The 63,493-nt window shown below is 44.6% G+C and overlaps 2 protein-coding genes across 3 annotated transcripts in view; one reads left to right on the forward strand and one right to left on the reverse strand.

Moving 5' to 3' along the window:
• The first annotated feature begins 834 nt into the window (after positions 1–834).
• Positions 835–48,943, forward strand: TLCD3A (TLC domain containing 3A). Of its 2 annotated transcripts, XM_070735423.1 has the most exons (6): positions 1,007–1,246; positions 15,198–15,297; positions 30,725–30,808; positions 39,651–39,864; positions 42,879–42,974; positions 47,316–48,943. In XM_070735423.1, exons 2-6 carry the CDS (start codon positions 15,248–15,250, stop codon positions 47,586–47,588), a joined length of 717 nt encoding a protein of 238 aa, XP_070591524.1. In that variant the 5' UTR covers positions 1,007–1,246; positions 15,198–15,247; the 3' UTR covers positions 47,589–48,943. The 2 variants fall into 2 exon arrangements, with proteins under 2 accessions (XP_070591523.1, XP_070591524.1); XM_070735422.1 differs by lacking the exon at positions 15,198–15,297 and having other exon boundaries at positions 835–1,246.
• A 12,242-nt stretch (positions 48,944–61,185) lies between these two features.
• The window catches only part of GEMIN4 (gem nuclear organelle associated protein 4), a 6,853-nt gene continuing 4,545 nt past the window's right edge, over positions 61,186–63,493 (reverse strand). Inside the window, exon 2 of the mRNA XM_070731410.1 lies at positions 61,186–63,492. Within this exon, the coding sequence (XP_070587511.1) occupies positions 61,331–63,492 (2,162 nt within the window). The 3' untranslated portion in view covers positions 61,186–61,330. The remainder of the gene's footprint in view (position 63,493) is intronic.

Raw genomic sequence — 63,493 nt, forward strand, 5'->3', positions numbered from 1 at the left:
ATAAGGCCGAAATAGATCTATCCTGGTCTCCCTTAATTTTAAATTCCAGCTATAAACATTTAACACATACAAAATATAGTTTGTCGGCTATAGATATATTACTGCCTTGCAGTGGCCCTGGGCTGGGCCTATAGGCAAAAAAAGAGGAGCTGTGACGTTCCTTGGAAATATACCAGGGTCATCCGACATAAGAAAAAACATATATATATATATATATATATAATTTATATATATATATATATATAATTTATATATATATATATATATCATATATATTCTCTCCTTATCTCTTATATCATATATACTCTCTCCCTCCCATCTCCTTCTCTTCTTTTTACTTTCTATCGTTATATATATTACTTAACGTCTATTCTCTTCCATATGTATTGTATATTGGACAAAGAATAAATAAATAAATAGATATATGAGATATGAGATAAAGGAGAGACAATTGGACAGGGGACGGAAGCACACTGGTACACTTATGTACACCCCTTACTGACCTCTTAGGAACCTGGGGAAGTCAATCGTGGAGAGTCTAAGGGAGAAATGTTGGGGGTTAGGGGTTGACACTATGGAGTCTGGTAATGAGTTCCACGCTTCGACAACTCGGTTACTGAAGTCATATTTTTTACAGTCAAGTTTGGAGCGGTTAAGATTAAGTTTGAATCTGTTGCGTGCTCTTGTGTTGTTGCGGTTGAAGCTGAAGTCGTCATTGACCGGTAGGACGTTGCAGCATATGATCTTGTAGTAGGCAATACTCAAATCGTGTTTTAGGCGTCGTAGTTCTAAGCTTTCTAGACCCAGGATTGTTAGTCTATTTTCGTGGGGTAGGTTGGGAAACCCTGCGCGGCAGAGAGCGCGAGAAAGTCGGAGCGCTTCTCCTTTTAGAAGCCGCGCCTGCCCGGAAGAGTCGCGGGGGCCGTCGAGCTCTCCCTCCCCGCCCGCCGCCCCTTCCAACTCCGGGCTCTCTCGCTCGGCCGACGGTCGGAGTAGCAGCGGCTCCTCCTCCCCTCCGCCCTCCGCCTCCTCCTGCGCCCGGCCTGCAGCTGCCCAACCCCGGGCCAGGGCGGGCGTGTGGGCTGCGGGGAGCGGCGGCAGAGGAGCCCGGCGGCCGGCTTGGGATGTGGCAGCCTCTGGCCCTGGGCTTGGTCCTCTTCCCGGCTCTCTTCGCCGCGTCCCTCCGCTGGCTGCGTTGGGTGGCGCCGGCATGGAGCCGCAAAGACCGCGTCCTTCTCAGCGGCAGGTACCGGCTGGCACCAGGCGGGGCGGGAAGGGGAGGAAGCCTGGGCGGCAGCATCCCCGGAGGGAGGCGGACGGAGACCCCCAGCCCACCCCCGACCCGGATCTGCTCAAGAAAGCGGAGCAAAGGAGCGAGAGAAGCCGCCCAACTCCGAGAGCGCTTTGGCGGGGAATCGAACCTGTTGCTTGGGAAAGAGAAGCTGGGTTGCTTGTTTGGGGGTGTGGGGAGGGAGGCTGGGACAGAGCCACTTCCCGAGGGGGTGCATATGGGGGGGGGGGCGCTGGGTTGGAGAAGCTAATTGCTCGCCCCGATGTGTCGGTCTTTCTGCAGAGAGAGAGAGAAAGGGGGGAAGAGAGAGAGAGAGAGGCAGAGAAAAAGAGAGAGAGAGAAAGGGTGAAAGAGAGAGAGAGAGGCAGAGAAAGAAAGAGAGAGAAAGGGAGAAAGACAGAGAGAGGCAGAGAAAGAAAGAGAGAGAGAGAGGCAGAGGAAGAGAGAGAGAGAAAGGGAGGAAGAGAGAGAGAGGCAGAGAAAGAAAGAGAGAGAGAGGCAGAGAAAGAAAGAGAGAGAGAGAGAGAGGCAGAGGAAGAGAGAGAGAGAAAGGGAGAAAGAGAGGGGCAGAGAAAGAAAGAGAGAAAGGGAGAAAGACTGAGAGAGGCAGAGGAAGAGAGAGAGAGAAAGGGAGGAAGGAAGAGAGAGATGCAGAGATAGAGAGAGACAGAAAGAAAGAGAGAGAAAGGAAGAGAGAGAGAGACACACAGAGATAGATAGAGAGAAAGGGAGGAAGAGAGAAAGAGAAAGGGAGGAAGAGAGAGAGGGGCAGAGAAAGAGAAACAGACAAGGAGGAAGGGGGAGAGAGAGGGGTAGAGGGAGAGAAAGGAAGGGGGAGAGAGAGACAGAGAAAGAGAGAGAGGCAGGGAGGAAGAGAGAGAGAAAGGAAGGGAGAGAGACAGACAGACAGAAAGAGAGAGAGACAGAGACTCAGAGTGAGAGGAAGGAAGAGAGAGAGATGGAGAGAGAGAGAGACAGACAGACAGAAAGAGAGAAAAGGAGGAGAGTGAGAGAGACAGAGAGACAGGGAGAAAGAGAAAGGGAGGAAGAGAGATAAGGAGAAAAAGAAAGAAAGAGAAGGAAGGAAGGAAGGCCAATGGATGGAAGAGGAAGGAAGGAAGGAAGGAAAGAAGGAAGGAAAGAAGGAAGGACTGGGTTGAGTTAAGCCACAATGAAACCTGCCCTGTGAAGGATATGCCAACCTTGTCATAAAATATATTGTTTTTGGAGTATAAGACCCCCCCCTCCACAAAAGAGGGTGGAAACATTGGTGCATCTAATACACTGAATACAGCCATTTCTGCCCACCCCCTGCAGAAACAGGTGCGCAGAAGGTGTGGGAGGTCAGCAGAGTGTTCCAGAATGTTACCGCTTCAAAATCTTGGTGTGTCTTACCCACAGGTGCTTCTTATAGTCCGAAAAATACTGTAGTTCTTGACTTAAAACCGCAAGGGAGCCCAACATTTCCGTTGATGAGTGAGACAGCTGCGAAGCGAGTTCTGCCCTGTGTTACGACCTTTCTTTGCCACGGTTGTTAAATATATTGCTGCCGTCATTAGGTTAGTAATACAGTGCTACCTCTACTTATGAACTTAATTCGTTCCGTGATCAGGTTCTTAAGGAGAAAAGTTTGTAAGAAGAAGCAATTTTTCCCATAGGAATCAATGTAAAAACAAATAATGCCTGCGATTGGGGAAACCACAGGGAGGGTGGAGGCCCTGTTTCCTCCCAGGAGATTCCTAGAGAGGCCCCATGGAGGCTTCTCTCTGCTTTTTCCAGCCCTGTTTCCTTCCAAAAGATTCATAGAGAGACTCCGCAGAGGCTTCTCTCTGCTTTTTCCAGCCCTGTTTCCTCCCAGGAGATTCCTAGAGAGGTCCCACAGGGGCTTCTCCCCACCTTTTCCAGCCCTGTTTCCTCCCAGGAGATTCCTAGAGAGGCCCCCACAGAGGTTTCTCCCCGCCTTTTTTGGTCCTGCTTCCTCCCAAGAGATTCCTGTAGAGGCCCCACAGAGGCTTCTCCCCGCCTTTTCTGGCCCTGCTTCCTCCCAGGAGATTCCTAAAGAGGCCCCACGGAGCCTTCTCCCCACCTTTTCCAGCCGTGCTTCCTCCCAGGAGATTCCTTGAGAGGTCCCACGGAGGCTTCTCCCCCCCTTTTCTGGCCCTACTTCCTCCCAGGAGATTCCTAGAGAGGTCCCACAGAGGCTTCTCCCCATCTTTTCTGGCCCTGTTTCCTCCCAGGAGATTCCTGGAGAGGCCCCATGGAGGCTTCTCCCTGCTTTTTCCAGCCCTGTTTCCTTCCAAAAGATTCATAGAGAGACTCCGCAGAGGCTTCTCTCTGCTTTTTCCAGCCCTGTTTCCTCCCAGGAGATTCCTAGAGAGGTCCCACAGGGGCTTCTCCCCACCTTTTCCAGCCCTGTTTCCTCCCAGGAGATTCCTAGAGAGGCCCCCACAGAGGTTTCTCCCCGCCTTTTTTGGTCCTGCTTCCTCCCAAGAGATTCCTGGAGAGGCCCCACAGAGGTTTCTCCCCGCCTTTTTTGGTCCTGCTTCCTCCCAAGAGATTCCTGTAGAGGCCCCACAGAGGCTTCTCCCCGCCTTTTCTGGCCCTGCTTCCTCCCAGGAGATTCCTAAAGAGGCCCCACGGAGCCTTCTCCCCACCTTTTCCAGCCGTGCTTCCTCCCAGGAGATTCCTTGAGAGGTCCCACGGAGGCTTCTCCCCCCCTTTTCTGGCCCTACTTCCTCCCAGGAGATTCCTAGAGAGGTCCCACAGAGGCTTCTCCCCATCTTTTCTGGCCCTGTTTCCTCCCAGGAGATTCCTGGAGAGGCCCCATGGAGGCTTCTCCCTGCTTTTTCCAGCCCTGTTTCCTTCCAAAAGATTCATAGAGAGACTCCGCAGAGGCTTCTCTCTGCTTTTTCCAGCCCTGTTTCCTCCCAGGAGATTCCTAGAGAGGTCCCACAGGGGCTTCTCCCCACCTTTTCCAGCCCTGTTTCCTCCCAGGAGATTCCTAGAGAGGCCCCCACAGAGGTTTCTCCCCGCCTTTTTTGGTCCTGCTTCCTCCCAAGAGATTCCTGGAGAGGCCCCACAGAGGCTTCTCCCCGCCTTTTCTGGCCCTGCTTCCTCCCAGGAGATTCCTAAAGAGGCCCCACGGAGCCTTCTCCCCACCTTTTCCAGCCGTGCTTCCTCCCAGGAGATTTCTTGAGAGGTCCCACGGAGGCTTCTCCCCCCCTTTTCTGGCCCTGCTTCCTCCCAGGAGATTCCTAGAGAGGTCCCACAGAGGCTTCTCCCCATCTTTTCTGGCCCTGTTTCCTCCCAGGAGATTCCTGGAGAGGCCCCATGGAGGCTTCTCCCTGCCTTTTCCGGTTACAGTGAGGGTCAGGTTTGTAAGTGGAAAATGGTTCTTGAGAAGAGGCAAAAAAATCTTGAACACCTGGTTCTTATCTAGAAAAGTTCGTAAGTAGAGATGTTCTTAGGTAGAGGTACCACTGTACAATTATTAAGTGAATCTGGGCTTCCCCGTTGACATTGCTTTATCGGAACCTGGACAGCACAACAGTCATAAATACGAGTCAGTCGCTGAGCATCTGAATTTTGGTCCGCATGACCATGGTGATGTTGCAACGCTCATAAATGTGAACAATGATCACCATTTTCATTTGATTTGGTTCCATTTTAATTTCAAACACTCACTAAATGATCTGTTATAAACCGAGGACTACTTATACTTATAAACTGACTACTTATAAACCAAGGACTAACACTGAAGTGTAGATATCAGAGGGTTGTTGTTAATGGCGAGTATTCTGAGCAGAGACAGGTTTCAAGCGGTGTGCCACAAGGGTCTGTTCTGGGTCCTATTCTTTTTAATATGTATGTGAGTGACATAGGGGATGGTCTGGTAGGGAAGGTTTGCCTATTTGCCGATCTAAAGTGTGCAATAGGGTTGATATTCCTGGAGGGGTCTGTAATATGGCAAATGATTTAGCCTTACTAGATAAGGGGTCAAAGCAATGGAAACTGCAGTTTAATGTTTCCAAATGTAAAATGATGCACTTGGGGAAAATCTGAGTATTGTATTGGCAGTTCTGTATTAGCAAAAACTTCAGAAGAGAAGGATTTAGAGCTAGCGATTTCTGACAATCTCAAAATGGGTGAACAGTGCGGTCAGGCAGTAGGGAAAGAAAGTAGAATGCTTGGCTGCATACCTAGAGGTATAACAAGCAGGAAGAGGGAGATTGTGATAAAGCGCTGGTGAGACCACATTTGGAATAATACTATGTCCAGTTCTGGAGACCTCACCTACAAAAAGATATTGATCAAATTGAACGGGTCCAAAGACAGGCTACAAGAATGGTGGAAGGTCTTAAGCGTAAAACGTATCAGGAAAGACTTCATGAACTCAATCTGTAGAGTCTGGAGGACAGAAGGGAAAGGGGGGGACATGATCAAAACATTTCAATATGTGAAAGGGTTAAATAAGGTTCAGGAGGAAAGTGTTTTTAATAGGAAAGTGAACACAAACACAAGGGGGTACAACCTGAGACTAGTTGGGGGAAAGATCAGAAGCAAAATATTATTTGACTGAAAGAGTTGAAGATGCTTGGAACAAACTTCCAGCAGACGTGGTTGGCCAATCCACAATAACTGAATTTAAACATGCCTGGGATTAACATAGATCCATCCTAAAATAAAATACAGGAAATAGTATAAGGGCAGACTAGATGGACCAGGAGGTCTTTTTCTGCTGTCAATCTTCTATGTTTCTATTATTTATTTATTTATATTTATTTATTAGATTTGTATGCCGCCCCTCTCCGAAGACTCGGGGCGGCTCACAACAATAATAAAAACAATATAGTAGTAGAACAAATCTAATATTAAAAAACATACAAAACCCTATCATTATTTAAAAGACCAAACAGCACATTCATACCAAACATAAAACAAAGTATAAAAAAGCCTGGGGAAAAGGTGTCTCAACTCCCCCATGCCTGGCGGTATAGGTGAGTCTTGAGTAGTTTACGAAAGACAGTGAGGGTGGGGGCAGTTCTAATCTCCGGGGGGAGTTGATTCCAGAGTGTCGGGGCCACCACAGAGAAGGCTCTTCCCCTAGGGCCCGCCAAACGACATTGTTTAGTCGACGGGACCTGGAGAAGGCCAACTCTGTGGGACCTTATCGGTCGCTGGGATTCGTGCGGAGCAGGTGGTTCCGGAGGTACTCTGGTCCAATGCCATGTAGGGCTTTAAAGGTCATGACCAATACTCCAAACGTCAATCAATGCAGTGGCGCCATACCCATTCTCCTTCAGCCAAAAAATGTCAAAATTCAGCAATCGGCGAGAAAAATATTGGGCACCCATCGCAGCAGCGTTCACGCCCTTAACAGGTAGTGCATTATAGCGCATACTTTTCACTTGGAGGGAAACGGAATGAGGACGCTCATCTCTAACCTTCATCACAACAGCGGTCAATGATCTACTGACCACTGGCACTGTGCGTTCTCTTCCGCTGGCTTCCCGCCCCACGATAATCATACCCACTGCCCCCGCGAAAGGGAAGGGAAGGGAACACTCCAAGAACACACCCTAGATCTGAATGAGTGAAATATTCTCATTGAATCCTTTGCTCTGTACAAAGTTGAATGTGCACAACAGCAGGTGAAATTGATGGTCAATCAGTTCTGCTTCCTAAGTGGACAGTTTGATTTCACAGACGTTTCCCGATTTGGCTTACTTTATATATACTGTACATGTAAAATAATTTTCTGTCAAGTCACCTGGTATACCCGAATATGGGAGGGAGCATATACAGTGATACCTTGTCTTACAAACTTAATTGGTTCCGGGACGAGGTTCTTAAGGTGAAAAGTTTGTAAGACGAAACAATGTTTCCCATAGGAATCAATGGAAAAGCGATTAATGCATGCAAGCCCAAAATTCACCTCTTTTGCCAGCCGAAGCGCCCGTTTTTGCGCTGCTGGGATTCCTCTTTGGCTCCACACCATGGGAAACCCCACCTCCGGACTGCCGTGTTTTTGCAATGCTGCGATTTCGCTGAGGCTCCCCTTGCTGGGAAACCCCACCTCCGGACTTCCGTTGCCAGCAAAGCGCTAATTTTTGCGATACTGGGATTCCTCTGCTGGGATTCGCAAAAACACAGAAGTCCGGAAGTGGGGTTTCCCATGGAGGGGAGCCTCAGGGAAATCCCAGCAGCACAAGAACGGGTGCTTCGCTGGCAACGGAAGTCCGGAGGCGGGGCATCCCAGCGGCAGCAGTGAGTTTGTAAGGTGAAAATAGTTTGTAAGAAGAGGCAAAAAAATCTTAAACCACGGGTTTGTATCTTGAAAAGTTTGTATGACGAGGGGTTTGTAAGACGAAGTATCACTGTATAAAAGTATATATATATCAATATATTAACAGTGAAGCATCTAGGTATCATTCATTTAAATACAATTAGTAATGGTAGTATTAATATTTATTTATTTATTTGTTTGTTTGTTTGTTTGTTTGTTTATTTATTTATTTATTTATTTATTTATTTATTTATTTATTTAATGCAGACTTCTGTGTTGTCCAATCCCGAAGGACTCGGGGCGGCTTACAATAACATAAAAATAAAAATCCAATTTAAAAAAAGAAGTCAAATATAAAAGTCTAAAACTATAAAAACCCCAGTTAAAAATCCATAATTCAACTACCCAATCCACATACATGCATACCATTCAACACAATTTGGATTAGAGATTAGATTGTACTTATATAAGAGAGGGGCGACATATAAATCCAATCAATCAATCAATCAATCAATGTTATTCATATTTGTGATAAAACCTAGGCCTTCATTATTTAGTTGTTCAACATTTTAGTCCCCCATTTCCAATGACAACATCATTAAATCCCAGCGACCAGTTAGGTCCCACAGAGTGGGTCTTCTCCGGGTCCCGTCAACCAAACAATGTTGCTTGGCAGGGCCCAGGGGAAGAGCCTTCTCTGTGGCGGCCCCGGCCCTCTGGAACCAACTCCCCCCAGAGATTAGAATTGCCCCCACCCTCCTTGCCTTTCATAAGCTGCTTAAAACCCACCTCTGCCGCCAGGCATGGGGGAATTGAGATACATTTCCCCCCTACGCCTCTACAATTTTATGCATGATATGTCTGTATGTATGATTGGTTTTTATAATAATGGGTTTTTAACTGTTTTTAGTATTGGATTATTGTTATGTGCTATTTTATTACTGTTGTTAGCCACCCTGAGTCTGCGGAGAGGGGCGGCATACAAATCTAATAAATGAATGAATGAATGAATGAATAAATGAATGAATGAATGAATAAATAAATAAATAAAACGTATTTAGTGTCACCATCTTTCATCATTGAATCTTTATGTCTAGTTATTCCTTTTAGCATGTTGTATAAATAATATGCATAATAATATTCCCCCTATTTCTTGTTTCTGCCTCTGTTCCAGCCCACCTTGTGTTACATAACATTTCCTCTTATCCATCATGTTTATCTTCTTGTGACCTGGGTGGACTCTATTGACTCTGCTTGGACTTTTATCTTTAGTGATAGGCGCCTTCAATTCCGCACCATCACTGAAAGACACTGGTGTCTCAATCAACAATGTGCCTACAGAACTCTGTCTAAGGACAGTTTGTATTTTTAAGCCCCCTGGCATTCCCTATAGGAGAATGTACCCTGTGAGCAGCCCCGAGTTTTCGGAGAAGGGTGGCATACTTCATGGCATCGGACCAGAATATCTCCGGGACCGTCTTCTGCCGCACGAATCCCAGCAACCAGTTAGGTCCCACAGAGTTGGCCTTCTCCGGGTCCCGTCGACTAAACAATGTTGTTTGGCGGGACCCAGGGGAAGAGCCTTCTCTGTGGCAGCCCCGACCCTCTGGAACCAACTCCCCCCAGATATCAGAGTTGCCCCCACCCCAAAATCCACCTCTGTCGTCAGGCATGGGGAATTGAGATATTCTCTTCCCCCTAGGCTTATAAAATTTATGCATGGTATGTCTGGTATGTATGATTGGTTTCTTAAATTGGGGTTTTTTACATTACTTTTAATGTTAGATTTGTTCATATTGTCTTTTTATTGTTGTTAGCCACCCCAAGTCTACGGAGAGGGGTGGCATACAAATCTAATTAATAATCTAATTAATAAAATAAATAAAATAAAATAAAATAAAATATAAAATAAAAAAATAAAAAAATAAAAAAATAAAAAAATAAATAAAATAAAATAAAATAAAATAAAATAAAATAAAATAAAATAAAATAAAATAGTCCTTGGTTTATGGAATTCTCTTCCAGAAGAGGTCGTGACAGCTGTCAGCCTGGATAGCTTCAAGGCAGGATTGGACAGATTCAGGGATGCCAAGTTTATCGGTGGTTATTGAAACGGATGTCCAAGTGCCGCCTCTATGTTGGTTGAGGCAGGCAGGATTCCCTTGAGTACCATTTAATAAACGTTTATTTATAGTGCCCTAAGGGCATAACAGCATGTCAGCAATAGCACTTTTTAACAGAGCCAGCCTATTGCCCCCACAATCCGGGTCCTCATTTGACCCACCGCGGAAGGATGGAAGGTTGAGTCAACCTTGAGCCGGTGATGAGATTTGAACCGCTGACCTACAGATCTACAGTCAGCTTTAGTGGCCTGCAGTACTGCACTCTACCCACTGCACCACCCCAGCTCTTTGTTGGGGGTCAAGGAAAAGGGAGGGTTTTGCCTTCTCTTTCTGCTCAAGATCCCCATGGACAATTGGTGGGCCACTGTGTGACACAGAATGCTGGACTCAATGGGCTTTGGCCTGATTCAGCAGGGCTCTTCTTATTTATTTATTTATTGGATTTGTATACCGCCCCTCTCCGTAGACTCAGGGCGGCTAACAACAGTAATAAAAAACATCATATACTGTAAATCCAATACTAAAACAACTAAAAAATCCTTATTGTAAAACCAAACATCCCTACAAACAAACATAACATGCATAAATTGTAAAGGCCTGGGGGGAAAGAATATCTCAGTTCCCCCCATACCTGACGGCAGAGGTGGGTTTTAAGGAGCTTACGAAAGGCAAGGAGGGTGGGGGCAATTCTAATCTTCGGGGGGAGTTGGTTCCAGAGGGCCGGGGCCACCACAGAGAAGGCTCTTCCCCCGGGTCCCGCCAAACGGCATTGTTTAGTTGACGGGACCCGTAGAAGGCCCACTCTGTGGGACCTAACTGGTCGCTGGGATTCATGCGGCAGAAGGCGGTCTCGTAGATACCCTGGTCCGGTGCCATGAAGGGCTTTATAGGTAATGACCAACACTTTGAATTGAGACCAGAAACTGATCGGCAACCAATGCAGACTGCGGAGTGTTGGTGTAACATGGGCATATTTAGGAAAGCCCATGATTGCTCTTGCAGCTGCATTCTGCACGATCTAAAGTTTCTGAACACTTTTCAAAGGTAGCCCCATGTAGAGAGCGTTGCAGTAGTCGAGCCTCGAGGTGATGAGGGCATTATGTTCTTATGAGTGAGTTATCAGAATGGGAGAGCCGGGGATGAGAACCAGAGCCCCCGCCTTCTGAGTGTACGAGGGTTGCTCATAAAGTAATGCACCACATTTTTTCTTCAACATTTATTGAACACAATGAAACTTACACACAAGAAAGAATGATGTTTCTTCCACACTCCCTATTCTTCCTCCAGCGAGACACAAGGGCTTCTATGCCCTGTTGGTACCACTTCTTGTTCTGGTCACAAAGCCATTTGTGCACTGCGCGAATCACCTCTTCGTCATCCTCAAAATGTCTTTCGCGACTAACCGTACTTCCGTCGACTGCAGATTCTCCATCAACTGTACACAAACGTTTGTGAATGTTCCCAAAAGTTTCTTTCTCCGCAGTGAGAAATTCAATGACGACACGGTCCTTGTAACGTACATCACTTACGGACGCCATTTCGAAACACTGCTGCAGCTACACAATCTGTCTGAAGAAACACAAACTTTACACATGCACTCCTGACAATTCAAATAATGTATATCTAAAGTTTTGCATTCGTACCATTACTGTAGGCTGAGAAAAAAAATGTGGTGCATTACTTTCTGGGCGGCCTTCCTAAATACAATGTAGGTGGGGACCCATCCATAACCCCTGGCTTGGTTGGTATGAATGTTGGACAGGCCTTGTCAAAGATGATGGGAACCAGGGGTGTGGGGAGTGGGATCTCTGGGGGATGGGAGAGCAGGAGCATCGCAGTTATGACTGGGTGAGGCAGATACAGTGGGAGCCGGTGGGTGGGCGGCCGCTCACGGGGAACTACCCTGTTTCCCCGAAAATAAGTCACCCCCGAAAGTAAGACATAGGAGAGGTTTCGTTTTGAAGCATTCCCAAAATAATAATAATAATAATAATAATAATAATAATAATTATTATTATTATTATTATTATTATTATTATTTATTGGATTTGTATGCCGCCCCTCTCTGCAGACTCGGGGCGGCATACAACAATAGTAAACACAACATGTACAATCCAATAATAAAAACAACTAAAAATCCCTATTATAAAACCAAACATACACACAAACATACCATGCATAACTTGTAATGGCCTAGGGGGAAGAGCTATCTCAAGTCCCCCATGCCTGTCGATATAAATGAGTCTTGAGTAGTTTACGAAAGACAGGGAGAGTGGGGGCAGTTCTAATCTCTGGGGGGAGTTGGTTCCAGAGGGCTGGGGCTGCCACAGAGAAGGCTCTTCCCCTGAGGCCCGCCAAACGACATTGTTTAGTCGACGGGACCCAGAGAAGGCCAACTCTGTGGGACCTTATCGGTCGCTGGGATTCGTGCGGTAGCAGGCGGTTCCGGAGGTAATCTGGTCCATTGCCATGTAGGGCTTTAAAGGTCATAACCAACACTTTGAATTGTAACCGGAAACTGATCGGCAGCCAATGCAGGCCACGGAGTGTTGAAGAAACGTGGGCGAATCTTGGAAGCCCCACAGTGGCTCTCGCGGCTGCGTTCTGCACGATCTGAAGTTTCCGAACACTTTTCAGAGGTAGCCCCATGTAGAGAGTGTTGCAGTAATCGAACCTCGAGGTGATGAGGGCATGAGTGACTGTGAGCAATGACTCCCTGTCCAAATAGGGCCGCAACTGGTGCACCAGGCAAACCTGGGCCTATAGAACATATATAACACCGCTGTCCATAAATTGCATCCCAAAATGCTGCATCCATCAGATTTAAAACACATCCACCATGGTAATAGTACATAATGGTACGCTAGTACAGTGATCCCTCGTTTTTCGTGGGGGATGCGTTCCAAGACCACTCGTGAAAAACGAATTTCCGTGAAGTAGAGGAAAGATATTTTTTTATGTATTTAACGAGAATTTGGACTTTTAAAACCCACCCTTTGCATTAAACAGTCATTCTATAATGTTTCTCAGCTGGAACTACATGTGATATCCTACCAGTTTCTTTAATAGAGTACTGTAGTACTGTAGAAGAATTTTATGAATTTTTAATGGATTTAAAATTTTCAATGGATTTAATGGATTTAAGCCCCTTTTGAAAACCCGTGAAGTAGCCAATCTGTGAAAGATGAACTGTGAAGTAGCGAGGGATTACTGTAGTAAGAAATTCTTGATATGATTCACAATTTATCTGGTTAGGCTGGTTTGCGATGACAACTACTGTACAGTATATAATAAATGTTCTTCCTTTTTTTGATCAGCCATAAATGTGAATTCTTCTTCATTGAAAAAAAATAAGACATCCCCTGAAAATAAGACGTAGCACATCTTTGGGAGCAAAAACGAATATAAGACGCTGACTTATTTTCGGGGAAACAGGGTAGGACTTATTATCTTACAGCGATTCCCTGTTCCGGCCCCTCGGACCTTGATCCATCAAGATCATCCGATAAAGCTGGTGCCAGGTGCCAGGTCACTTGTTATTTATTTATTAGATTTGTATGCTGCCCCTCTCCGAGGACTCGGGGTGGCTCACAACATATAAAACAATATACAATATATATAAATGGAAAATCCAATTAATACAGCTTTAAAAAAACCTTTAAAAACTCTAATTACAATTAAAATCATTCATTCCCATTCACACAGCAAGATTTACTACACTCGACGGCCAGGGGGCTAGGGTCTAATGGCCCAATTCTGGCAGCACAGATAGTTCTTTAAACTTTTACGGAAGGCGAGGAGGGTAGGGGTAGTGTGAATCTCCGGGGGGGAGCTAATTCCTGAGGGCCGGGGCCCCCACAGAGAAGGCTCTTCCGATAGGCCCCTCCAAGCGACATTGTCTAGTTGACAGGACATGGAGAAGGCCAATTCTGTGGGACCAAACCGATCGCGGGGACTCATGCGGCAGAATGCCGTTCCAGAGGCAACTGTTAACTGTTAGGTGACAAATATCGTAGTTTGTAACAGTCTTAGTCATAGAAACATAGAAGTCTGACGGCAGAAAAAGAACTCATGGTCCATCTAGTCTGCCCTTATACTATTTTCTGTATTTTATCTTAGGATGGATATATGTTTATCCCAGGCATGTTTAAATTCTGTTACTGTGGATTTATCAACCACATCTGCTGGAAGTTTATTCCAAGGATCTACTACTCTTTCAGTAAAATAATATTTTCTCATGTTGCCTTTGATCTTTCCCCCAACTAACTTCAGATTGTGTCCCCTTGTTCTTGTGTTCACTTTCCTATTAAAAACACTTCCCTCCTGGACCTTATTTAACCCTTTAACATATTTAAATGTTTCGATCATGTCCCCCCTTTCCCTTCTGTCCTCCAGACTCTACAGATGGAGTTCATGAAGTCTTTCCTGATACGTTTCATGCTTAAGACCTTCCACCATTCTTGTAGCCCGTCTTTGGACCCGTTCAATTTTATCCATATCTTTTTGTAGGTGAGGTCTCCAGAACTGAATACAGTAATATTGCAAATGTGGTCTCACCAGCGCTCTATACAGCGGGATCATAATCTCCCTCTTCCTGCTTGTTATACCTCTAGCTCTGCAGCCAAGCATCCTACTTGCTTTCCCTAATGCCTGACTGCACTGTTCACCCATTTTGAGACTGCCAGAAATCACTACCCCTAAATCCTTCTCTTCTGAAGTTTTTGCCAACACAGAACTGCCAATACAATTTGCAAATACAGCAATCAATACTCTCAATACATATACAATGCAAGCCTCAATCAATACATATACAGACAGGGGTGGGCTGCTGCTCGGATGGTGGGGGAACGCAGGGGGGGTAGTATAAATGGAGCTCCACCCCAGAGCAACCAATTTGCACTGAAAGATGTTGAAAGAAAGTGCAGGGCGTCCTGCATAACTCACACCCACAGTGTGGTAGCAAAAAATTTGGTAGCCCTTCACTGTATACAGACTAACATTAGAACACATAGCTCTTACTCCATGTAGTAGTCCTTACGATAGAATAGTCACATAGACAAAACCAGCATCAGAATCGGAGAGATTATTTAATAATAATAATAATAATAATAATTATTATTATTATTATTATTATTATTATTATTATTATTATTTATTAGATTTGTATGCTGCCCAGAGTGTGGAAGGAATTGGGCAGCTTATAAATCACATAAAGTGTATGGTAATGAATGTTTTTCATTATATTAGAACTTTGGAGTCTGCGGAGAGGGGCGGCATAAAATCTAAATAATAAATAAATAAAATAAATATATTATGTTTTCTTTGATATGTTGTGAGCTGCCCCGAGTCCTCAGAGAGGGGTGGCATACAAATCCAATAAACAAACAAACGAATAAACAAACAAACAAACAAATAAACAAATAAATCTCTTATTTGCTTTAATATTTCAATTCTTGTTCATTTTTTAACTTGCCTCCCAAATTCCTTTTGCTTCCAGAGGTTGTGGATGCTCCTGGTTTTCCCGGTTATCCACCGTTAACATTGCAGATGTTTCTGTTTCCCCATCTCCATTTAAGCAAGTTGCTAGATCTCAGGAGGTAGGGATTTCCTCTCATTTACTTCGGCGTAATTGGCAGACGTGGATTAATTGTTGAAGAACTGCCCGTTGTTACGAAAGTGTGAATAAGTTCATTGCAAGTGGCAATACCTGAATTAAGTTGTTTGAGGTCAGAAGTGAAGCAACAATCGGTCTGATGGAAATTTACTCACGTTTATTAACGACAAAAATTTGGTTATTTGATGGACTGTCATAAGCTTATGACACTTATGGGCGGGCTCCATTCCGGTCAGTTGATTCAAATGCTACCTGTATTCTAGTGTAGGTGTTTGTGTAACTGCTTGTCATTCGCAGGTGTGTAGTGTCATACAGTTACTCCTCGACATACGACCACAACGGAGGCCAAATATTCTGTCAGTGAGCGAGATGGTTGTTAAGTGAGTTCTGCCCCATTTTACGACCTTGCTTGCCACTGTTGTTAAGGGAATCACTGCTGTTAGGTTAGGAATACAGTTGTTAAGTGAATAGGGCGGTAGGGAAAGCAAGTAGAATGCTTGGCTGCATAACTAGAGGTATAACAAGCAGGAATAGGAAGATTGTGATCCCGCTGTAGAGAGTGTTGGTGAGATCACATTTGGAATACTGGTCACTGGGATTCGTGCAGCAGAAGGCGGTCCTGGAGATATTCTGGCCTGATGCCATGAAGGGCTTTGTAGGTCATAACCGATAGATAGATAGATAGATAGATAGATAGATAGATAGATAGATAGATAGATAGATAGATTTGAAGTTTCTGAACGCTCTTCAGAGGTATCCCCATGGTGAGAGCACTGCAGTAGTCGAACCTCGAGGTGATGAGGGCATGAGTGACTGCAAGTAGAACCTCCCTGTCCAGATAGGGCCGCAACTGGTGCACCAGGCGGACCTGGGCTAACGCTCCCCTCGCCACAGCTGAAAGATGATGTTCCAAGGTCAGCTGTGGATCGAGGGTGATAGAGTGGTCATCCCTGGTAGTCTAAAACAAAAGGTGCTCATTATGTTGCATGTGGGCCATCCTGGTATTGTCAGGATGAAGGGTTTGGCCAGGGGACATTTGTGGTGGCCAGGCCTGGATACCGACATTGAACAGTGGGTAGCCAAATGTGACCCATGCCAGGAGTCACGACCTAATCCCCCTAAAACTACTCCAGTAGAATGGGAGAAACCCACTGGGCCATGGTCGAGGTTACACATCGACTTCGCAGGCCCAATGGGGTCTCAGTACTTCCTAATTGTGGTAGACGCTTTCTCTAGATGGGTTGAAATAATAGCCATGCATAATATAACCACATGTTCCACTATAAAAGCTTTGTACCATTTGTTTGCAACTCATGGATGTCCGGATATACTGGTCTCTGATAATGGGCCACAATTAACAGCCAGACAATTTGAAATGTTTCTGAGCAATTTGGGGGTCAGACACGCACTCATATCCCCTTACTCACCATAGGCTAATGGTCTGGCAGAACGATATGTTCGGGTAGCAAAGGAAGCATTGCGCAGGGCAGGCCCAGGAGAAATACAGCAAAATTTAGACCAATTTTTGTTAATGCAACACATTACACCCAACTCCATTACACATAGGAGTCCTGCAGAAATCTTAATGGGTAGGAAACTAAGGTCCCCCCTGGACAGGTTGCACCCTCAGTATTGTACTACTAATTGTAATGATTTTATATCTGTACCACCTGAAAGGAATTTGTACCTTGGTCAAAATGTATTTGCTAAAAATTTTGATGGGGGTTTGAATTGGATCAAGGGGAAAATAATACAACAAACCGCTCCAAAAACATATTTTGTACAACTGGAGGATGGCCGTATATGGAAACGGCACATTGATCATTTGCATGGGCGCATTGAATCAAACAATGAGCAAACCGCTAACGTAAACTCTTCCCCCCAAGCAGACTTTTGTACACAGCCTGAATTGTTGGATTTGCAAATGGACTCACCAAGACAGGAAAGGTCCTCCGGCGACACCGAGCCATCTTCATCTTCAGAGGTCGGTACGGGGCCTGCATGCTCGACTCAGCCGGCCAGAGCCCCAACTCGGGCCCAGCCGCACTCAGGAGCTAGCAGTGAACCGACCTCCACCGTTGAAATTCCGGACTCAAATGATCTGCGCAGGTCAGAGCGAGCCTCGCGCAGACCAAGCAGATTGGAGGATTACATCACATGGCTCACTGATTGACATTGCTACAAACTAAGGAGGGAGGGGTGTTGAGTCTATGTGTTTAACTGAGGAGAAATGCTGTCTCCGGGCAGAAAATGTAAATAAAACAAGGTCGCGTCTGATTGGCTCAGACGCATGACAGTTCCTTTTGGCGCGAGCCACAAATAGTATAAATAGAGCTGTATTTTCCACTGACAGCTCAGACGAGTTCCATGCTGAATGTCACTTTCAAAAAGAGCTAATAAAGGAACCGTCTACCGAGTGCTTGTCTGGTCTCACTTCATTTCACCCACACCAACAAAATGATGTTTAACATCGACAAGAGCAAAGTCCTTCACCTAGGCAGAAAAAACCCTGGACACACATACAACCTGGGAGAAACCCCTCTTAGCAGTAGCGACTGCGAAAAAGACCTCGGAGTCTTGGTGGACAATCAACTAAACATGAGCCAGCAATGTGCAACAGCAGCTAAAAAAGCCAACACAATCCTAAGCTGCATCAACAGGGGGATACACTCCAAGACCAGGGAAGTCTTAATACCACTCTACTACGCCCTGGTCCGACCACACCTGGAGTACTGTGTTCAGTTCTGGTCACCACACTTCAAAAGAGACATTGAAACTCTGGAGAAAGTGCAAAAAAGAGCAAACAAGACGATTAAGGGACTGGAAACCAAGACTTACGAAGAGAGACCGAGGGAACTGGGCATGGATAGCCTAGAGAAAAGGAGGGCCAGAGCGGACATGATAGCAGTCTACAAGTATACGAGGAGATGTCACAGAGAGGAGGGGATCACTTTATTCTTCAGGGCACCAGAGGGCCGGACGAGGAACAACGGCTGGAAGCTGACCAAGGAGAGATTCAACATGGAGATAAGGAGGAACTTCCTGACGGTCAGAGCGATCAACCAATGGAACAACCTACCAGCGGACGTTGTGAACTCCAACACTCTGGACATTTTTAGGAGAAGATTGAACTGCCACTTGACTGGTGTGCTATAGGGTTCCTGCTTGGGCAGGGGGTTGGACTCGATGGCCTTCATGGTCCCTTTCAACTCTAACAATAAATAAATAAATAAACATTACTTCCTCAGAAGAATATGTTGGGATTCTGATGTTTGCTCATGGAAGTAAAGCTTTAGGGAAAAAAGAATTTGAACCCGTGTTATTTTTTATTTTATTTTTTTGCTCTTGAGGTCCTGGAATAATCCAAGGAAATAAGTTGTGTCTCGCAGGGAGGGAGGGGAGGGGCCCCTTGACAATTAGTGTGATCACACGAGGGTTACACCCCCGTCACTGGTGTCTACCTCCACCCGAGAGAAACCGTGACTAATGACATCTAATTGTGTAACACCTTGATTGGCACAGACCAAACCGCCCAAGAACAAACTGCAACTCTTCTCGGTAGAGATCTGCCACCTTGAAGTTAATTGCTCCTCACTGAGGGCTAGCTGCTTGACACTGTGGGCTGTTTGCGGCTTTAACCTGGCCTGTTTTTAAGCAGGAAGCCGACATGGATTGGATCACACCCTGCCCCCAGGGAAACTCATTATGAATAGAATGAGGTTGCACATCTGGGAATGTATGAGACAATCCTTGATTTACGACAATTCTTTACCTCTACCTAAGAACGCATAAGAAAGTATGATGGTCGGGCGTTGCAATTGGAAAAATATGCCACCTTTATGATATGAATTGTATTAGAACTACGGAAGGGACTTTGCATGATGAATTTAGAATATAATGGGAAATGAAGAAGATTTATTTGTTTGTTTGTTTGTTAAATTTATATGCCGCTCACTCCGAAATAGACCCTGAGCGACTAACAGCAGTTATAAATAAATAATAAAAAGAACAATAAAAACATCAATAAAATCTACAATACAAAAACTACTATATATAGACTGACGGCAGAAAAAGACCTCATGATCCATCCAGTCTGCCCTTATACTATTTTCTGTATTTTATCTTAGGATGGATCTATGTTTATCCCAGGCATGTTTAAAATCAGTTCCTGTGGATTTATCTACCACGTCTGCTGGAAGTTTGTTCCAAGGATCTACTACTCTTTCAGTAAAATAATATTTTCTCATGTTGCTTTTGATCTTTCCCCCAATTAACTTCAGATTGTGTCCCCTTGTTCTTGTGTTCACTTTCCTATTAAAAACACTTCCCTCCTGGACCTTATTTAACCCTTTAACATATTTAAATGTTTCGATGATGTCCCCCCTTTCCCTTCTGTCATTAAGTCTTTCCTGATACGTTTTATGCTTAAGACCTTCCACCATTCTTGTAGCCCGTCTTTGGGCTAAACTAATAATATTATAAGAATCTATCTGACATTCAATGCGTCAATTAATATGTTTCCATATTTACTTTTCTGTAATTTCATTCAATATTTCCAAACTCAATTAATATTCAGGTGCTTAGCATTTATTATATTGTTAACTATTATTAACTTCCATCAACTATTATTAACTTTCATCGATATGTATAGGATTGAATGTTAAGATGTATGGTTTATATATACATGCACACAAATTGAAAAATACAAAAAATTGAAAAAAAAGATGGCGGAAACAAATCTCTTTCGCGCGCATCCCATCACGAGATTTCCATGCGTTTTGGCCTCCTGTGCATGCGTGCGCGAATCAAAGCTGCTTGTGCAGCACACCAGTAGCAGCGGTAGTGGCAACCCACCCCTGGTGACGTCCACCTCTGCTTAAGTCCCCCCGTGAATTTCTGCAAAAAAACAACAACCCAAAACACCACAAGTGGGATTCTAAAATGGAGTTTGGTTTAAAAGCAGAAGGAAATTTCTGTGACCGTCAGACCTCAGAAATATTTGGAGAATTGCTTCACAATCTTCTCCCCTGATGACTTTGGGCTTCCCTTAACCAGGAGATAAACAAGCAAACAAACCAATCCCCGGTTAAATTGTACTACTTACAGGGTATCCAGCAAACCTGGAAAACAGGGAAATCAGGGAATTATAAGCGAAATCGGCAATTCAGGAAATTTATTTATTTTTATTTATTTTTATTTATTCATTTGTCCAATACACAAATACATAGGAAGAAAAATAGACATGTAGTAATATATATAAGGGTAAAAGTGAACTTAGAGGAGAGGATATATGAAAGGAAGACAATATATATGATATATGAGATAAAGGAAAGACAATTGGACAGGGGACGGAAGGCACACCAGTGCACTTATGTACGCCCCTTACTGGCCTCTTAGGAACCTGGAGAGGTCAATCGTGGAGAGTCTAAGGGAGAAATGTTGGAGGTTAGGGATTGACACTATTGAGTTCGGTAATGAGTTCCACGCTTCGACAACTCGATTGTTAAAGTCATATTTTTTACAGTCAAGTTTGGAGCGGTTCGTATTAAGTTTGAATCTGTTGCATGCTCTTGTGTTGTTGTGGTTGAAGCTGAAGTAGTCATTGACCGGTAGGACGTTGCAGCATATGATCTTGTGGGCAATACTTAAATCGTGTTTTAGGCGCCGTAGTTCTAGGCTTTCTAGGCCCAGGATTGTTAGTCTATTTCCGTAGGATATTCTGTTTTGAGTGGAGGAGTGAAGGGCTCTTCTGGTGAAATATCTTTGGACGTTTTCAAGGGTGTTAATGTCTGATATGTGGTATGGGTTCCAGACAGATGAGCAGTAGTCAAGGGTGGATCTGGGAAAGGTTTTGTAGGCTCTTGTGAGTAGTGTGAGATTGCCGGAGCAGAAGCTACGTAGGATCAGGTTAACAACTCTAGAGGCCTTTTTGGCGATATTGTTGCAGTGGGCTTTAGCACTTAGGTCATTTGATATTAGTATTCCAAGGTCCTTTACTGAGTGTGGGTTGGCTGTGAGAGTTTCATGAAATATCATGGAATTCATGAAAAAAATGGAATAAATCAGGGGAAATAACCAAACTGTATGAAAATGTTTAAAAGTCAAGGAAAAGTCATGTTTTAAAAAAAATGGATCGCGCTGCCTTGCTTCCCCACCCCCTTTTTTAAAAAAAATATTTTTATTGATTTTTTACAACATAAGCACACACACAAGATAAAACAAGTGCTTTGGGAATTGTGCCCACCACCGGACAAACATTCATACCCCACCACCAAATCGGGGGTGTTTCTTGTATAAATCATTTTAACCTATGAGCAAAGTATCTATTTACATATTATAAATACTACATACTATTTACATATTATCATTGTTGTGAGCTGTCTTGAGTCTTCAGAGAGGGGCGGCATATAAATCTAATAAATTATTATTATTATTATTATTATTATTATTATTATTATTATTATTATTATTTGTTGTGGTTGGCTCTGGCCCAGCTCCTGCCCCAGGGAATGGGGAGGTGGATGCAGGGGAAAATTCAACAGGTCACAGGCCTGTGTTATTGCCGACAGAGTCAGTTCAGAGTTTAGTTTCCTCGGACGAAGAATAAGGTGGGAGTGACTCGGCAGAGGGGGGCTTGGCACACAGCCCAGGCAGTCAATCTTCCTTATCTTCTATAGCTTCAGATGATGACGTTTTGGACCCACACAAGCGCAGAATTATGCGTAGAAGAGACCAAGTAAGAACATATTACAGGAAATAAGGGAGGCCACCTGTGTTTGGGTAGGGCTCCAGTAATTAGGGCTGCTGCTATAAATAGCAGCATGTGGGTTTGGCCATTGTAGAAGAATATCTGTTGCAGTTTCGTCAGGAATCTTGTGTGCTGGACTTTGTTGCTTTTTCACGCCTTTGAAACCAAAGCAGAGCAGTGTGTGTGTGTGTGTGTCTCACTTCGTTGGAAGAAGAAGGGGTGTGAAGTTTCTCCACAGCTGCTAGCTAAGTACTTAATGACTGCTTAAGGGAAATTGTACAGACTATCTGATTGTTTTGGGAAGAGTGCTCTTTGCAATACAAAAAGAGTGCTTAGTTTATTTTGACTTTTGTGATAAAGAACATTGTTTTGAATTTTCAAACGTGTGAGTGTGTCTGAAATTTGTATCCTTGAATTTTCGGGAAGCTCCTATCAGAGAGCCCGACAGAACAATTATTATTATTATTATTATTATTATTATTATTATTATTATTATTATTATTATTATTATGTGATTCCAATTTGTTTCTTGTAGCTTGGTCTTGGATTCTACTCGCCATATATCATCTTATTTTGTCCCACTGTCCCACCAGTTGTCGTAAATCAGTTTCATTAACCAAATTCATCTTTTTATCCATGATCTCAAATTGAATATGATCCAACATGTACCGATACCAATTTTGTATTGTCCATTTTGTCGCATCCTTCCAACCCAAAACTATTACTGCCTGAGCGCTTTCTATCGCTGCTTGTTTTATTTCTCTAAATTCTCCCATCGCATTGCTTTTAACTAATACTGCCATTTCCTTAGTAATTATCCATCGTATATTTAACATCCTATTAATATCCTCTTTTTGGCAAAAAGTGCTGCCTGGCAGAGTCAAGTAAAAATGAGCCTAACTGTGGCAACAACTTGCCTCCTCAGCTACCGATATTTCTCCATGGCTTAGCCGTTTGGTATGACGCCATCTACGACCGCTGCCTTAACTAGATCACAAGTTACAGGGAAATGTCAGGGAAATACAGTGTTCCCTCGATTTTCGCGGGTTCAAACTTCGCGAAAAGTCTATACCACGGTTTTTCAAAAATATTAATTAAAAAATACTTCGTGGTTTTTCCCCCTATACCACGGTTTTTTCCGCCCAATGACGTCATATTTCATCCCCAAACTTTCGTCCACCTTTAATAAATATTTATTTTTAATAAACTTTAATAAATAAACCTGGTGAGTAATAATCTAAATGGTTGCTAAGGGAATGGGAAATTGTAATTTAGGGGTTTAAAGTGTTAAGGGAAGGCTTGTGATACTGTTCATAGCCAAAATAGGGTATTTACTTCCGCATCTCTACTTCGCGGAAATTCAACTTTTGCGGGCGGTCTCGGAATGCATCCCCCGCGAAAATCGAGGGAACACTGTATCAGGGAATTTCAAAATCTGGACACCCTGTACTTAGGAAGACTTTCCATAATTGTTGGTCTGCTGCTGCTGATATTTGGAGATAGACTGCTCTTGAGGCTGGAGGCTCTACTGTACAGATACTAGCCACAACCAATTTCTTTCCAGAGATTCAAGGTCATCCTTTGTTCAGCACCAGCCGGAAGTACAGGGAAGGATCGTGAACGTTGAGAGAATAGTAGCGGTCCATGTGATGAACTTGTGGCTGTGGGGACAAAGGATGAACCTGTAGGAAAAGTTAGTATCAGGTTGACTACAGCTCGTATCCAACATGGCTCTGTCAATAAATTGCGAGTTGGAAGAAAGCCAAGATTTGGATTCTGATTTATTTCTCAGATGTTAATTGGGAGTCTTAGAGGCTGATTCCGGGACATTGCATTTTTAAAACACAAATTTGTCCTTCTCTGCTTACATTTGGGGGTTCCTTCTTTGACCTGCCCGACGAGGCCTCTACCCGGAAAAGAGAGGAGTAAACCTGGAGAAAGAAGGAATGTCTCAAAAATGTTAGACGCCCTTGTGCGAATGTGGACTCGGAGTGGATTACGAATAGGATGAAAGGAAAGCCCGAGTTATTGATTTAAGGATATTTGCACAGCGATCCGGACGTGGTGACCTTGCCAGATTGCATTGGGAGTTATTTCTGGCATGTTTATCCTCTTCTACCTGCCTTCCTTTTTCCAGTTTAAACAGTTACACCTGAGATACACCTGGTTCCTGGCTTCATCTAAAAAAAAAGAGGTTTTGGCCTATAAGTATTTGAGAAATTCGGTCGTAACTTGCGGCAGTCATTAAGTGGATTAACACAAATCCCATTCTTATTATTTTATTCTTTTTGCGGTGGTCACGGGTGAAAAATGCAGTTGTTAAGGGAGCCCGTTGTTTGCTATGGGGAATTATTTAGAAACGTAGAAACATAGAAGATTGACGGCAGAAAAAGACCTCCTGGTCCATCTCGTCTGCCCTTATACTCTTTCCTGCATTTTATCTTAGGATGGATCTATGTTTATCCCAAGCATGTTTCAATTCAGTTACTGTGGATTTATCTACCACGTCTGCTGGAAGTTTGTTCCAAGGATCTACTACTCTTTAAGTGAAATAATATTTTCTCATGTTGCTTTTGATCTTTCCCCCAACTAACCTCAGATTGTGTCCCCTTGTTCTTGGGTTCACTTTCCTATTAAAAACACTTCCCTCCAGGACCTTATTTAACCCTTTAACATATTTAAATGTTTCGATCATGTCCCCCCTTTTCCTTCTGTCCTCCAGACTATACAGATTGAGTTCATTAAGTCTTTCCTGATACGTTTTATGCTTAAGACCTTCCACCATTCTTGTAGCCCGTCTTTGGACCCGTTCAATTTGATCAAAATCTCTTTTTGTAGGTGAGGTCTCCAGAACTGAACACAGTATTATTCCAAATGGGGTCTTACCAGCGCTCTCTATACAGCAGGATCACAGTCTCCCTCTTCCTGCTTGTTATACCTCTAGCTATGCAGCCAAGCATTCTACTGAGGTATAACAAGCAGGAAGAGAGAGATTGTGATCCTGCTGTATAGAGCGCTGGTGAGACCCATTTGGAATTTCAATAAAGGAGAATATTTGTGGCTCGTTGGTGTTCTTGGTGCCCTTTAAACTTGGTGTTTTTTCTTGAAGACGTTTCATGACCCAGCTAGGTAACACCATCAGTGCTGAAAGGGAGGGAGGTTTACAGAGAGGAGGATGAGGAGGAAGAGGAGGAGCAGGAGAAGGACAACTGTGGGTTTTTTGATGCTCTCAGAGTTTGATTGTTTTCTTGCTCACATTTCACGACCCAACTGCAGAGTCTGCGGAGAGGGGTGGCATACAAATCTAAATAATAATAATAATAATAATAATAATAATAATAATAATAATAAAAAACACAGGTTGAGGTTGGTTGCCGAGTGCCTAAAATGTGGTTGAGGGTGCAGAATAGAATAGGGATAGAATAGGGAAAGAAAAGAAAAAAAGAAAAGAGAATAGAATAGAAAATAGAATAGAATATTATAATACAATGCAATAGAGAATAGAATAGAATGCAGAATAGAAATAGAATAAAATAGAATGTAGAATAGAATAGAAAATAGTTCTCAAGAAGAGGTACCACTGTACCATATACATATCTAAAAATCCAATTAATATACTAAAAAACTTTTTAAAACTCTAATAAGATTTAAAACCATTCATTACCACTCCCGCAGGTTGTAAAAGAAGGGTTTTTAATAGGAAAGTGAACACAAGAACAAGGGGGCACAATCTGAGGGTAGTTGGGGGAAAGATCAGAAGCAACGTGAGAAAATATTATTTCACTGAAAGAGTAGTAGATCCTTGGAACAAACTTCCAGCAGACGTGGTTGGTCAATCCACAGGAACTGAATTGAAACATGCCTGGGATAAACATGGATCCATCCCAAGATAAAATACAGGAAATATTATAAGAGCAGAGTAGATGGACCATGAGGTCTTTTTCTGCCGTCAATCTTCTATGTTTCTTTCTTTTTCTTTTTTTTAATATAAAATGTATGTATTAAATTAATAGAAAAGGAGGGAATATGAACAAAGGGGGGGGTACAGAATCAAAAGGGTATAGGGAAATAGTAAAATTGTTGCATAGTAATACATAAAAATTTATATCTCAATATTCTATTTCTTAAAGTATATACATATAAGTTGTCCTTGTTGTTACCGTGTATATCTTGGTGTTCTATATATAATTCATAACATTTAGATTGAAGTGCATATAGTATATACAGTATATTAGTTACTAAAAAGTAAATAAGAGTGATTTATCAAAAAAGGAGACCAGAAAATAAGAGTATAATTATGGACATGTTTCTATGTTTCTATGTAAAATGGAACAAGGCTCACTCAATAATTGTCTCGCTTAGCCACGGAAATTTTGGGCTCAGCTGTGGTCGTAAGTCGGGGACTGCCTCTTTCGTGTGAATTTTCGACGTGATTTGCAACTTTTAACTGTTTTTTCCCCCTCAAACTTTTTATGTTTGGAGCACGGGAAGGGAAGGAATGGGATTTGGGGATTTAAGGCCTTTGAAACTCAGCGGAGTGAAGTTGAAAGTGGGTCGCCTGACAAAGAGAGGCTGTGTTGCTTTCCTTGGATAATTGGGCCCAGCCAACTGCAGATTTCCCCCTCAAATGAAGGGGGAGGTGGAAGGGTTTTCTTGAGGTCATCCAGCCCATCCCTGCTTCCTTGCTCCTCTTCATTTTTCCTCTGTTGCTTTGATTCTGCATTCCCTGTATTGTGGCTTGTTTTGGGAATAGGTTTAACCATTTGTAAATAAATGACTGGAGGATTGTGGTAGTGGACGTTCACCCATTTTAAGGCATGCCTTTGCAGACGGGCGGCATACAAATCTAATAAATAATAATAATAATAATAATAATAATAATAATAATAATAATAATTGCTGACTGGGAAATTCTAGGAGAAAAGTCCACCCTTTTTAAGGCATGCTGGCTTGGGGATTCTGGGACTTGAAGTCTTCCCATGTGAAAGCATGCTGACTTGGGGATTCTGGGAGTTGGAGTCCCCCCATCTTAAAACATCCTGGCTGGGGAATTCTGGGAATTGAGATTTACCTAACTTAAACCTGCCAAGATTAAGGACCATCGATCTAACATATTGTGACATATTTTTATCTCGCCCATCCACAAAAGTGACCAGTCGGAAACAAAGTCCCTCTCCTGTAGGGGTCAATGGTTCCCCTGGCATTTGCCTCAATTTGACTTTGATCTTGTGAATGTTTTTTCCTCCTAATATTTCATCAGAATCTGCTGCAATTTCTTATTTGGGATCTTATCTTAAAGCATGCTGGGTGGGGGATTCTGGGATTCTACCCACCTTAAACTGTGAGGGTCTGCTGCCCCCATAGGGGAGGAACGCAGTGGGGGGTAGTACCGTTATGCACTATTTATTGAATACTTAACAGTTTTTTATTGTCGTTCCTTCTCTAGTTCCTTAGTATGATCCTTAATTATTTTAAAAATAGGAAATAATTAAATAGTATGTTTTATCCATAAACGCTTTAATGATTTTAATCACTATCTAGAACTGAACTTTTATAGCCATGAAAGAAAATTGGGCTACTCGCCTAATCTGTTATCATACTGAACCTTGTGGGTTCAGTACAAAACCTTAAAATGTGACTGTGCTTCTCACCAATAATGCTGTCTGCCATTTGTCCTTTTTGTGGCTATTCAAATAATGTGACTTAATCAACTGAAAAAGAGCCCAAGCACCTATTTAAAATATTATTTGACTGAAAGAATAGTAGCAAAAAGAGATGTTATTGTAAGATTGAAAATGAATAATGTTCCTTGTGGGTTAGACATGCTGTAATATACATAAGTAGAATAGTAGATGCTTGGAACAAACTTCAAGCAGACGTGGTTGGTAAATCCACAGGAACTGAATTGAAACATGCCTGGGATAAACATGGATCCATCCTAAATTAAAATACAGGAAATAGTATAAGGGCAGACTAGATGGACCAGGAGGTCTTTTTCTGCCGTCAATCTTCTATGTTTCTATGTAAACCACTTCTACCCAGTCACATGACCTTTAAGCCGCCTCCTGGTCACATGATTGTCAAGCCACTCCCACCTGGTCACATGGCCGGCAAGCCACTCCTAGCCACTCTGAGTCTCAGAGAAGGGTGGCCTAGAAATTGAAAATGAATGAATGAATCAATGAATGAATGACAATCAAGCCACTCCCACACAGTAAGCCACGCCCACAATGTGGTAGTAAAATTTTGCAGCCCTTCACTGCCTTAAAGCAAGCTGGCTGAGGAATTCTGGGAACTGAAGTCTGTCTATTTTAAAGTATGCTGGGGGATTCTGGGAGTTGAAATCCACCCACCTTAAAGCATGCTGGCTGGGGGATTCTGGGAGTTGAAGGTCACCCCTCTAAAAGTTGTCAACTGTGAAAAACACTGGGACAAATGGTATAATAGGTTACAAAATAGAATAAGCAATGTGAAAAATTAATTTATTTACAGCAAAAAAGAGGTGTTATTGTAAGATTGAAAGTGAATAATGTTCCTTGTGGGTTAGACATGCTGTAATATACATAAATTAAAATGGAATAAAAACCAGATCTTTGAGATCCAATACGAGGTTTATTTTACAATCTGCAAAGGATTGTATTTGTAAAATATTTGTTTCTACCTTCTATTCTTTATACACTTTGAATTGAAGTATATATGTTTATTTCTAAGAGACATAGAGTTAAATTATTAGAGCAACTAATGAAGACCAAGCTTTCTAAGATAACCCAAGAAAGGGATCTTGGGATTTTGGTGGACATCTCAATGAAGATGTCAACCCAGTGCGCAGCAGCAGTTAAAAAAAGCAAATTCCATGCTTGGCGTGATTAGGAAGGGAATCGAAAATAAGTCAGCACGTGTTGTGTTGCCTCTGTACAAATCGATGGTGAGACCCCACTTGGAGTCTTGTGTACAGTTCTGGCCACTGCACCTCAAGAAGGATAGAATGGAACTGGAAAAGGTGCAAAAAAGGGCAACAAGAATGATCAAGGAAATGGAGCCCCTCCCTATGAAACCAGGTTTCAATGCCTTGGTCTCTTCAGCCTTGAAAGACAGCGTTGAAGGGGAGACTTGATTGAGGTGTATAAAATCATGCATGGGATAGAAAAGGTGGATAGAGAACAATCCTTTTCTCTATTACCCAATACTAGGACGAGGGGGCCCTCTCTAAAGCTCATAGGTAAGAAAGTGAGGACAAATCAAGGGAAATATTTCTTCACCCAGAGGGTCCTTGGTTGATGGGATTCCCTTCCAGAAGAGGTCGTGACAGCTGTCAGCCTGGAGAGCTTCAAGGCAGGATGAGACAGATTCAGAGATGCCAAGTTTATCATAGGTGGTGATTGAAACAGATGTCCATGTGCCGCCTCTATGTTGGCTGAGGCAGGCAGGGTTCCCTTGAGTACCATTTGTTGGGGGTCAAGGGAAAGGGAGGGTCTTGCCTTCTCTTTCTGCTCAAGATCCCCATGGACAATTGGTGGGACACTGTGGGACACAGAATGCTGGACTCAATGGGCTTTGGCCTGATTCAGCAGGGCTCTTCTTATGCTCTGATGAGCATGAAAAATACCGATATGGATAACCGCAAACTGTTTATTGGGTAGAGTTATATATAAAACACAATAAGAAAAGGAAGAGAGAGCAAGGTATCTCCCTAATGTTTTAAAAATTTGTGTGTACTTATGTCTGTTCTTTGTATTATGTACTTGAACGTATATTGCTTAAGAAAAACTATTAATTTTTTTTTAAAAGAAAGAAAAACACTGCTCCAGATAACTTTAGCCTGTTTTCCTATCTTCTCTTATCTTCTTTTTTTAATCCTGTGAGCTAAGCATCCCCAGTTCGTTCAACCCCTTGCACCCGTTATCTTGATGGTCCTGTGTCTTGTTGCAAACTTTTGTTCATTTGCTTCCAGAAATATTTCGTATTAGAAACATAGAAACATAGAAGTCTGACGGCAGAAAAAGACCTCATGGTCCATCTAGTCTGCCCTTATACTATTTTCTGTATTTTATCTTAGGATGGATATATGTTTATCCCAGGCATGTTTAAATTCAGTTACTGTGGATTTACCAACCACATCTGCTGGAAGTTTGTTCCAAGCATCCACTACTCTTTCAATCAAATAATATTTTCTCCCGTTGCTTCTGATCTTTCCCCCAACTAACTTCAGATTGTGTCCCCTTGTTCTTGTGTTCACTTTCCTATTAAAAACACTTCCCTCCTGGACCTTATTTAACCCTTTCACATATTTAAATGTTTCGATCATGTCCCCCCTTTTCCTTCTGTCCTCCAGACTATACAGATGGAGCTCATGAAGTCTTTCCTGATACATTTTATGCTTAAGACCTTCCACCATTCTTGTAGCCCGTCTTTGGACCCGTTCAATTTTGTCAATATCTTTTTGTAGGTGAGGTCTCCAGAACTGAACACAGTATTTCAAATGTGGTCTCACCAGCGCTCTATATAAGGGGATCACAATCTTCCTCTTCCTGCTTGTTATACCTCTAGCTATGCAGCCAAGCATCCTACTTGCTTTCCTATTTTTGCCTTGTCTCATTTCCCCTCTTCCCTCTCTTAGTCACGTCCCTTATTCTGATGTTATAATTTTTCTTTCTTCCTCCAGGTTGGTTTCTTCCATCCAAGCCATCATGGCAACTCTTTCCGGCCTGGTGGTCATTTTCAGCTGCAGAGACGTGGTACACGACAGGTAATGAACAAACGGGGGCTTTTGTTTCATTTATTCAATTTTTATGCCGCCCTTCTCCTTAGGGTAGCTTACAACATGTTAGCAATAGCCCTTTTGAACAGAGCCAGCCTATTGCCCCCACAATCCGGGTCCTCATTTGACCCACCTCGGAAGGATGGAAGGCTGAGTCAACCTTGAGCCGGTGATGAGATTTGAACCGCTGACCTTCAGATTTATAATCAGCTTCAGTGGCCTGCAGTACTGCACTCTACCTGCTGCGCCACCTTGGCTCATATAGATAAATACCGACAAAAGGCAGCTGAAATCCTACTTGGACTTTGGACAGGATGCTCACCTGCCAAGATAGGACATTCCCGAATTGGAAGGTGGTCAAACATGCAGCAGGGTGATACCATGTAGCCTCAAGGCCATAAATGGGTAATCATTAGCCATTTATGGCTAAACTCAGAAACCCCCATTTCCAAATGTTTTTACTTGCAGGAAGTCCTCAATTTTCGAGCCCACAACGTCCATGACTTAGCGAGACCAAAAAGAATCATCAATCTGAGTCTTGTATTGGCAGTTCTGTGTTAGCAAAAACTTCAGAAGGATTTAGGGCTAGTGATTTCTGACAGTCTCCAATTGGTGAAGAATGCAGTCAGGTGGTAGGGAAAGCAAGTAGGATGCTTGGCTGCATAGCTAGAGGTATAACAAGCAGGAAGAGGGAGATTGTGATCCTGCTGTATAGAGACCCCATTTGGAATAATACTGTGTCCAGTTCTGGAGACCTCACCTACAAAAAAGACATTGATAAAATTGAACGGGTCCAAAGACGGGCTACAAGAATGGTGGAAGGTCTGAAGCATAAAACTTATCAGGAAAGACTTCATGAACTCAATCTGTATAGTCTGTAGGATAGAAGGAAAAGGGGGGACATGATCAAAACATTTAAATATATTAAAGGGTTAAATAAGGTTCAGGAGGGAAGTGTTTTTAATAGGAAAGTGAACCCAAGAACAAGGGGACACAATCTGAGTTTAGTTGGGGGAAAGATCAGAAGCAGCGTGAGAAAAAATAACATTTGACTGAAAGAGTAGTAGATGCCTGGAACAAACTTCCAACAGACGTGGTTGGTCAATCCACATGAACTGAATTTAAACATGCCTGGGATAAACATAGCTCCATCCTAAGATAAAATACAGGAAATAATATAAGGGCAGACTAGATGGACCATGAGGTCTTTTTCTGCCGTCAATCTTCTATGTTTCTATCCTCAGCCTTGGAGGTCCTGCAAAGCCCACATTAGCGCAAGTTGTGAGTTTCGCCTACAGTCACCACCTCCTCTTCCTCGTCCCCCCCCCCTCTCCCAATGTCTCTACAGGGTCTCAAGCGAAGTGGTTGGCCACGCCCCCGAATTTTGATCATGTGACCATGGAGTCTTCGGAGAGGGGGCGGCATAAAAGTCTAATATATTATTATTATTATTATTATTATTATTATTATTATTATTATTATTATTATTATTATTGGAACTCTGCAACAGGTCGTTAAGAGTGAAAAATGGTCAGAGGTCATTTTCACAATGTTGTTGTGAATGGTCACCCAAGGAATGATGGTAAACTGAGGACTACCTGTATTTATGTAGTTATCAAACTTGTACATGTCACCCATCTCACCAAATGTGGTTTACAGACATTGAATAAATTGCAGAAGACAACCTGGAGTTATTACGAGGATTATCCAGAAAGTCAGGTTACAAGGCCTGTAGCTCTCGCAGGGAATGTTCCCGGGGGAAGTTGGTATCGCGTAGTAGGCAGCCAGTGGAAGCAAACGAGCAGTGCCAGTGGTCAGTAGATCATTGACTGGCTTTGTGGTGAAGGTTAGAGATGACCATCCTCATTCCGTTTCCCTCCAAGTGTGAAGTGCACGCTGTAACACGCTACCTGAATGCTAAGGGCGTGAACACTGCTGCAAGGAAGGAAGGAAGGAAGGAAGGAAAGAAGGAAGGAAGGAAGGAAGAGAGATAGAGAGAGAAACAGGAAGAGAGACAGAGAGACAGAGAAAGGGAGGGAGAGAAAGAGACAAAGAAAGAGAGAGATACAGAAAGGGAGGAAAAGAGAGAGAAACAGACAGAGAGAGAGAAAGGAAGGAAAAGAGAGATGGAGAGAGAGACAAAGACAGAAAGAAAGAAAAGGAGGAAGAGAGAGAGGCAGAGAAAGATAGAAAGAGAAAAGGGGGAAGAGAGAGAGAGAGACAGAGAGAGAGAAAGGGAGGAAGAGAGAAGAATAGAGATAAATACAGAGAAAAGGAGGAAGAGAGAAACAGAAAGAGAGAGAAAGGAAGGAAGGAAGGAAGAGAGAGACAGAGAGAGATGAAGAGAGAGACAGTGGCAGAGAGAAAGGGAGGGAGCGAGAGACACACAGAGAGGGAGAGGGAGCGAGAGAAACAGAAAGAGAGAGATACAGAAAGGGAGGAAGAGAGAGAGGCAAAGAAAGATAGAGAAAGAGAGAAGGAGAAAGGGAGGAAGAGAGACAGAAAGAGAGAAAGGGAGGAAGAGAGAGAGGGAAAAGAAAGAAAGAAAGAAAAAAAGAAAAAGAAAGAAAGAAAGAAAAATGAAAGAAAAAGAGAAACACAGAAGGAAAAGAAGGAGGGAGGGAGGGCCACAAACCTGGCTGGCTCTAGGCACAGCTTCAGAAGATGCTTGCAAACAGCACAGCAAAGGCTGGAAGGGACCTCAGAGGTCATCTAGTCCAACCCCCTGTTCCCTTGAAAAATAGACCATTAAATTGGCCGCACCCACCCACTCACATGACCACATGGCCATGCCCACCTGAAGCACTCACCAGACCTCCAAACCAAGTCCACAAAATAAGCCACGGCCACAGAACCAATAAGAAAAAATTTCACATTTCACCCCTGGCCACATCCCTTCACCAACCTGCTTTCCACAGATAACCCAGAGGCATAACAAATTAATAATAATAATAATAATAATAATAATAATAATAATAATAATTTATTAGATTTGTATGCCACCCCTCTCCGAAGACTCAGGGTGGCAAACAAAGTTGGTGCGTGTTGTTTAATGCAGAGGTCTTCAAACTTGGGGCAACTTTTAAGACTTCTTTGGACTGGAGAATTCTGGGAGTTGGAAGTCCACAAGTCTTTAAAAGTGGCCAATTTTGAAGACCTCTGGAATGGGCTGCTAAATTGGCCACGCCCACCCAGTCACAGGACCACATAGCCACGCCCACCCAACCAGTCTGCCCCCCCAATAGTTTGAGGGTCCGCAAGTTGCCCCCCACCAACAGTTTGAGGGACTGTTTTAAAAGGGTAGAACAAGAAGCAATGGGTGCAAACCAATCAAGGAGAGAAGCAACTTAGAACTAAGGAGAAACTTACTGACCGTGAGGAGAATTCACCAGTGGAACAGCTTGCCACCAGAAGCTGTGCTTGCTCCAACACTGGAGGTTTTTAAGAAGAGATTGGAGAGCCATTTGTCTGAAAGTTATTTATTTTATTTTATTTTATTTTATTATTTTATTATTTTATTTTATTTTATTATTTGTTTGTTTGTTTGTTTGTTTGTCATACAAATATAGTATTGTATTGTAGTATGTTTACAAGTATAAAGTATAGTGTATATACATATATATATATGTAGATTGTTCTGAGTTCGGGTTTTGCCCTGTGTAATATTTTGCATGTTTATGCGACGTTTCGGTGAAATCACATTCACCATCATCAGGCTGAAGTTTCCAAGCTTCGTGCTGTTGTAAAATGGAAACTTGGAAACTTCAGCCTGATGATGGTGAATGTGATTTCACCGAAACGTCGCATAAACATGCAAAATATTACACAGGGCAAAACCCGAACTCAGAACAATCTACATACATATACCCGTGAAAATTTACGAAAACAAATATATATATATATATATATAAAAGTATATTTAAGTATAAAGTAGAGATAGAGAAGGTAAGAAAGACATTAGGACAGGGATGGTGGGCACGAAGGAGCACTTATGCACGCCCCTTACAGACCTCTTAGAAAAGGGGAGAGGTCTATTGTAGATAACGTAAGGTTGAAGATTTTGGGATTGGGGGAAGAAACAACAGAGTCCGGTAGTGAATTCCAGGCGTTGACCACTCGATTGCTGAAATCGTATTTTCTGCAGTCTAGTTTGGAGCGATTTACATTTAATTTAATCGGCTTCCTAGATTCGCCCACGTTTCTTCAACACTCCGCGGCCTGCACTGGCTGCCGATCTGTTTCCAGTCACAATTCAAAGTGTTGGTAATGACCTTTAAAGCCTTACATGGCATTGGGCCAGAATACATCCAGAACCGCCTTCTACCGCACGAATCCCAGTGGCTGATAAGGTCCCACAGAGTTGGCCTTCTCCGGGTCCCGTCGACCAAACAATGTCGTTTGGCGGGCCCCAGGAGAAGAGCCTTCTCTGTGGCGGCCCCGGCCCTCTGGAATCAACTCCCCCCAGAGATTAGAACGGCTCCCACCCTCCTTGTCTTTCGCAAACTACTCAAGGTCCACCTTTGTTGCCAGGCATGGAGGAGTTAAGATATTCCTTCCCCTAGGCCATTACAAGTTATGCATGGTATGTTTGTGTGTATGTTTGGTTTTTATAATTAGGGTTTTTAGTTGTTTTTTTAAATTGGATTGTTACATGTTGCTTTTACCATTGTTGTTAGCCGCCCTGAGTCTGCGGAGAGGGGTGGCATACAAATCCAATAAAAAATAAATAAATAAATAAATAAATAAATAAATAAATAAAGAAAGAAAGAAAGAAAGAAAGAAAGAAAGAAAGAGAAAATAATTTGTATCTATTGCGTGCTCTTGTGTTGTTGTTAAAGGTGAATTAGTTGCTAATGGGGAGTACATGGTGATGGATGATTTTATGAACAACAGTTAAATCAGTTCGGAGGCGGTGTAGCTGTAAATTTTCTAAACGTAATAATTGAAGTCTGGAGGAGCAAGGTAATTTGTTGTGTGAGGAGGAGTGGAGGACTCTTCTAGTGAAGTGAGAATGGTATGGGGTTGGACTAAAAGACCTCCGTGGGTCCCTGCCAACTCTGTTATTCTGTCTCACATGCAGTGGGCTTTGTTTTACTAGCAAATGTTTTGTGCATCACTCGCAGAAAAGCAGCGTTCTGTGTGCAGAGTTCGCGAGAGGCTTCTGGAAGGGCTATCTAAGGGCAGCAGGCTGATAGCATCAAGGAAAGAGTGTGTAATGACCACGGGTGAGGCATTTTACTGGCAAGAGGAAAATTATGCTGAATCTAGGGCTACATATATTTTAGAGATTTCTGGCGACGTTTCGACGAGGTCCCACTTGTCATCTTCAGGCTGGTGCTTTTCTCCTTGTGCTACAGCAAACACCCTAGCCCAGGTGTTTGCCCTAGCACAAGGACAAAAGAACCAGCCTGAAGATGACGAGTGGGACCTCGTCGAAACGTCACCAGAAATCTCTGAAACCTACACGGGAAGAAACCCGAATATGCCAAGACCTTCATACCTGTACCCGTGAAAATCTATGAAAACAAATATATACATATCAGCCTTCTGCTGCACGAATCCCAGCGACCAGTTAGGTCCCACAGAGTGGATCTTCTCCGGGTCCCGTCAACTAAGCAATGTCGCCTGGCGGGACCCAGGGGAAGAGCCTTCTCTGTGGCGGCCCCGGCCCTCTGGAACCAACTCCCCCCAGAGATTAGAACTGCCCCCACCCTCCTTGCCTTTCGTAAACAACTTAAAACCCACCTCTGCCGCCAGGCATGGGGGAATTGAGATCCTCTTTCCCCCTAGGCCTTTACAATTCTATGCATGGTATGTATGTATGTATGTTTGGTTTTTTATATTAATAGATTTTTAATCATCAATACCAAATTACTATTGTACACTGTTTTTATTGTCGCTGGTAGCCGCCCCGAGTCTCTGGAGAGGGGCGGCATACAAATCCAATCAATCAATCAATCAATCAATAAAATAAAATAAATAAATACTTAATGAACTCAATCTGTATAGTCTGGAGGACAGAAGGAAAAGGGGGGACATGATCGAAACATTTAAATATGTCAAAGGGTTAAATAAGGTTCAGGAGGGAAGTGTTTTTAATAGGAAAGTGAACACAAGAACAAGGGGACACAATCTGAAGTTAGTTGGGGGAAAGATCAAAAGCAACATGAGAAAATATTATTTTACTGAAAGAGTAGCAGATCCTTGGAACAAACATCCAGCAGACGTGGTTGGTAAATCCACAGGAACTGAATTATATATCCATTGTAAGATAAAATACATGAAATAGTATAAGGGCAGACTAGATGGACCATGAGGTCTTTTTCTGCCGTCAGTCTTCTATGTTTCTCTGTTTCTATACAGTGATACCTCGTCTTACAAACCCCTCGTCATACAAACTTTTCGAGATACAAACCCGGAGTTTAAGATTTTTTTGCCTCTTCTTCCAAACTATTTTCACCTTACAAACCCAAGCCGACGCCACTGGGATACCCTGCCTCCGGACTTCTGTTGCCAGCGAAGCATCCATTTTTGCGCTGCTGGGATTGCCCTGAGGCTCCCCTCCATGGGAAACCCCACCTCCGGACTTCCATGTTTTTGCGATGCTGCAGGGGAATCCCAGCAGCGCAAAAACAGGCGCTTCACTGGCAACGGAAGTCCGGAGGTGGGGTTTCCCAGCGAGGGGAGCCTCAGCGAAATCGCAGCATCACAAAAACACGGAGGTCCGGAGGTGGGGTTTTGAGGACTTCCGTGTTTTTGCGATGCTGCAATTTCGCTGAGGCTCCCCTTGCTGGGAAACCCCAACTCCGGACTTCCGTTGCCAGCGAAGCACCTGTTTTTTCGCTGCTGGGATTCTCCTGCAGCATCACAAAAACATGGAAGTCCGGAGATGGGGTTTCCCATGGAGGGGAGCCTCAGGGGAATCCCAGCAGCGCAAAAACGGGTGCTTCGGCTGGCAAAAGGGGTGAGTTTTGGGCTTGCACGCAATAATCGCTTTTCCATTGATTCGTGTGGCAGAAGGCGGTCTCAAAGATATTCTGGTCTGATGCCATGTAGGGCCTTATATGTCATCACCAACTCTTTGAATTGTGTCCAGAAACTAATTGGCAACCAGTGCAGGCTGCAGAGTGTTGACAAAACTAATATAGCTAAAAAACTTTAAAAACTCTAATAACATTTAAAATCATTCATTCCCATTCCCACAGCGAGACATACTAGAGACATACCAGGGAGCTAGGGTTTAATGGCCCCGAGCCTGGCGACATAGGTGAGTTTTAAGACTCTTGCAAAAGGCGAGGAGGGTGGGGGCAGTACGACTCTCCGGGGGGAACTGATTCCAGGGGGCCGGGGCCCCCACAGAGAAGGCTGTTCTCCTAGGCCCTGCCAAGTGACGTTATGTAGTTGACGGGACCTGGAGAATCTCAGAGCTTGCATTTGCGGAAACTAGTCTGTTGTGCCCAAGCAGCAAACCAGTCCAGCCAGCCCACCAACCCAACTAGCCAGCCAGCCACAGACCGGTAGAAATAGAGTTGAAGTCTTCAATGAAGCACAGCAGCAGTATGAAGTTGTGGAAAAATATATTTACTTCTTTATACTACTACTACTCTCTATACTATACATACAATAAACTAGTATCTTACTAGTACCTTGCTACAGCTATCTTAGTTCAATAACTCACAGGAACCAAGTTTTACAGTGTTACAGCTTCTTCAAAGCACACTTCTCACGAACAGCAACAGAACACAGCTAACAGCAAACAGACAGAGAGCGAGCGAGTGAGCAGGAAGCTCTTGCCTAGTTAAATACTTTTCACATAATTGCTAGGTTGCTGCATGCTCAACTGCCTCTGAATGACTCAGCATTCTTAACTGAGGCCTACTTTCTGCATTATGATATTAGCTACTGTTCTGTCGGGCTCTCTGGTAGACTCCTCCCAAAAATTTACAGGTACAAATTTCAGACACACACACGTTTGAAAATTCAAAACAATGTTCTTTATAATGAAAATTAACTTAAACCAAGCCCTCTTTTGGTATTGCAAAGAGCACTCGTCTCCAAACAAACTGGTAATTTGTACAAGTCCCTTATCAGTTCTGTGATACTTAGCTTGCAGCTGTGAGGCAATTCACAGTCCTTCTTCTTTCACAAAGTGAAACACACTTTGCTCTGGTTTAGTTTCAAAGCGGGAGAAAAATCAGCACACAAAGATCAAAGTCAGCAAAGCAGGCACAAAACACAACGATCAGATAATCCTCCACAATGGCCAAACCCACAGGCTGCTATTTATAGCAGCCTCAATAATGACCACAGCCCCACCCAACCACAGGTGGCCTCATTTTCTTTGATAACAATCTCTCAGTTGTTGCTGCCTGTGCATCGCTCTCCGCATGCGTGGCTGTATCATTAACTCTTGTTCTGAATCCAAGGAGGAGCTAGATAATTGATCTCCTTCTGAGCTGTCTGCCCCACTCTCCTCCTCCCTGTCACTCATGTCTTCTTGGTCAGAGGAGCCTTCATCAGCAGATTCCACCAGGGGCAAAACAGGCTTGCAGCATGTGGATGTCTCCCCCACACCCACAGTCCTTGGGGCAGGAGCTGGGCCAGAGCTAACCACAACACCTAGGGATTTTTAATTTCAACATGGCCAACTCTGTGGGATCTAACTGGTTGCTGGGGCTCACGGCGCAGATTAATGTCATGATGTAACAATTGAGAAGATGTCTTTTTAAATGTATATATTCTAAATAAAAATTATAATGTTAAGAATGTCATGAAGGAGTGAGACCTGACCCCATCTAGTCACCTGTAACGTTCTTCTCTCCCGCGACAGACACTGGCTGGCCAGGGAATATGTCTGGATTGTGGTGTCGTACATGACCTACGATATCTACGTCATGTATCTTTGCCACTGGCACAAGACTCAGGACCAAGGGCCGTCGGACGGGAATCACCCCTGGGATAACCTCCGAAGCTTTCTGCAGAAGGAACGGCTGATGATCACCCACCACCTCTTCATCCTCTTCGTTTTAACGCCGGTCGCTGTGGTGAGGCCGCCTCCTGAGGGCCAAAGGGGTCGTCAAGCTATAGGTCTAACGTGGGTCAGGGCCATCCAAGTTGTTGGGAGGGAAGTCAGTGGAAAACAATGTGATTCCTATTTTTTTAAAAATGAAATAGTTAATCCTCGACTTATGACCACAGTTGAGCCCGCCCCAAGTTTATTTTCTTAAATGAGACATTCATGAAGTGAGATTTTGTCCATTTTTACGACCTGTCTTGACACAGTCACTAAATGAATTGCTGCAGTTGTTAAGTTAGTCACCCGGTTGTTAAGTGAATCTCCCTCCCCCCCACCCCAAAGCGGGTGGAAATGTCGGTTTGTCGTATACACCGCATATAGCCATTTTTAGCCTCCTGAAGCGCCACCACTGCACCCCATTTTTGCGAAAAACAGGCCATTTTTCGCAAAAATTGGCACACTTTTGCCTCTCCTCAGCTCCCTGGAGCACTCTGCAGGCCTCCTAAACCATTTTTGCAAAAAAACCCTCACCCCATTTTTGCAAAAAACAAACCCAGGTGAAAAACAGCATTTTTCACAAAAAGGGGGTGTTTTTGCCTTTCCCCATTTTTTGCAAAAAACAGATGAAAAACAGGTTTATATTTGCAAAAAAAAGGGGGTGTGCAGAGAATTTGGAATTTCATTTCATTTCATTTCATTTTATTGGATTTGTATGCCGCCCCTCTCCGTAGACTCGGGGTGGCTAACAACAGTGGTAAAAACAACATGCCACAATCCAATACTAAAGAAGCTAAAACCCCTTATTATAAAACCAATCATACATACAAACGTACCATACATAAATTGTAGAAGCCTAGGGGGAAAGAATATCTCAGTTCCCCCATGCCTGACAACGTATGCGTAGAAGCAAAAAAAAAAATACCCGAAAACTCTCTCGTACATCCCCTCATCAGATTGTATTAATTGGACTAATAGATTATAATAAATGTAATGATAAATAATAAATTATAATATTTTATTTATTTATTTATAATAAATTATAAATTAATAATAAATAGATTTTGTTTCCTGCGTATGCGCAGAAGCAAAATCTCACTCGGACGCTTGGACTTGCACGCTGGAGATGTATGTGCAGCTCAATTTTCACTACCGGTAGAAACCCGCTACTGGTCTTATACACCGATGCGTCTTATAGTTTGCAAAATACGGTAATTCCTTCAAAGGAAGTAATCCTTCAATGCCTTAAAAACTACAGCGGGAGATGAATACGAGATAAGGCAACACCTGGGGAAGCGGATGTTTGCTAAGCTGCCGTTTTAAATGCTCGGGAAAGGTAGCGTAATGCGCAGGCAGATATTACCGCCTGTGAAGCCTGCAATGGACATCAAAGGCACGTCCACTTTGCCTCGGGTTTTATTTTCTTGGGAAGGCGTGGGGCAGTTGTGTAACCTTTTGCTAGATCAAAGCCAGCCTTCCCTCGCACGCCCAAGTCTCAGGCCTCCTCAATGAGATCGTACTGGATTCCTCTGTCCCAATCTGTGGTTTGTTTTTTTCCCCCAAGATCCGACACGCAATCATGATTTGGCCTCAAGTTTCGCTTTGATCTCGGCGGCTCAAAATGAGCCTCCCTTCCTTTTGGGCCTCTCAAGTTGCTGCTCAGAGGCTGCAAATTAGCTGTGTGCTTGTGTGTGAACACATGTGCCCACGGGGCAGTGAAGGGATGCAAAACCTTTTTTACTACCACGCTGTGGGTGCGTGGCTTATTTGGTGGGTGTGGCTTGCCGGCCCTGTGACCAGGTGGGAGCGGCTTGTTGATCATGTGACGGGGTGGTGGCGGCTTAAAAGTCATGTGACTGGCTTAAAGGTGCCCAACTTCACATCAAGGGTTAGGGTTAGAGTAGTGATGGCGAATCTATGGCAAGCGTGCCACAGGTGTCACATGGAGCCATATCTGCCGGCACATGAACCACTGTCCTATCTTAGCTCCAGCATGCATTTATGTGCCAGCCAGCTGATTTTTGGCTGATGTGGAAGTTCTGGAAGGGCATTTTCAGCCCCCAGAGGGCCTCCAGTGGGCAGATTTGGGTGTTTTTGCCCTCCCCAGGCTCTAGGGAAGCCTCTGGAAGCCTGGGGAGGGCAGAAAATGGGCCTACGGGCCTACTGGAAGTCAGGAAACAGGCTGTGGGCAGGGAGGGGCATTTTTGCCTTTCCCAGGCTCCAAAAAAGCTTCTAGAGCCTGGCGAGGGCATCAAATTTGCAGCCCGCAAGCCAGATGCGTCACATGCTGGCCACCCCCATGCCCAGTTTAGCGAAGGGGTGGGAGTCCTGATACATCATGTTGCGGGATGCTGCTGTGACATGAGATTGACACCCTTACTCTAAAACATCCCTCTCTCTTCCCCCCAACACTCTTCCTCTCTCTCTGTCTCTCCCCTTCTGTTTCTCTCCCTCTCCCCCTCCCTCTCTCCTTCACTCTCCCCCCTTCCTCTTTCTCTCTTCCACTTTCCCTCTGTTCCTCTCCCCCCCTCCCTCTCTCTTCTTCCCCCTCTTCTCTCCCTTTCTTTTCCTTTGTCTCCCTCCCTCTCTCTCTCTCATTCCCTCCCTCCCTCTTTCTCACTCCCTTCCTCTCTCACTCCTTCTCTCCCTCTCCCTTCCTTCCTCTCTCCCTCCCTCCATCTCCCTCCCGTCTCATCTTCCTCTCTCTCCCTTTCTCTCTCCTGTTCCTTTCCCACTCTCTCCCTCTCCCTCTTCTTCTCTCCCTTTCTTTTTCTTTGTCTCTCCCTCCCTCTCTTCCTCTCTCCCTCTTCCTCGCACCCCATCTTCCTCTCTCTCTCCTCCCCTCTCTCCTTCTGTTCCTTTCCCACTCTCTCCCTCTCCCTTTCTTTTTCTTTGTCTCTCCCTCCCTCTCTTCCTCTCTCCCTCCTTCTCCCTCTTCCTCCCGCCCCATCTTCCTCTCTCTCTCCTGCCCTTTCTCTCTCCATATGTTCCTGTCCCACTCCCTCCTTCTCCCCTCCTTCCCTCCCTCTCTCTCTTTCTCTACAGCATCTGCGAGGGGAACTCGGTGACTTTTTCGTGGGCTGTATCTTCACTGCCGAGCTCAGCACCCCATTTGTATCTCTGGGGAAGATCCTGATGCAGGTAAATATTGCAGACCTGGGACCTCTGCATCTGATGATGATGATGATGATAACAACAACAACAACAATAATAATAATAATAATAATAAAAATTATTGTCATTGTCAAAAACAAACAAATTGTCATTGGCAACGAAAGTCGTGTGACACCCAGAGACCAGTCCCACCATACATAAAATCAGAATAGGTAAATTTAAAAATAGAATAAAAAATAGAATAAAATGTCCCACCACTACAAATTCCCCACCCTGAGCCACTCAACCATCTACATGACAAACCGAGTAATATTCTCCAACAGTTTGCTGATGGTGACCCTTTAGTTCGTTGTTAAGTGCGAGCATAGCTCTGGGATAAAAACTATTCAGGAAACGTGTGGTCCGAGTTCTAGTTGTTCTGTATCTTCTGCCAGAAGGCAACAGTTCAAAGAGATTGTAATCGGGATGAGAAGAGTCTTTGAGAATAGTATGCACCTTCCTAGAACAGCGAGATGTGAAGATGTCATCCAGGGTGGGTAGCTGGAGCCCAATGATGTTCTGGGCAGTTTTAATAATTCTCTGTGTTCTGTCGGGCTCTCTGGTAGAATCCTCCCAAAAATTCAAAGGTACAAATTTCAGACACACACACGTTTGAAAATTCAAAACAATGTTCTTTATAATGAAAATTCACTTAATCTAAGCCCTCTTTTGGTATAGCAAAGAGCACTCGTCTCCAAACAAACTGGTAATTGGTACAAGTCCCTTATCAGTTCTGTGATACTTAGGTTGCAGCTCTGAGGCAATTCACAGTCCTTCTTCTTTCACAAAGTGAAACACACTTTGCTCTGGTTTAGTTTCAAAGCGGGGAAAAATCAGCACACAAAAGGTCCAAGTCAGTAAAGCAGGCACGAAACACAACAATCAGATAATCCCCCACAATGGCCAAACCCACAGGCTGCTCTTTATAGCAGCCCCACTAATGACCACAGCCCCACCCAACCACAGGTGGCCTCATTTTCTTTGATAATAATCTCTCAGTTGTTGCTGCCTATGCATCACTCTCCGCATGCGTGGCTGTATCATTAACTCTTGTTCTGAATACAAGGAGGAGCTAGATAATTGATCTCCTTCTGAGCTGTCTGCCACACTCTCCTCCCTGTCATTCATGTCTTCTTGGTCAGAGGAGCCTTCATCAGCAGATTCCACCGGGGGCAAAACAGGCCTGCAGCATGTGCATGTCTCCCCCACATCCACAGTCCTTGGGGCAGGAGCTGGGCCAGAGCTAACCACAACACTCTGTAGAGCTTTTTTGTTCGCTACAGAGCTGCTCCCATACCAAGCTAGAATGCTGTATGTCAAGACACTCTCAATGGTGCTGCGATAGTAGGACAACAATAGATGCTGAGATAAATTTATCTTCCTGAGTAATAATAATAATATTTTTAATGTTTTAAATAATTATTAAAAAAAACAGACAAAATCATGATCTGTCAGTTGCAAAAGACCACCGTGCTTGGATCTGCACCCATTATACGAAAATACACACAGATTGATTGATTGATTGATTGATTGATTGATTGATTATTTAGATTTGTATGCCGCCCCTCTCCGCAGACTCGGAAGTGTTCAACATGTGATATTGTGATACAAAATCCAGCATATAAATCTTGTTTGCGGTGTATTATTGTAGAATAATAATAATAATAATAATAATAATAATAATAATAATAATAATAATAACAACAACAACAACAACAACAAAAAACAACAATTTTTATTATTATTATTATTATTACTATTATTATTTTGTTCACAAAAACAGCAATACACAGCAAATTAACTTTATATGCTGGATTTTGTATCACAATATCACAAGTCGAACACTTCCCAAGCGTCTAGGACTATGTGATGTATTTTCATGCGATGCGTGCAGATCAAGTATGGTGGCCAGTATGATAACAGATTAGGCAAGTAGCTCAATTTTATTTCATTGCGATAAAAGTTCAGTTCTAGATAATGATTTAAATGATTAAAGCATTTATGGGTAAAAACATACTATTCAATTATTTCCTATTTTAAAAGTACTTATCAGGAAAGACTTAATGGACTCAATCTGTATAGTCTGGAGGAGAGAACGGTAAGGGGGGCACGATCAAAACATTTAAATATGTTAAAGGGTTAAATAAGGTCCAGGAGGGAAGTGTTTTTAATAGGAAAGTGATCTCATTACTGGGTGTATCTAGGTACACCTGTAATAGCTCACGTGGCTGTGTTCTGGACTAACTAAAGACTGATTGTTAGCAAGCATGGTTTTTATGATATACAGTGGTACCTCTACTTATGAACTTAATTCATTCCGTGACCAGGTTCTTAAGTAGAAAAGTTTGCAAGAAGAAGCAATTTTTGCCATAGGAATCAATGTAAAAGCAAATAATGCATGCAATTGGGGAAACCACAGGGAGGGTGGAGGCCCTGTTTCCTCCCAGGAGATTCCTAGAGAGGCCCCATGGAGGTTTCTCCCCGCATTTTCCGGCCCTGTTTCCTCCCAGGAGGTTCCTAGAGAGGCCCCACAGAGGCTTCTCCCCGCCTTTTCCAGCCCTGTTTCCTCCAAGGAGGTTCCTAGAGAGGCCCCACGGAGGCTTCTCCCCGCCTTTTCTGGCCCTGTTTTCTCCCAGGAGATTCTTAGAGAGGCCCTATGAAGGCTTCTCCCTGCCTTTTCCCACCCTGTTTCCTCCCAGGAGATTCCTAGAGAGGCCCTACGGAGGCTTCTCCCCAACTTTTCCTGTCCTGTTTCCTCCCAGGAGGTTCCTAGAGAGGCCCCATGGAGGCTTCTCCCTACCTTTTCCACACCTGTTTCCTCCTAGGAGATTCCTAGAGAGGCCCCACGGAGGCTTCTCTCTGCCTTTTCTGGCCCTGTTTTCTCCCAGGAGATTCCTAGAGAGGCCCTATGGAGGCTTCTCCCCGCCTTTTCCCACCCTGTTTCCTCCCAGGATATTCCTAGAGAGGCCCTACGGAGGCTTCTCCCTACCTTTTCCACACCTGTTTCCTCCAAGGAGGTTCCTAGAGAGGCCCCATGGAGGCTTCTCCCCGCGTTTTCTGGCCCTGTTTTCTCCCAGGAGGTTCCTAGAGAGGCCCCATGGAGGCTTCTCCCTACCTTTTCCACACCTGTTTCCTCCAATGAGGTTCCTAGAGAGGCCCCACGGAGGCTTCTCCCCACCTTTTCTGGCCCTGTTTTCTCCCAGGAGATTCCTAGAGAGGCCCCATGGAGGTTTCTCCCCGCATTTCCCTGCCCTGTTTCCTCCCAGGAGATTCCTAGAGAGGCCCTACGGAGGCTTCTCCCCGCCTTTTCCCACCCTGTTTCCTCCCAGGAGATTCCTAGAGAGGCCCTACGGAGGCTTCTCCCCAACTTTTCCACACCTGTTTCCTCCTAGGAGATTCCTAGAGAGGCCCCACGGAGGCTTCTCTCTGCCTTTTCCAGTTACAGTTTCAAAGGCTCGGGTTTGTAAGTGGAAAATGGTTCTTGAGAAGAGGCAAAAAAAAATCTGGCACACCCGGTTCTTATCTAGAAAAGTTTGTAAGTAGAGGCATTCTTAGGTAGAGGTACCACTGTATGTGATTTTAGTGATTTTTTAAAAACTGTTTTTACTTGTATTGTGTTTATAATTGTTGTTAGCCGCTCAGAGTCTGTTTTGGAGTCTAAATAAATAAATAAGTCTCCGAACGCTCTTCAAAGGCAGACCCATGTAGAGCGCATTACACTTTATTTATTTATTCATTCATTCATTCATTCATTCATTCATTTATTGGATTTATATGCCGCCCCTCTCCGGAGACTCGGGGTGGCTAACAGCAATAATAAGACAGCGTACAATAATAATCCAATACTAAAAACGATTAAAACCCATTAATATAAAAACCAAACATACATACAGACATACCATGCATAAAATTGTGCATGGTATGTCTGTATGTCTGGCGGCAGAGGTGGGTTTTAAGAAGCTTACGAAAGGCAAGGAGGGTGGGGGCAATTCTAATTTCTGGGGGAGTTGGTTCCAGAGGTCCGGGGCCACCACAGAGAAGGCTCTTCCCCTGGGTCCCGCCAAGCGGCATTGTTTAGTTGACGGGACCCGGAGAAGACCCACTCTGTGGGACCTAACTGGTTGCTGGGATTCGTGCAAAGGAACAGCTGCTGGAATTTCTCCCCAAGTTTGCGGAGCCGCCCCGAGTTTGCGGAGAGGGGCGGCATATAAATCCAATAAATCTAATCTAATCTAATCTAATCCCAGCTTTGATGTTTTATGTGTGCATCAGCGCTTGCCTCTCCTTTTAACCTTTTTCTTATTTTTTTGGGGGGGGTGGTATTGACAGCTGAAAATGCAAGATTCCCTCCTGCACAAGATCAACGGCATTCTCATCCTGGTTACCTTCTTCCTGTGCCGGATCCTCCTCTTCCCGTTCATGTACTGGGCCTACGGGCGACAGGTCAACGTGCCGATCTACGAGGTGCCCTTCCGCATCCCTCTGCACTGCAACGTGGCCAACGCTTTCCTGATCGCGCCGCAGATCTACTGGTTTGCTCTCATCTGCCGCAAAGCGACGAGACTCTACAGCAGGTCGCCGGCACCGGACCGAACGCGATAGCAAAAGGATATCAACGACGCCTGAACATTCCCTTTGGAGCCAACCTGCCTCACTTTACCAAACTGGGGGATTTGCGGGAGGCGCCATTTTTGCAACTGGCTACTATTGTTCCCAGCCGAGATGGAGGGTCACCACTCGCCTACGCCGAGGTGCATTTGTAGTCACCAAACATCCGTATGATTCCTAAGCCTCCCCGTATCCATGCCCAGCGACTGCAGCGGTGTTCCAGATGGGACCAGCTGTTGAAAGTAGAACCTGGAACTTGTGGATGGCCAGTCCTTTAGAACCCTATAAACCTCTTTTTTTTTTTGGCCCTGAGATCTTGAGTAGGTGGTTTAGGGCAACGAGGATAAAGAATACCACTCGGACTGATCTACACGTCCTTCGTTGATAATTCCTCATGTTTTCACTGCCGTACCTTGAAAAAAAATGCCTGCCTATAAACCAGGGCTGTCAAACTGGCGGCAATGCCCATCCCAGCTCTGTGACAGCAAAAAACATCGTGTGACAGCAATGTGACGCGCCAGACTTGACACCCGTGTGCTAAACCCTCTTCCATACGTTCTGTTGCGTCCGGTTGCTTTTGGTGAAATATGGACAGCCTTATTTTGACCTCTGGATCGCCGCCTCGATTTCGCCAAAAGTTGCGAGGGATCGCTCGGTGGAAAATTTTAGTGTCCCTTTTGGGGTTTTTTGGTTAAAAATACATCTCAACGTTCTTGTCTTTCCCAGCCCTACGGATCACCGTGCCCAGAAAAATAACAAAAGAGTTGGGCTCGCCCTCGTCCCAAATCGTGGAAAGATGCTCACTTCGAACGCACAACATTGCATTTTATTTTAATTTTTTTGCACATTCCGAGTTTTCCCTCGCACAAGATGGAAAACGTAGCCGACGTCATTTCGGAATGGGTGCCAACTTTCGAGCTGGATAACCGGATCGTGATTTAAGAAGACTAAGAAGAGAATTTGTGGTGCTCCGTGTGTTTGCGTACACACGTAACAATCAACGAGGCTTCAATAGTAGCATTCCCACTGCCGTCTTGATTTTTTCCCCCTGACTTTGCAGATATTCAACAGAGAAAGGGAGGAAAATTGAGAGAGCGATCCGAAGTGAAGATGAATCGGACGTTGCTGAGGATGGACCAAAGTGGCTGTTCAAATCTGGAAGGATTCTCCTAAAAATTCTGTTCCGACCTGGCTCCGAAACACAGTCGTTGACACGGGTTTCCCAGGCGAACCACTGTTAAGGGGTCCATCCATAGGCCGTGATCAAAAATATTGACATGTTTGAGGACATGCAGCAAGATGCTATGGATAAACCTTCTGTAATTAAATAAACTATTCTTTTATTAGAAGCCCCAGCAAAAGGTTTTTTCTCTCTCACCGCAGGCTAACACATACATTGCTCAAAAAATATAAAGGGAAAATATAATAATAATAATAATAATAATAATAATAATAATAATAATAATAATAAAACTACAGTTTAATGTTTCCAAATGTAAAATAATGCACTTGGGGAAAAGGAATCCTCAATCTGAGTATTGCATTGGCAGTTCTGTGTTAGCAAATACAGTGATCCCCCGAGTTTCGCGATCTCGATCTTTGCGAAACGCTATATCGCGATTTTTCCACCCGATGACGTCACTCCCTTCCTTTCTCATCTTTCTTTCTCTCTCTCTTTCTTTATCTTGCTTCTTCCTCTCTCACACTCTCTTCCTCCCTCTCTCATCTCTTTCTTTCCTTCTCTCTCTTTCTCTATCTCTCCCCCTCTTGCTCTCGAGCGGCAAGCAAGCAGCCGGGCGGGCGGGTGAACGGGCAAGCGTAGCGGCCGGGCGGGCGGGTGAACGGGCAAGCGAGCGGCCGGGCGGGCGGGTGAACGGGCAAGCGAGCAGCCGGGCGGCCGGGCGGGCGGGCGAACAGGCAAGCGGAGCGGCCGGGCGGGCGGGTGAACGGGCAAGTGAGCGGCCGGGCGGGCGGGTGAACGGGCAAGCGAGCAGCCGGGCGGGCGGGTGAACGGGCAAGCGGCAAGCGATCTTGGGGTTTCCCCTTTGCCTGGGCGGCAGGGAAGACCCAGGGAAGGTTCCTTCGGCCGCCCAGCAGCTGATCTGCTCCGCAGCACGGCAGCAGCGAGGAGCCGAAGATGGGGTTTCCCCGTTGCCCAGGCAACGGGGAAACCCCATCTTCGGCTCCTCGCTGCTGCCGCGCTGTGGAGCAGATCAGCTGCTGGGCGGCCGAAGGAACCTTCCCTGGGTCTTCCCCGCTGCCCACACGCAAACTCCACCATCTGCGCATGTGCGGCCATGGAAAAAGGGGTGCGCATGCGCAGATGGTGTTTTTACTTCCGCACCACTACATCCCGAAAAATCGATTATCGCGAGGGGTCTTGGAACGGAACCCTCGCGATAATCGGGGGATCACTGTACTTCAAAAGAAAAGGATTTAGGGGTAGTGAGGTATAACAAGCAGGAAGAGGGAGATTGTGATCCCCTTATATAGAGCGCTGGTGAGACCACATTTGGAATACTGTGCTCAGTTCTGGAGACCTCACCTACAAAAAGATATTGACAAAATTGAACGGGTCCAAAGACAGGCTACAAGAATGGTGGAAGGTCTTAAGCATAAAACGTATCAGGAAAGACTTCATGAACTCAATCTGTATAGTCTGGAGCAGTGTTTCCCAACCTTTTTTGAGCCGCGGCACATTATTCATATTTTCAAAATCCTGGGGAACACTGAAAGGGGAGGGAGGGGCGGGGGGGCGGGCTAAAGAAAAGTTTGGACAAAAAACCCCTCTCTCTTCCTCCCTTTCGCTCTATTTCTCCCTCTTTCTCTCTTTTCCTTCCTTCCCTTCTTTCTCTCTCTCCATCCCTCTTTCTTTCTTCCTCTCTTTTTTGCTCTCTTTCTCTCTCCCTCCTTCCCTTCCTCTGTCTTTCTCTCTCCCTTGCTCTCTCTCTCTCTCTCTTGCTCTTTCTTGCTTTTTTCTCTCTCTCTTGCTCTCTCTCTCTCTTTCACTGTCTTGCTATAAGTCTCTTTCTTTCTCTTTGCCTCTCTTGCTATCTCTCTTTCTTTCTCTCTCTTTCTCTCTCTCTGTCTCTCTTGCTATGTCTCTCTTTCTTTCTCTTTCTCTCTCTCTGTGCCTCTCTTGCTAAGTCTCTCTTTTTCTCTTGCTATGTCTCTCTTTTTCTCTCTCTCTGCCTCTCTTGCTATGTCTCTCTTTCTCTCTCTCTCTGCCTCTCATATATGTCTCTCTTTCTTTCTCTCTCTCTCTCTCTCTCTCAGCTGACTGCAAGCGGGAGCCCTGACGGCGGCAGCTGGACGTGCTGCTGGACACCGTATATGCCAGGCCCGCAGCGCCAGCATGTACGACGTCCAGCAGCACGTCCAACCGCCACCGTCAGGGCTCCAGCTTGCAGTCAGCTGAGAGAGAGAGAGAGAGAGAGCGCTCCCTCTCGCCGCCACCATCTCCCCGCGACTGCCTGCGGCCGCTGCGGCCACCCCACCCCCCCGCTCCCATCGCCAGTGCCCTCCCGCCGGGCCACAAAGGACACTTGCCGTCGACGCCAGAGAAGCTCCAGCTGGGCGGGGCGCTGCCGGTACTTCCGTCCTGGGGCTCCCGCTCGCAGCTGTCAACTGGCTCCTGCTCGATGCCACGGTTTTCGGCGCTCTCCTGCTGGGCCCCAAAGAAGGAAGGTGGGAAAAAGGCGCGAAGAATGGAGCTCTCCTTCTTCCTGCCTTCCTTCTTTGGGGCCCAGCAGGAAAGCGCCGAAAACCGCGGCATCGAGCAGGAGCCGGTTGACAGCTGCGAGCGGGAGCCCCAGGACGGAAGTACCGGCAGCGCCCCGCCCAGCTGGAGCTTGGTGGCACACCTGGCCATGTCTCGCGGCACACTAGTGTGCCACGGCACACCGGTTGGGAAACGCTGGTCTGGAGGACAGAAGGAAAAGGGGGGACATGATCGAAACATTTAAATATGTTAAAGGGTTAAATAAGGTTCAGGAGGGAAGTGTTTTTAATAGGAAAGTGAACACAAGAACAAGGGGGCCCAATCTGAAGTTAGTTGGGGGAAAGATCAAAAGCAACATGAGAAAATATTATTTTACTGAAAGAGTAGTAGATCCTTGGAACAAACTTCCAGCAGACGTGGTTGGTAAATCCACAGTAACTGAATTTAAACATGCCTGGGATAAACATAGATCCATCCTAAAATAAAATACAGAAAATAGTATGAGGGCAGACTAGATGGATCATGAGGTCTTTTTCTGCCGTCAGACTTCTATGTTTCTATGTTTATAATAATAATAATAATAATAATAATAATAATAATAATAATAATAGTAGTAGTAGTAGTAGTAGTAGTAGCAATAATAATATTTATAATTACTATTGCTATTACTATTATTATTATTATTATTATTATTATTATTATTATTAATTAGATTTGTATGCCGCCCCTCTCCGCAGACTCTGAGCGGCTCACAAAAATAATAATAACAATGTGATAATGTAACAAATCTAATATTTAAAAGAAAGCATCTAAAGCATTTAAAAACCATACAACGCAAGCATACCATACATAAAACTATATAAGCCTGGGGGAGACGTCTCTATTAAACAACACAATATAACTCAAACTTCTGTGAAATAAAACGGTCCACTTACGAAGCAACACTGATTGACAATCAATTTTCACCTGCTGTTGTGCACATTCAACTTTGTACAGAGCAAAGTATTCCATGAGAATATTTCATTTGTTCAGATCTAGGATGTGTTCTTGGAGTGTTCCCTTTATTTTATTTTTTTAGCAGTATATGTCCAGTAGGGAGATGAATCATAGAAACATAGAAGACTGACGGCAGAAAAAGACCTCATGGTCCATCTAGTCTGCCCTTATACTATTTCCTGTATTTTATCTTAGGATGGATCTATGTTTATCCCAGGCATGTTTAAATTCAGTGACTGTGGATTTACCAACCACGTCTGCTGGAAGTTTGCTCCAAGCATCTACTACTCTTCCATTGTCTGTCACATCTATTCATCTCCACCCCCTGCCTTTTATCCCCAGAGCGAAGATGGGGTTTTGCTAGAAGCAGTGGCTCTTCTGTGCTGAGGACCAGCTCATAGATTTTCACGGCTCTCCTCTTCTCTGTCTTCTGTGCATCCACGCGTCAGGCACAGGACCCAGCTGTTCCTCCTCTTCCTCATCAGCACAACTGGTCCCATTTCTTCTGCTGCCAGCAAGGCTTTCCCGAAGGCCTCTGTAGTCGATAACAGAGCTTCGGATCAATCCAGAGCTCTGCTATCGGCTGCAGAGGCCTTGCTGGTCTTTCAAGGTAAATAAATTTCTGAAGGCATCTGACAGCGAAAAGGAGGCTGGAGGCAACACACATTTGGAGTACTGTGTCCAGCTCTGGAGACCTCACCTACAAAAAGATATGGATAAAATTGAAGGGGCCCAAAAACGGGCTACAATAATGGGGGAAGGTCTTAAGCATCAAACTTATCAGGAAAGACTTCATGAACTCAATCTATAGAGTCTGGAGGACAGAAGGGAAAGGGGGGACATGATCGAAGCATTTAAATATGTTCAAGGGTTAAATACGGTTCAGGAGGGAAGTGTTTTTAATAGGAAAGTTAACAGAAGGACAAGGGAGCACAATCTGAAGTGAGTTGGGGGGAAGATCAGAAGTAACGTGAGAAAATATTATTTGACTGAAAGAGTAGTAGATGCTTGGAACAAACTTCCAGCAGACGTGGTTTGTAAATCCACAATAACTGAACTTAAACATGCCTGGGATAAACATAGATCCATCCTAAGATAAAATACAGGAAATAGCACAAGGGCAGACTAGATGGACCAGGAGGTCTTTTTCTGCCGTCAGACTTCTATGTTTCTATCAGATGAGTTCAGATCTCCAGAAGAAACCAGGGATGGTCAGAGCTTTGAAATAATATAATATACATGGTAGCTTGGCTTTTATATTTTAGAAGGAACTGAATTTAAAACATGCCTGGGATAAACATAGATCCACCCTAAGATAAAATACATGAAATAGCACAAGGGCAGACTAGATGGACCAGGAGGTCTTTCTCTGCCGTCAATCTTCTATGTTTTCTATGTTTCTGTCTTATTTTCAGAGAAACACATTAAGGCTCTACTCCCTCAGGTTGAGTTTTGGGGGCAGTGCATTCCCATTACCGCCGCTCCAGGTGTGCTATGTGCACGGCTTCGGTTGTCTTGCGTGTGCACGTCCCAGCGTGTTTTCACTTCTGCGCATGCTCAGAAGCAAAATCTTACAGGGTGCACATGAGATTTTGGCAATATTTTTTTTTGCTCCCGCGCATGCTCAGAAGCAAAATCTTACAGGGTGGACATGAGATTTTGGCAATTTTTTTTTTTGCTCCCACGCATGCTCAGAAGCAAAATCTTACAGAGTGCACATGAGATTTTGGCAATATTTTTTTTTACTCCCGTGCATGCTCAGAAGCAAAAAAATTTGCCAAAATCTCATGTGCACCCGTGTCCCCTTGCAAAAGTTTGCTTCCTGCACATGCTTGGAAACCAAAACGCACTTGGATGTGGACACGGGCATTCAGGATGAATGGGGCTGCGCGCACAGTACAACTTTAGTTATTATTTTAATTTTTATTATTTATTAGATTTGTATGCCGCCTCTCTCCGTAGACTCGGGGCAGCTCACAACAATAACAAAGACAATGTAAGAACAAATCTAATAATTTAAAAAACGCTTAAAATCCCATTATTAAAAGCAAACATACACACAAACATTCCATGTATAAACTGTATAGGCCCGGGGGAGATGTCTCAGTTCCCCCATGCCTGATGGCAGAGATGGGTCTTAAGAACTTTATGAAAGGCAAGGAGGGTGGAGGCAGTTCTAATCTCCGGGGGGAGCTGGTTCCAGAGGGTCGGGGCCGCCACAGAGAAGGCTCTTCTCCTGGATACCACCAAACAACATTGTTTAGTCGACGGGACCCGGAGAAGGCCAACTCTGTGGGACCTAACCGGTCGCTGGGATTCGTGCGGCAGAAGGCGGTCCCGGAGGTATTCTGGTCCAATGCCATGAAGGGCTTTTATAGGTCATAACCAACACTTTGAATTGTGACCGGAAATTGATCGGCAACCAATGCAGACTGTGGAGTGTTGGTGTAACATGGGCATACCAGTACATTGTCCTTTACTGTTCCAGTAGGAACCCAATACGGTGGAACCTCTACCTAAGAATGCCTCTACTTACAAACTTTTCGTGCATGCGCAGAAGCAAAAAACCCCCACCAAAATCTCACGCGTGCATCCCCCCTTGTCGACAGGACCCCGAGAAGGCCAACTCTGTGGGACCTAATCGGTCGCTGGGATTCGTGCGGCAGAAGGCGGTCCCAAAGGTATTCTGGTCCGATGCCATATAGGGCTTTATAGCTGTTCTGTTGGGCTCTCTGGTAGAATCCTCCCAAAAATGCACCGGTACAAATTTTAGACACACACACATTTGAAAATTCAAAACAATGTTCTTTATAATGAAAATTCACTGCAACCAAGCCCTCCTTTTGTATAGCAAAGAGCACTCGTCTCCAAACAAACTGGTAATTTGTACAAGTCCCTTATCAGTTCTGTGATACTTAGCTTGCAGCTGTGAGGCAATTCACAGTCCTTCTTCTTTCACAAAGTGAAACACACTTTGCTCTGGTTAAGTTTCAAAGCGGGGAAAAATCAGCACACAAAAGGTCAAACTCAGCAAAGCAGTCACAAAACACAACAATTAGATAATCCTCCACAATGGCCAAACCCACAGGCTGCTCTTTATAGCAGCCTCACTAATGACCACAGCCCCACCCAACCACAGGTGGCCTCATTTTCTTTGATAATAATCTCTCAGTTGTTGCTGCCTATGCATCGCTCTCCCCATGCGTGGCTGTATCATTAACTCTTGTTCTGAATCCAAGGAGGAGCTAGATAATTGATCTCCTTCTGAGCTGTCTGCCACACTCTCCTCCTCCCTGTCACTCATGTCTTCTTGGTCAGAGGAGCCTTCATCATCAGATTCCACCGGGGGGGGGGGGGGAAACAGGCCTGCAGCATGTGGATGTCTCCCCCACATCCACAGTCCTTGGGGCAGGAGCTGGGCCAGAGCTAACTACAACAATAGCCAACACTTTGAATTGCCCATCTGAGCTACTGTTGGAACCAGGTTAAATGTGTTGTTTGGCAGTCCTGGTTTGAATGAATGAAGCCTCATTTTTCTGCAGGAACATTTTTTCCCCCTGTGTGAAAGCTCTCAGTGCTGTTTACATCACTGTACAATTTCTTTGTATAATCCCCGAATGTGCAATGTAGAAAATAGAGTATGCTCACCCACTGGTGCACGATGGAGCATTGTGTGCATGTAAACTCTGCCCTGGCTTTGCTCCTGCCTTTGTTAAAATTTTGAACAGGCGGTAAGGTGCGAAGTACAAGCTGCAGCCTTCCTTCCTCCTTTCTTCCCTTCTCTTCCTTCTCCTTCTCCTCCCTACCTCTCCTACACCTTCCCTTTTCCCCTCCTTCTCTTCTTCCTTCCCTCCTCCCTTCCTCCTTCCCCTCCATTGCTCTTTCCTTCCTCCTTCCTCTCCCCTTCCTTCCTCTTTCCTTTATTCCTCCTTCTCCTTTCTATTCTTTTTCCTTCTCCTTGGGCAGCAATGGAAATTTGGGGTTTAGTTGTGATTGTAAGTCAAGAACTCCTCCTCTGCCACCCTCCTGCCCTTCCTTCCCTTCCTTCTCTCCTTTTCCTTCCTTTTTTCCTTCCCTCTTTCTTTGTCCTTTCTCATCCTCTTTTCCTTTCTTCCTTTCCCTCATCATTCCCTTCCCTTCTTTCCTTTCTTTTTTCTTCTCCTTCCTCCTCCCCCTCTCCCCTTCTTCTTTTCAACAACAGGATAACCATCTGCTGTAGGAGACAGGCCAGGGGTCTAATCTCTAATCCGACGGGGCACAACTTTATTTTGGAAAAGGGTGGCATACAAATCTAATAAATACTGTAATAACTTTTGTTGTTCTTAAAAGTTTGTGACAGCGCCCCCTGGTGAACGCTCCTATGTTTGCTGTATTTATTTTTCTTTTCCCGTGATAGGCATAAATCTCTTGTTGTTGAAAGCAAACTCGACCTGTTTGTGCTTGCAGTGAATCACAAAAGCCCCATTTTACGAGTGCTGTTTAATTATTTCAAAGTGGTGGGAAGAACTTAAAGGGGGCAAAATGTTTAAAAGGTAATAACTTAGAAGAATTAATTTCTAATGCCATTAACAGGTCTTCAGATTCCTGAAGAATAGTCCCAAAAAATTGGAGCAAGGAAAGAACGTGGGGTCATTGGTATTTTCTGAGTTTGGTTGGGGTTGTTTTTTTTTTCCAGATGTTTCATTACCAAACTAGGTAACGTCATCAGCGCTAGATGGAAGGGTGTATTTTTGACCCTTTTGGAAACAATAAAATAAAATAAAAATTTATTTATTTATTTATTTATTGGATTTGTATGCCGCCCCTCTCCGTGGACTGAGGGCAGCTAACAACAGTGACAAAAACAGAATGTAAAAATCCAATACTAAAACAGCTAAAAACCCTTGTTATAAAACCAATCATACATACAAACACACCATGCATAAATTGTAGAAGCCTAGGGGGAAAGATTATCTTAGTTCCCCCATGCCTGACGGCAGAGGTGGGTTTTGAGGAGCTTACGAAAGGCAAGGAGGGTGGGGGCTCTCTGGGGGGAGTTGGTTCCAGAGGGCCGGTGCCGCCACAGAGAAGGCTCTTCCCCTGGGTCCCACCAAGCGGCATTGTATAGTTGACGGGACCCGGAGAAGACCCACTCTGTGGGACCTAACTGGTCGCTGGGATTCGTGCGGCAGAAGGCGGTCCCTGAAATAATCTGGTCCAATGCCATGAAGGGCTTTATAGGTCATAACCAACACTTTGAATTGTGACCGGAAACTGGTCGGCAACCAATGCAGACTGCGGAGTGTTGGTGTAACATGGGCATATTTAGGGAAGCCCATGATTGCTCTCGCAGCTGCATTCTGCACGATCTGAAGTTTCCGAACACTTTTCAACGGTAGCCCCATGTAGAGAGCGTTACAGTAGTCGAGCCTCAAGGTGATGAGGGCATGAGTGACTGTGAGCAGTGACTCCCGGTCCAAATAGGGCCGCAACTAGTGCACCAGGCGATCAATGGGATCAATTGATTTTGAAAAACCCATCGCTCAGGCTGATTTCTGAAACCATCGGAGCAAATTGCAAGACTTCTGGAATGCTTATTCTGGAGGGGAAAATGGAGGGAAGGGTTTCCAGAATTCAATCACAATATGCTTTTCAAAACTTGGCAAATGTAAGATGGATGGACTTTTTAATTCCCAGAATCCCCCTGCCAGTATCCGACCTGGGTTTTTCCTTCTTAATCAAGAAATATAAATATACTATATGTGAACCAAAATTGCTTCAACTTTGTGAACCTGGTGCCCCGTAATAATAATATACAGTGATACCTCGTCTTACAAATGCCTCATCATACAAACTTTTCGAGATACAAACCCGGGGTTTAAGATTTTTTTGCCTCTTCTTCCAAACTATTTTCACCTTACAAACCCACCACCGCCGTCGGGATGCCCCGCCTCCGGACTTCCGGGTTTTTGTGATGCTGCAATTTCACTGATGCTCCCTTCGCTGGGAAACCCCACCTCTGGACTTCCGTTGCCAGCGAAGCACCCGTTTTTGCGATGCTGGGATTCCCCTGTTGGGATTCCCCTGCAGCATCGCAAAAACACAGAAGTCCGGAGGTGGACTTTCCTATGGAGGGGAGCCTCAGGGAAATCCCAGCAGTGCAAAAACGGGCACTTCGGCTGGCAAAAGGGGTGAATTTTGGGCTTGCACGCATTAATAGATTTTCCATTGATTCCTATGGGAAACATTGTTTCATCTTACAAACTTTTCATCTTAAGAACCTTGTCCTGGAACCAATTAAGTTTGTAAGACCAGGTATCACTCTATATATAGCCCGTACTCTAGCAGGAAACCCTATGACCCGTGATGGCAAACTTACATACATTTTAGTAGGAAAGTGAACATAAGGACAAGGGTGCACAATCTGAGGTTAGTTTGGGGGAAAGATCAGGTGAGAAAATATTATTTTAATGAAATAGTAGAAACATAGAAGATTGACGGCAGAAAAAGACCTCATGGTCCATCTAGTCTGCCCTTATACTATTTCCTGCACTTTATTTTAGGATGGATATATGTTTATCCCAGGCATGTTTAAATTCATTTACTGTGGATTTACCAACCATGTCTCCTGGAAGTTTGTTCCAAGGATCTACCAATCTTTCAGTAAAATAATATTTTCTCGTGTTGCTTCTGATCTTTCCCCAACTAACCTCAGATTGTGTCCCCTTGTTCTTGTGTTCCTTTTCTTATTAAAAACATTCCCCTCCTGGACCTTATTGAACCCTTTAACAAATTTAAGTGTTTCGATCATATCCCCCCTTTTCCTTCTGTCCTCCAGACTATACAGATGGAGTTCATGAAGTCTTTCCTGATGAGTTTTATGCTTAAGACTTTCCACCATTTTTGTAGCCCGTCTTTGGACCCGTTCAATTCTATCCATATCTTTTGTAATGTAATTCAAGATTGATGGTATGTTATTTTGCATACAGGGTGCGTTCCAAAAGCAATGCAATTTAAAAAAAAGTAATTTATTGAACAGATTTGCACAAACACTTAAAATTCTTCAAAGTATTGTCCTTGGTCCTCTACACATTTTTTCCAGTGACCTCGCACAAGGTCTTCTTCTCGGCTGATTGGATCTCTTTTATGGATGAAAAACAGGTTCCTTACAGGGCTGGGAACAAAAAGAAGTCTGCTGGGGCGACGTCAGGACTATGAGGATGGGGTAGGGCAGCACTGGCATCTGGTGTTTGGCCAGGAACTCGCGGACTCGTAGCATGTCATGGCAAGGCGCGTTTTTCATCCATAGAAGAGATCTAATCAGTCGTGACGAAGACCTAGCGAGAGGTCCCCGAAGACGCCTTCCAAGGTGCAAACCGGTCATGGCAGAGTCGCTGGAAAAAATGTGTAGAGGCCCAAGGTCGGTACTTTGAAGAATTTTAAGTGTTTGTGCAAATCTGTTCAATAAATTATTTTTTTAAAATATTGTATTACTTTTGGAACGCACCCTGTATGTGATTGGAATGAAAAAATAAAACATTCTTTGCCCCCCAAAAGAAAACAGAGCCCAGGCAGGCTGTGTGTGACCCTCCCAAGCTCTGTTTTCACTGACAGAGGCAATGTAGGCCAGTACTTCGCTGTTTCCAGAGTGGGCCAAATCTAAGCACTCCGCAGGGCACATCCGGCCCCTGGGCCCCGAGTTTGACACCCCTGATCTAAATGGTATTAGAAACCACATGTGTTACAGGCAGTCCTCAACTTACAACTATACTTTTAGTGACCTTTCAAAGTTAGCACTGAAAAAAAAGGGGTCTGCTTTTCACACTTACAACCACTGTGGCATCCCCCCTGGTCAGGTGATCAAAATTTGAGCAGCTGGCCACAGGCATGTACTTAAGACAGTTGCGCTGTCCTGGCATCATGTGATCCCCTTTTGTGGTCTTCCCAGCAAGCGGTTGACAATGGGGGGAAGCCTGATTTGTTTTAAGACCTCATAAAAGTCCAATTAATGTTGTGGTTAGCTCTGGCCCAGCTCCTGCCCCAAGGACTGTGGAGGTGGGGGAGATATCCACATGCTGCAGGCCTGTTTTGCCCCCGGTTGGAATCTGCTGATGAAGGCTCCTCTGACCAAGAAGACATGAGTGACAGGGAGGAGGAGAGTGTGGCAGACAGCTCAGAAGGAGATCAATTATCTAGCTCCTCCTTGGATTCAGAACAAGAGTTAATGATACAGCCACGCATGCGGAGAGCGATGCATAGGCAGCAACAACTGAGAGATTATTATCAAAGAAAATGAGGCCACCTGTGGTTGGGTGGGGCTGTGGCATTAGTGAGGCTGCTATAAAGAGCAGCCTGTGGGTTTGGCCATTGAGGAGGATTATCTGATCTTTGTGTTTCGTGACTGCTTTACTGACTTTGACCTTTTGTGTGCTGATTTCCCCCCGCTTTGAAACTAAACCAGGGCAAAGTGTGTTTCACTTTGTGAAAAAAGGACTGTGAATTGCCTCACAGCTGCAAGCTAAGTATCACAGAACTGATAAGGGACTTGTACAAATTACCAGTTTGTTTGGAAACCAGTGCTCTTTGCTATACAAAAGGAGGCTTAGGTTAAGTGAATTTTCATTATAAAGAACATTGTTTTGAATTTTCAAACGTGTGTGTGTCTGAAAATTTGTACCTGTGAATTTTTGGGAGGATTCTACCAGAAAGCTCAACAGACAATTAATAGTAATAAAAAATTGGCTTAAGAACAACAAAGGCTGTAATATGGAGCAAAACTCACTTCACAACAGCCTCACTTAGCAACGGACGTTTCTGCAGTCCATTGCGGCCATAAATTGAGGACTATCCACAATCTCCACAGCCTGCCCAACCCCAGCAAATGAACTTCCGAAGAAAGAGTATAATAAAGGTTTATTATAGATCTTGCAAATTTCCCGTCGAGATTCTTTGTCTTCTGCTGAACGCCGTTTCGGCTTCTCTCCAGACCCAACCCAGGGCCCTGAGGTCCACCCGCCTCCTAAAATCTGAATTTGGATCCTCAGAGCTTATGGAGCTTGTGCAGGAGCATGGTGCGCAGTTCCTTGTTGGTGACGTTCTCGACGATGGATTCCAGGAAGTGGGTCTCGTTCGCCTTGCGCAGCGCACTCCCCAGTGATTCGTCGAGGTCGTACAGCATCTCATACTGCGAGAGGATTTCCAAGGAGAGCAGCAGGAGAGGATCCCCGGTCCCGTGGTTGGGCAACATGGCGGCCACGTGAAGCGTGTGGCAGAACACCTGGATGTAAACGAAGGACAACTCCCGGATGAGGTTCTTCTCGTCCGCCGAGTGCCACTGGCCACGGGCGATGGTCTTCACCGAACCCAGCAGATCGGACAAGCTGAGGCAGTAGAGCCTTCCTACGTGTTTCCACGCCTCCGCTGGCATCCACGTCGTGCCGCTGGAACCGCAAAGGAACTGGAACGCCCGCAAGAGAAGCACGGACAACTGGAGATGGTAAGCAAAAGGCCGGAAGTTCAACAACGGTAAATACGGGACGTACTCCAGCGAGTAAGGCACGTAGAGGATCTCTCGTTCCAAGAGGCTTTTGATCACGTGGATGAGTCTTCTCCACTCGCTTTGGCTACACCACGGAAAGACCTGGACTAGGGCCACCAAGAACCCTTTGCTGAAGAGGTTGACTTCTTCAGGGTTGTCCACGTTAATCATCAGGAGAACAAGCATCTGCTCCCGTAGGGCTGTCGAGACACAACACGTCTCCAACCAAGCCAACAGCCCACTGCCGGGCCCATAATTTGGGAGTGAACGGGTGGTCCATTCCTCCTCCGGAAGCTTGCTGACCTCAAACAGAGTAGCGGGGACTTCATTCTTGAAATGTTCTCCAAAGATGTTCTTCAGGCGAAGGCCGATTGTCCAGTCCAAGTCGTTGAGCTTCTTGTGCAACCAGGCGACCGACTGGGTCCACAACTGTGGAGACAAGGCATCCTTTTGGAGCAAAAGGATATCACACAGCTGGGTTAAGTTGGTGATCACCAAATCCTTGGTCTCCAGGGAACATCTCTCTTGGTCTTGCGGCTGGTGCCAATATCGGCAGAACCCATCCAGGAGTTTGCAGAGAGCAAAGATGAGTGGAAACGGGTGGCAGGTATGAATCCAGCTCTCTTCCGAGGGGACTTTCAAAGCCTTATCAAGGACTTGCAAGCAGAGCTCGATCCGGGGAGAATCGGACCTTAGGAACGGAAAGATCAAACTTTGGATGACCTTGGAAGGAGACAGGAGGGGACTCGTTCCGCTGGGTTGCATGAGCTGCACCAGGAACTCCAAAAATTGCTCCTTTTCCTTCGGAGAAGAGACACGCTCCCAAACTGTCTCTTTCAAACATTCCAGGAGAAAGTTGACCGACACATCGGGTTGATCTCGAGGTTCTCGGAAGTTCAGGGCTGGGAAAGAACAGAGGATCTCGGCCAAGTACTGATGGGTTCCCAAGTTGGCAATGGCTAAATGACCCATCTTTTTGACGGTGCCTTCTGGGTTGAGGACCACCAGCCGAGACACTGCGAGGATGGCTTTCTTAACAGTTTCCCCAGAGGCGCTCTTGATGATCTGGTTGAAGGCCACGTTGAGTTCCTGCTGAAATCTTTCGGAGAACGCTGCCATCAGCTTGGAGAGGCCTTGCCTGCCCCAAGTCGCCAAAACACCGGCGATGACTTTGTTCTTATCCGATAAGGAGAGTTCGCTGTAACACTCAAGAATGACCTGGACTATTTTGGTTTGTTGTTCTTGGTCTCTGGACGAATCCTCCGAGGATTCTAGAGACGCGACGGTCTCCAGCACCTTCAAAATAAGTTCTGGATCCTGGAAGAGTTCTTTATTCTTAACGAGGCAAGCAACCCAACCTTTACTCAAGGCCCAGTTCTTCTCCTTAGCAAACACGGCGCACACTTCTTTGTGCCGGTCCATTTTTTTGTCAATGATCACCATGGCGACCGAAGCCACCAGGTCGCCGCCGGTACTCTTCCCCCAAGTCTCCGGGTTGACCTTCTTCAAGAGGTTTGTGATGACCTTGCCCAAATCCAACATCACCCGGGCTGTATCTTTGTCGACGTCCTCTAGGCCACAGTCACTCAACCTCTTCTGCAAGGATGCCAAGCAATTGAGGAGCCGGTAGCTTTCGTAGCAGACCTGCTGCGGGTCATTCAAGAA

Source organism: Erythrolamprus reginae, chromosome 1 (assembly GCF_031021105.1).
Source record: "Erythrolamprus reginae isolate rEryReg1 chromosome 1, rEryReg1.hap1, whole genome shotgun sequence".
Lineage (NCBI taxonomy): Eukaryota > Metazoa > Chordata > Lepidosauria > Squamata > Dipsadidae > Erythrolamprus > Erythrolamprus reginae.

What these genes read in the sequence shown, in the direction of transcription:
- TLCD3A (XM_070735422.1), top strand. Translation starts at nt 1,125, where the DNA reads ATGTGGCAGCCTCTGGCCCTGGGCTTGGTCCTCTTCCCGGCTCTCTTC. An exon ending in TTTTAACGCCGGTCGCTGTG is followed by an intron (nt 39,865 to 42,878) that starts GTGAGGCCGCCT and finishes CTTTCTCTACAG; the next exon opens with CATCTGCGAGGGGAACTCGG. An exon ending in TGGGGAAGATCCTGATGCAG is followed by an intron (nt 42,975 to 47,315) that starts GTAAATATTGCA and finishes TGGTATTGACAG; the next exon opens with CTGAAAATGCAAGATTCCCT.